At 35.7% G+C, this 72,089-nt stretch overlaps 5 protein-coding genes and 1 pseudogene across 5 annotated transcripts; 2 read left to right on the plus strand and 4 right to left on the minus strand.

Annotated features, from left to right (window-relative positions):
* Positions 1 to 1,233, minus strand: part of LOC143576580 (alcohol acyltransferase 9 pseudogene) — a 1,403-nt pseudogene extending 170 nt beyond the window's left edge.
* A 21,082-nt stretch (positions 1,234 to 22,315) lies between these two features.
* LOC143576586 (topless-related protein 4-like) lies at positions 22,316 to 24,085 on the minus strand. Its single transcript, XM_077060643.1, has 7 exons — positions 23,980 to 24,085; positions 23,771 to 23,892; positions 23,514 to 23,685; positions 23,323 to 23,432; positions 22,850 to 22,919; positions 22,698 to 22,771; positions 22,316 to 22,600 (listed from the first exon to the last, which is right to left on the minus strand). Exons 1-7 carry the CDS (start codon positions 24,083 to 24,085, stop codon positions 22,316 to 22,318), a joined length of 939 nt encoding a protein of 312 aa, XP_076916758.1.
* Positions 24,086 to 30,383: 6,298 nt separating this feature from the next.
* LOC143576581 (large ribosomal subunit protein uL11c-like) lies at positions 30,384 to 33,050 on the plus strand. The gene is made up of 4 exons (XM_077060639.1): positions 30,384 to 30,632; positions 31,562 to 31,734; positions 31,824 to 31,887; positions 32,786 to 33,050. Exons 1-4 carry the CDS (start codon positions 30,416 to 30,418, stop codon positions 32,992 to 32,994), a joined length of 663 nt encoding a protein of 220 aa, XP_076916754.1. The 5' UTR covers positions 30,384 to 30,415; the 3' UTR covers positions 32,995 to 33,050.
* A 2,599-nt stretch (positions 33,051 to 35,649) lies between these two features.
* Positions 35,650 to 37,271, minus strand: LOC143576587 (uncharacterized). Its single transcript, XM_077060644.1, has 5 exons — positions 36,849 to 37,271; positions 36,657 to 36,733; positions 36,481 to 36,517; positions 36,275 to 36,374; positions 35,650 to 36,196 (listed from the first exon to the last, which is right to left on the minus strand). The coding sequence occupies exons 1-5, from the start codon at positions 37,177 to 37,179 to the stop codon at positions 35,650 to 35,652; spliced, it is 1,092 nt and encodes a 363-aa protein (XP_076916759.1). The 5' UTR covers positions 37,180 to 37,271.
* Positions 37,272 to 63,577: 26,306 nt separating this feature from the next.
* Positions 63,578 to 67,482, plus strand: LOC143576588 (uncharacterized). Its single transcript, XM_077060645.1, has 6 exons — positions 63,578 to 63,684; positions 63,831 to 63,975; positions 65,299 to 65,456; positions 65,658 to 65,742; positions 65,837 to 66,894; positions 67,037 to 67,482. Exons 1-5 carry the CDS (start codon positions 63,578 to 63,580, stop codon positions 66,881 to 66,883), a joined length of 1,542 nt encoding a protein of 513 aa, XP_076916760.1. The 3' UTR covers positions 66,884 to 66,894; positions 67,037 to 67,482.
* LOC143576589 (non-classical arabinogalactan protein 30-like) lies at positions 67,102 to 67,620 on the minus strand. Its single transcript, XM_077060646.1, has one exon. The coding sequence runs from the start codon at positions 67,618 to 67,620 to the stop codon at positions 67,102 to 67,104; it is 519 nt and encodes a 172-aa protein (XP_076916761.1).
* Positions 67,621 to 72,089: the final 4,469 nt, after the last annotated feature.

The following is a 72,089-nucleotide window of genomic DNA, read 5'->3' on the forward strand; positions in this document are numbered from 1 at the left end:
CTAATCCAAGCTTTGACCATTGTGATAATATAAGTACACCAACAGGGTCGGGTACACAACCCGGTCCGGTTAGACTAACGGAGTTAACCACCTGTTTTATGTAGTTGTCGTCGACTCGGTTCTTGGCTTTGTTGATTAGTTCGGCCGCGTAGGCTAGCCCGTTTTCCGTAAGGTCACGTGCCGTGGTTTGTGCGCACCCAAGGACGATCGCGTTACCGTAGTACCCGGCGGGTAGTCTCGGTTTGACTCGGGTGCGTATATTGATGCTGAATAGTAGTTTGAGGGTTTGGTTTGGTGGGAAGTTTAATGATGAGGCCCAACTTTTCCAAATGTGGGCCGATAACGCCTCGAACGTCGTGACCGATAATAATGTCGGTTGACTCGTACCGGTGATGACGCTTTTTAATTTATTTAGTCGACATTCGTCGAATATGACCGAGGTGGGAGTGAGTTGGTCCGGGTCAAACCGGGTCATAAAATTGCAACGGTCGGTGGCGTGGGTAAATTCCACGTGTTCGGTTGGTTCTAATTTTATTGGAGTCGGATCGAGAAGGTGTCTTTGCCAAACTGGCTTCGACGGCTTCGGTTTGAAAACCGAAGCTGTCGAAGCCAGTTTGGAAAATAAATTAAGAAACTCAAGACTACCGACTCCGTCACAAATACAATGACTAAAGCCGACACCAAGCGCCACCGCTCCGTCAGCTAGCCACGTCAGCTGCACCACGAGTGGCGGCGCGCCTTTTAACACATCCTCTACTTGGAAAGCCAAAAGGCGCCGCCACTCAGTAACATAACGTGGCGCCTTTTCAAAATCGGCTGAATTAAATTCAGCCGAGGCTTCGATAAAAACGGCTCCTTGTCCTCGACAAACGACCTCGAGGCAGGAGCCGTCGGCTCGAGCCCTGACTCTCCCGGCTAATGGGTAATAAGGGACCAGGGCTCGAGCCAAAGCGGATTTCACACGAGTGGTAATGTCTTCTTTTTCCATATCGTTAATCGGCTGAGGCCGATAAATTAGCAAATATTCAATTGTGAAGCGTAAAAAGAGTTGCGAGTCGACGGCCGAAAGCTTGAGAATATGCGAGTGAGTTGGATCGGATGGCGCAACTAAAGCGGCTACTTTTACTTGTACACCATCAGCTGAGCTACCCATAGTGGGTTTTTTTTTTTAACAGAGTTTTTTTCGAGTCTACCTGTGACAGGATTTTAAACGTCTCCGGTTATTTGATGCTTCGGGTTCGGCAGTAGATGCATATGTGTGTGTGAGGGTTGTGGTGGTTTGGGAAATGAGTAAGGAGGTGTGGATATAAAGAGAATTGTGTGTGGTTTTTAAGGGAAAATGTGACACCATAAATCCTGTGACCACTGCAAAAGATTTTTGCAAGATTCTCCTGGCATAACTTTAGAAATTTAAATGAAATTACAAAACAAAAAAAAAATGAATGACAGCTCGGATTGTTGCCTTTTGTCTGTTCGGCGGTGGGCGATGCATAGTGTTTTAATTTTTCCTTTTTTTAATATATTTATGTTTTTTTTCTCATTTATGGTGTAAATAAAATAATAATAATAATAATAATTTAATATGTTAAGATATTGATTTTAATTAGTTGAATTCCAAATAATTGATATAATCTATTACCTGATGTATAATGGCAAACAGACGGTTGGTATTAAATTTTTAAACAAAATAATTTGTTAAGTTTGGTTCTTTCTTTATTGTAGTAGATAAACAGATAAACATTAATAACGTGGTTGACAAGATGAAGACGCCAAATATTTTTGGGTAAAGAACCGAGGAAAGAACCAGAATCTCACATGGGAGAAGTGGTGGGGCTTTAATTTCATGTTATAATAGATGGGTGTTCGAGAAGCGTCTCTTATTTTGGTTGTGTTTATTATTGTATAACGTATGGGGGTCGTTTTTGTTCGTTGCTAGTATCTTGCTTGTAACGATAGTTGTTTTATTAATAAAGTTTTGATTGGTCTTTCATAAAAAAAAGTAGATAGTCTACTACAACGCTATTTATTCCTAAAATTAATTCCTTTTAAGAAAGAAAAAAATATGGTTTTGTGACTGTCGAATCACGAAATGAAATCTGACATGAAATCTGACCTGATCCATGACGATGTTTCCACGGATTTTCGAGATGAACGAACCACGTCTTGATCTTCTTCTTCCTCAGCTGCTTGAGACCTGCAATGGTTTTTCGGGGGTGTGGAGGTGACTGCTAAGAAATCCTAAGATCTCTTGTTTACAGACACAAAAAAGTGGTGGTGGCTCTTATTGAGCATGACCTCTAATAAGGAGGTGGAGACCTCCTTATATAGAGAGCCTCATGGCCACCATCATGATACCCTAATGGGCCTAGCCCAATTAGGGTTACCTCCACAAAACCCCCTCAGCCCAATAACATTGTATTAGTCCATGTAATAAAATAAGCCAGACATAATAGATTTAGGGTCGTAGAACCGGGTTTTAGCACCATACCCCTACAGCCCCCCCAAGTCCAGCGTTGCTCCTGGGCGCGCAAGCGTCTAGGTGGAGCGCTGGACTTTATAAGGTGTGAGGCGGTTTTTTCCCTTTTCTTTGGCCTTGTCTTTATTGTCTTTTGAGTTTTGTGAGGTTTTCTTCATGATGGTAACATGTTGTAATAAAAGCCTGCGCGCGAGGCGTCTTACGAGCTATAGGAATAATATAGAGCTTGCGCGCGAGGCGTCTTACGAGCTATAAGAATAATGACAGCTTGCGCGCGAGGCGTCTTACGAGCTATAAGAATAATGACAGCTTGCGCGCGAGGCGTCTTATGAGCTGTATGAATAATAAAGCTTGCGCGCGAGGCGTCTTATGAGCTGTATGAATAATAAAGCTTGCGCGCGAGGCGACTTACGAGCTATAATAATAATGAAGCTTGCGCGTGAGGCGACTTACGAGCTATAACCATAATAACAGCTTGCGCGCGAGGCGTCTTATGAGCTGTATGAATAATAAAGCCTGCGCGTGAGGCGACTTACGGGCTGTAAGAATAATGAAGCTTGCGCGTGAGGCGGCTTACGAGCTATAATAATAAAGCTTGCGCGCGAGGCGTCTTACGAGCTAAAAGAATAATAACAGCTTGCGCGCGAGGCGTCTTATGAGCTGTATGAATAATAAAGCCTGCGCATGAGGCGACTTACGGGCTGTAAGAATAATGAAGCTTGCGCGTGAAGCGGCTTACGAGCTATAAGAATGATAACAGCTTGCGCGCGAGGCGTCTTATGAGCTGTGTGAATAATAAAAGCTTGCGCGCGAGGCGTCTTACGAGCTATAAGAATAATGACAGCTGGCGCGCGAGGCGTCTTATGAGCTGTAATAATAGTGGAGCCTGCGCGTGAGGCGGCTTACGAGCTATAAGAATAATAACAGCTTGCGCGCGAGGCGTCTTATGAGCTGTATGAATAATAAAAAGCTTGGCGCGTGAGGCGTCTTACGAGCTATAAGAATAATAACAGCTTGCGCGCGAGGCGTCTTATGAGCCGTATGAATAATAAAGCCTGCGCGTGAGGCGACTTACGGGCTGTAAGAATAATGAAGCTTGCGCGTGAGGCGGCTTACGAGCTATAATAATAGAGCTTGCGCGCGAGGCGTCTTACGAGCTAAAAGAATAATAACAGCTTGCGCGCGAGGCGTCTTATGAGCCGTATGAATAATAAAGCCTGCGCGTGAGGCGACCTACGGGCTGTAAGAATAATGAAGCTTGCGCGTGAAGCGGCTTACGAGCTATAACAATAATAACAGCTTGCGCGCGAGGCGTCTTATGAGCTGCGTGAATAATAAAAGCTTGCGCGCGAGGCGTCTTACGAGCTATAAGAATAATGACAGCTGGCGCGCGAGGCGTCTTATGAGCTGTAATAATAGTGGAGCCTGCGCGTGAGGCGGCTTACGAGCTACTTTATGTCCCGCGCCACGTGCAGATGTTGCATGCGCGTGCGCGTAGACTTTGGTTTTGTGTTATGCGCCACGCGCAGACGTTGCATGCGCGTGCGCGTAGACAGTGATGTGTGAGCAAGTGATGCGTAAGCATGTGTAATATGCGTGAGCATATGTGATGCGTGAGTATATGTGGTGCATGAGCATGTGGTATGAGGATTCCCAACCCTTGAGTTTGGCGTGTGTCCATATGGGATATTATGAGGATTCCCAACCTTGAAGTTTGGCGCGTAGCCATATAGGATATTATGAGGATTCCCAACCTTGAAGTTTGGCGCGTAGCCATATGGGATATTATGAGGATTCCCAACCTTAAAGTTTGGCGCGTAGCCATATGGGATATTATGAGGATTCCCAACCTTGAAGTTTGGCGCGTAGCCATATGGGACATTATGAGGATTCCCAACCTTTAAGTTTTGCGCGTAGCCATATGGGACATTATGAGGATTCCCAACCTTTAAGTTTGGCGCGTAGCCATATGGGACATTATGAGGATTCCCAACCTTTAAGTTTGGCGCGTAGCCATGTGGGATATTATGAGGATTCCCAACCTTTGAAGTTTGGCGCGTAGCCATATGGGATATTATGAGGATTCCCAACCTTGAAGTTTGGCGCGTAGCCATATGGGATATTATGAGGATTCCCAACCTTGAAGTTTTGCGCGTAGCCATATGGGATATTATGAGGATTCCCAACCTTTAAGTTTGGCGCGTGGCCTGATGCGCGCATGCACGGCGATGGAGTGGTGACTCGTGAGTGCGCGTGCATGGCGGAGGTCTCTTGCGCAAAACCCAGATGGTGGTTTCCGCGGCGGCACATGCACGGCTGCGGAGTGAGAATCCGCGGGGGCGCGTACATGGCGGCGGAAATCTGGTAATTTCTGGATCTGCAATTTTAGAGTCAGATCTGCAACTTTAGACCTAAAATCCAGGTCTGTAATCTAGACCTAGATCTGTAAATCAGACCTAGATAGATCTGAAGCTCGGAGCAGATTTAAAACCATCACAGACCCGGAGACCTGATCATTTGAATCAGGCCGTTTCCTCTTGCCCAGATCTGGAAGCCTCTTTTTAGATCTATGGATCTTTTTGAGCTTTAATAGAACAAGCCTTGAAGCCTTTTTCTGTAAACTTCCAGATCTGGGTTTTTCCTGGGAGAGATCCGACAGCCGAGATGAAGATCGAAGGGTAGTTCGTTGCCGTCCCACGGATGGCGCCAATGTCGAATCACGAAATGAAATCTGACCTGATCCATGACGATGTTTCCACGGATTTTCGAGATGAACGAACCACGTCTTGATCTTCTTCTTCCTCAGCTGCTTGAGACCTGCAATGGTTTTTCGGGGGTGTGGAGGTGACTGCAAAGAAATCCTAAGATCTCTTGTTTACAGACACAAAAAAGTGGTGGTGGCTCTTATTGAGCATGACCTCTAATAAGGAGGTGGAGACCTCCTTATATAGAGAGCCTCATGGCCACCATCATGATACCCTAATGGGCCTAGCCCAGTTAGGGTTACCTCCACAAAACCCCATCAGCCCAATAACATTGTATTAGTCCATGTAATAAAATAAGTCAGACATAATAGATTTAGGGTCGTAGAACCGGGTTTTAGTACCATACCCCTACAGTGACAAACTGACAACGTACCAAGGGAGCATCTAAAGTGCTCCTAAAAGGCATAGATTGTTCAAAACCGCCCACCGGGGGTCTTACTGGGGTAGTGACTTTATTTAACGAAAGTTAAGAAACGTTAGTTTTTTTTTTCTTAACTTCCCTAGACTTTACTTTATTGTGTGATGTTGTTGGATAGCTTAGTTTAGTATGGTATATATACACGTGTGTAATTGCCAATAGAGAGGTTCATTCAGAAAGATAAATTGTTGCGAAAACAAAAAGAACAAATGTAAATCGATTAAATTTATTTATCAATAATTAATATTCTATAAAACTAACATACAAATGTTTGTCTTAAATTAATTCGTTCACATGTATTTTATTTTATTTTTTTCATTCATACTCAGTTTTATACCACATTATTTATTTAAAGTTAATAATAAAAACTGTAAAAATAGTTCTCCTACCTTGTTTGTTATTTTCATTTGTCTTTTATACGTTGAAATAAATCTTTCGACATAAAACTATTAAAAAAAGATAACAAAATCTAAGAAAATCTTTTCCTAATTTTTTTGATACTTTAATTTGCCTTTCAAGAAGAATAGCAAGCTTATGTCATGCAATTACTTCAAGAACAACAAAGTCTTTAAAAAAGAGAAAATATACATATTTTGAAAGAAAAAAAAGTACAAAAATAAGTTATAATAGACTTACAAACATTAAATTTACATCAAAAATACCGAACAATATTCGGGGAAAAAGATATCATGTGCAAAAGGCAGGACACTGCTACATGACGTATACGTTAGACCCAATTTGACTAGCTTCTTTTGGATTTTGTCCGAGTTGGTAATTCGGTATTACTGCAAACCAACCACCAATATAGTATCCCATAGTTCAAAGAAGTATATGAGTATATAAAATAATTAATGGTACACTCAACATTTATTTACCGGAGTTTGGATCAATAAAAGTAAAACGACTGAAACGAGTCGAATCTTATCAAGCCTGAGCCGAGAGTTATTGAGCTAATGTCAAACAAAAGCCACAAATAAAACTTGTTTAGTCATCGATCCTGAGCCTGAGTTTGAGCCTTATGTCAATTGTATGGGAGGATCATTTAGGCTCATTAAGCCTTAATGGGTGAAATGTATTTTTAAGTTTTTAACTATTTTGGGCTTACGCGTACTAATTTCACACTATGCAACCGAACTTTGGCTCATTTAAAGTCTTATAGGCGAACTCGAGCTGAGCTTTGGCTCATTAGATTTTTCAAAATACATAGAAAATAAAAAATATACAAACAAATTAAAATAACAAAACGAGCTGAGCTCCAGCTTGAAAAAACGAATCACAAGCCGAGCTCTTGTGAGTTGCAATTAGCTGAGCTCGAGCTTAGTCGAGACTAAGCTCGGATTTGATCGTCTCGTTTACACCTTAGGTATCGATAACGTAATGAACCGAATTCCCGCCACGCTATACTGCTGCATCATGTGGATTGAATTCCAGTAGTTGGATTTTATATTGTGAATTCAATAAAGTGTGATTTAATTTTTAATACAAAAATCTCATTCTCAAATAACGTAACAATTTCAAATTAATGGCCATGCTTGAAAGAAAATCTTAAAAAGAATATTTTCAGATTAACAAGATATGATAACGTTGACAATAGATTGGATTTGGTTTAGGTGGGGTAATATTTATCCATTTAACTTTTCTATATCCATATTGAGAGATTTATCATGTTAATTTCAAGTTATTACTAATCACTATACAAAAGATAAAATGACTAATGAATATTCATTTGATATTAAGTTTGATATTAGTTTAATGGTATTTTGCTATGCTAAATATGCTATATTCTTTAGAGGTTGAGGTTTCGAGAGTGGTTATGAATTTCGAAATAGAATTAGGAGTTGATTCAATGATTATGTGACTTCGTACGTGTGTGTGGTTTTTAAATGTTTATCCATCACTGTTATATACCCATGCTCTTAGGCTGAGGGGTGCGGAGCGCTAGAAGGGGCGCGAAAGCCATTCCGCTCGCGCCCCGGGGCGCGAGCACCACACCACCGAGGCGCGAGAGGGGCGCGAGCGCGGAAAAAGAGGCAGGCGCGGATGGGCTAGCGGCTGAGAATGGCGTGAAGGTTTCTTGGGTTGCGTGAATAGAGCCGTTGGGCTCGTTTTTTATTAAAAAAAAAAATTTTTTAACATACAATTTTTCTCTATATAATAACCTATATCCAACACAAACCCACAACAATATAACATACAATTTTTTCTCTCTATTAAACCTATATCAAACCCAAACCAACACCAATATCACATACCACACCCAAAACCCAAAATCACCCCATCTTCCAAACCTTTTTTTAAAAACATGGCTGGAAATTGGTACCCAAACCTAGATTCAGATTACAGTTACGACGATTTATGGTCGGCACCGGACCAAGCGATGTTTTATTCGGGGTCGCAACAATCATCCGGCTTTCAACCATCCAACATACAACCGTCTCCTAACTTTGTAGTTCCGGAGACACAAGAACCAGAAGGTGAAGCTGCGGGACAAAGACGACGCGTCCACCGGAAAAAACAAGTTGCAACGGACGGGTCGGGTTCGGCTTCGACTGGAAGGATGAAACGGAAAACCACTCCGTGGTCATCGGATGAGAAGGAAGCCCTGTGTCGGGCTTGGATAGTCATTTCTGAGGATCGGCGTTGCGGTAATTGTTTTAACGTTTTTAAAAATGATTTTTAATAAAAAAGTTAAATAAAAAAGTTAAATGACTTACAAATTTATTTATGCATTTTGCAGCGGACTACCAAAAGAGCAAGGTCTTTTGGACAAATGTTAGGGAGACGTTCTATTCGCTCGTTGGGAGTACAGAGCGGAACGCCGATATGATTTCGGGTCGATGGACCGAAATCAGAAAATTTGTCGGCTTGTTTACTAATCTGTTCAACAGGAACGCCGGTCGTATGAGACCAAGTGGCAGTGACGATTTGGCGGTTTATAATTTCACTGTCGAAGAGTGGAAGCAGGAGTGCCTGCGGAGGTATGGGACGGTGAAGACGTGGGACGGTGTAAAGGTGTGGGAGAGGTTGAGAAGGTGTTCTAAGTGGGTTGAGCTGGTGGCGCCGGACCTTGATGCGGAAGTAGGGCCGAAACGGACTAAAACTAGTTCGTCTGGAGCGTATAGCACTTCCGCCGGGTCGGATTGCCGGGTTGGATTCGACCTAAACGTTGCGGGGGAGGAAACGTCTTCACCGCCGAGGAGGCGGCCATTGGGAAGGGACGCCAGGGGCAAAAAACCGGCTGAGGGGGAAGCCGTAAACATCAACGATCTTGTTGAATCCCTCAATAAATTCAACAAAACTATGGAGGTGGTCTCTAATGACAAAAAGGAAAAAAAAAGAATGAGAGATTTGGAATTCCTTACAAGAGACTTCAGTAACCTAAATCCGGTCGACCAAATGCTGATGGAAAAACAAAAGGAACGTATCCGGAATAGGTTGATCGAAGAAGACCAAGCCGAAGAATAAGAATAATGGTTTTTTTAGTACTTTAATTTTTTTTTAGATATTAATGTGTTTTTTTAATTAATGTGTGTTTTTTTAAATAATTTATGAGTTTTTTTAATAATACGTTTTTTTAATACATTTATAAAAAAATAAAAAAAAAACCGCTCGCGCCCCCTCTCGCGCCCCTCCACACCGTGTCCCGGGGCGCGAGCACCACTACCAACACCCATCTTATCAAGTTTCTCTCTCTGCCACACGTCACAATATTATTGGCTGGCGCCCCCACTCGCGCCCCCTCTCGCGCCCCTACACCCCTCAGCCTTATTAGATTTCTTGGTTGAGATTTAATAATTGTATTATTTAAATCATTGATTTATAAAGATCATTAACAGTTTAACCCACAATGAGACAAAATTGAAAAGAAAAAAAAAAGTTTGAAAGGCGGTATTGTATTTAACACATGCAATAAACGACAGAACCAAGCGGTTTAAGTTGAATCGTTGACCCCTTAACGACTTATCTCTTTCTTGTTTTTGTCATTGTGATAATGAAACTCAACCTGCTACACCTCTTATGAAACCATCATTTATAGATTAACAAAATGATGCTTGGTCATTTCCTTTACCTATGTAAGGATGCGTAGAGTTGTTAAGTTCTTGTTGTTTGACGAGAAAATGCTGGTGTAAACAAAAGAATCATGAAGAGGGATAATCGTCCAAACACACCCACCATTGTGCCAAAGGCAGTTGCAACACATAACATATTTGACATTCTTATTTTGGGGTAGTAGGGTGTAAGGCCCCGTTCCCGGTAACCCTACTTTGATATTGGATTTACTCATAAACACAGTTCTAAAATCAGAGTTAATAAAAACTTTCGAATAATTTAAAACTTCAAACATCATATTACAAAACATTCGTTTTTGGTCTTAACATACAAATTGTCTTTTCATAAACATTAATTAAAACAGTTATAACGTTTCATCGTGGATGCCAGTCTCTTCAGTCCATGCCATGTGTTCCTTCTCAAGCCAACTACCTCAACCTATTTGCCTACGTGCATACTAAAAGTCAGCTACGCTGAGTGAGTTCTAGTTAATCAATTAACATACATTACATTCATATTCTCACCCATACACATCCGAAGATACGTATTCATATCTTACTTACTATTGCTTCCTTCATACATACTTTACATACATGCATACGTACCTTCATACTTTCTTTCATAAAACTCAATGGTATACCATAAGCTATTCTATCTTAAACATCACAGATATTATAAGGGTCTGGTCCCTAATATCATAGATATTGTAAGGGTCTGGTCCCTAACATCACAGATATTATGAGGGTCTGGTCCCTATCATCTCAGATATTATGAGGGTCTGGTCCCTAGCATCTCAGATATTATAAGGATCCGGTCCCTTCTGTCTCGAATAACCATACCTTTATCATACGTGCGTACTTTACATATCTTCTAGTTATAAATATATATACATACTCGTTCATACAATCATTATGTGACAATACATTCAATACACAATCATACACTTACCAATCAAGTAGGTGTATTATCTACCACATAGGAGTATGCACACAGCCTCGAAAACATAACAGATAAAGGGGCTAGAACTCACCTGGAGTCGGTTTCTCTCGCCGTTAACGGTAATGCCCTTCCTTAGTTGTGCACGGCTAACTGTACAATACATTACGCGTGTCAATTATCCATTACTACTACTTCCTACATCTAAGTTAATGAAACCCTCAACTAACGGGGGTCCGGGGGCAGCGCCCCTGGTAGCGGGTTCTAGGGGCGACAGCCCTAGCAGGGTCCAAGGGGCAGAGCCCCTGGCTAGGGTTGAGCTGCCAGACTCGGAAAAAATTTTATTTTCATTAATAGTCCTTTAACAAAAATGCATCAGAAAATGGATTTCATGAAATTTCGCATGGCCATTTCGCATGAGAATTTCGCTTCGCATGCTGATTTCGCTTCGCATGCCTGTGCGATGCGAAATCTTTTTATGCGAAAATACCTCCTTTTCTTCATTTTTTGCCATTTTAAGCCAAATTACTCCGTGACTCTTCCTTAGAACCCGATTTTACCCTTTTTATGGGTTTTGGGTTGCACCAACTTTGTATACCCGTGTTTTATGAGGTTCGAACATCACCTTTTTGTCCTATATCATACCCGTGAGGTTGTAACTCACCAAGTTTATGTTTTTCTTACATCTTACAACCCGATCTATCATTATATCTGTTTGCATGTCAATTCTAACCATAAACTTAACCCTTTGGCCGAAGCTTACCTTTTGTTCTCGGGTTCGGTTCAGATCTGGACCAATTCGTGAATCTAACGTGGTTCATGGTGTTTGATGACGTTTACACACGAGATTCTTCCTTCTTTTAGCTCGGGATCGGATCCGGGTGTTTAGAGAGAAAGTGTGTGTGTTTGAGTGTGGGTGTTGTGAAAGGAAACAAAAAGGGTAGAGGGGTTGGGCTTATATAGAGGGCTATGGGCCCCACAACCCACTCACATCTTCCAAATCACAAACACTTAATTCACGACTAATTTAACGACACACAACTATTAACAAAACTTTCTGTTATTCATTTAATAAAAGTTGGGTGTTACACAGGGGTCCTAAAATAACATCAATTTATATTATCAATCTAAATTATTCAACCAAATTTAAAATGTGATGCTCGTTCATTAAACTTTGTACTGAATGAGACATACACAAAACGTTACTGTGACAATCGTCAATTTCGGGTCTTGTTTGTATTCGTTTTTGTATTTTTTTATTATGTAAACCGACCCGATTTGTAAACCGAAGCTTGTGTTATAATCAAAATGATGGATTTATGTTACAATATTGTTTCACACTTGTTGGATCTTGAAAACATCCTATTTTTATTTTTATTTTTATTTTTATTTATTTTTTTGTTGTTTTGTGTTTTTGTCTTGATCCATTTTGCATGAAAACTCTTGTGTCTCACACCCATATTTGACCACCAACATTACCCTATATACACACCACCTTTCCTCTTCATTTTCCCTTGCTACAACTCAAAAAAAAAAAAAAAACTCTCTCAAACATCAAAGATTCAAGGTTATCTTCTTAAGTGTTCTTGAAGAATTTTGGTCTTTCATCTTAATTAGTTTATGTAGCCTTATTAATACTTGTTTATGGTTGTGCAACATATATATAATATACACCCCTTGTTTACCTTTGGTAGTTACCTCTCCGATTCCGGTCGGTGAGGTTTCAGACCCCATAAGGCAAGGCTTCATGGAGGACTTCGTGTCCTTGATATATATACATCTATATAACTTGTTCATACATATTAATCTTGCTTATTTTAGTTTGTTGGTCATGTTTACAAGTTCCATGGTTATGGGTTTTTAAAAGTCTATGCTTCGGTTTAACCGTAAATAGCTCTAAACCGTAAACCGAACTTTGTTACTAGTTTTGTTTGTTTAAACATACTTAGTGTTAGATCTAAGTTTCTAAAATCATTTTTACAAATTCTATGGTTATGGGTTTGTAGAATCTTACCTCGGTCTTAACCCGAAACACGATCCGAACCGAAAACCGAACTTTTGTTTAAAGACTTTATTGTTAACTTTTGGTATTTTTTTATTTGTACATTATTATACAAGTTCTTTAGTGTTTGGACATGTGGAAACCATCTATGAACTTGTTGTGAGATGGAAACCGAACCAAACCGATTTTTGCTCGCTTAAGACACACAAGTGTGTTTTTTTAGCCATCAAGACTTGTATATTTCTTTAAAAATAGTTACAAATTGATTTTTAAATATTTTCTTAAGTACTTGGAAATGTTGGATCCAACTTGATCTCATAACAAAGTTTGGACCGACAAAACCGAACACTCGCTTAACGTGCGTTGTTAGTTCTAAAACAATTACATACTTGGTTAAGTCTTATTAAATTTTATTGAGTTATCTCATAACATTCAATATTTTGGAAAGTTGACTTTGGGTTTGACCAATTATCAAGACCCGAACCGACAACTCGAACACTCGATAAAAAAAACCCGTTTTAGTATCTTTATTCCAAAGGGATTTGCATTCTTGCATTTTACCCACCTTATTACTTAACATAGGTTGAGTAAATATTAAGGTTAGATACTTTAACCCGGTTTCGAGCAAACTTACATTTTTAAAGGGTTATTATTATAAATTCTTAAATAGTCACATTTTAAACCTTGAACTTTAATTATTTACATTTCTCAACATTTATTTTGTTTAAAGACCTTCAAGACAACCTTTCTAAATTCAAGACTTCTTTTCTTTTTAGGCATTGTGCGTTAAACTCGTCGTTCCGACAAATCTCCAAATTATCATCTTTCAAGTTTACCACTTGAATGTGAGTACTTCATACCCCATTTTCCATCTTTTATTTTGGGGGTGACATTTCATACTTATTCAACAAAATGCTTTATATTTGAATCTTAAACCACAAATGTAGTTGTATACTTTACCTAAATAATTGCTCGATTTGGTGTTCTATGCTTATATGCCTATGTGTTTATCGCTTTTGGTTGGTGGAACTATAAAATCCTAGACTATTTGGCATCCCCTTATAGCAAGGTGTCGTTAACGTAATGCAATTAACGATAACTATAAAATCCTAGACTATTTGGCATCCTCTTATAGCTAGGTGTCGCTAATGTGTTTAGCGATATCTATTTATCCAAATTACCACTTTTATTTATCGTTTCGTATGTAAGTATTGTGGCTATCTTTATTATATACTAATATGATTAAACTTATGAATTGCTCACCGACCTTTGTGTTGACAAACTTTATTTTATGAAATGTTGCAGGTTTGCATCTTGGTTGATTTATGATTGTGAAGAAAACGACATCAAAGACCTTAGGATATTAGTAAAAATGAATAATATCAATTTGCCATATTTTGTTTATGGTTATTTTATGGATAATTGTTATGTGACATTTTCGATGTTATGAAATGAAATGAGTTTATTAAATACTGTCACTTTAATTAGTGTCATGTGCGTATGGATAATCGTTACACCTCGGCATGTTCCGCCGTCTTTGATCGGGGTGTGACAGTTACTATCTTGAAAACGGTATATATCCGTAATGGTTAAACTAGCAAAAAACTTTGCATACCTACAATACCATAAATAGTGTTGGATATTAAACAAAACGAGGCTAAACGAAAAGAATGTCGAGCAAGCCTTTAGTGTCAGACTGCCCTCCAAGCTCAATGGACAATTATACAATATTTAACATGAGCTTGGAGGTTTAGTGTAGCGAGTGTCCGACTGCCCTATTGTATAAGTTAAATAACAAGACAAGTTAAGTTTGGCAAGTGGATTTAGGGGGGGGGGGGGGGGGGGAATTTGAGTTGATGGGTCTTTCAATATATATATTTTTTAAATTTATATATATATATATTTGGTATTGTAATATAAATCACTATGAAATAATAAAATATTTTTCGTTTTCAATCAACTTATAAAGGTGTCCTTAAAAGACATATTGCAAATGCTTCATCACATAACATCTTTTTAGATCAACCTTCAGCAATATTATGAAGACAGTTATACAATACCGCCTTTATTGTCCGACCGCCCTCGAAGCTCCAAGCTTATGTATAGATGCATTATGAATTTATGATTCATAATATGGTGGTAGATGATGAAGCTATGTCATATATAATTAGTTGGGTGAAAGGTTCAAAAGTTTACGTGAATGCATAGCTTATCATAACTTTTGATTTAATTTATTATAGATATGTAATATATGACGAAGCTAGTCATATATTTTGATATTGAACATTTTGTTTTTATTCTCATATCTACATCAACACTTGCCCATGGCAAGACCACACCGACAAGGATATAGGGTACCCGCGAATAAGACCTTCAACGACTTTTGAAAATTGATGCATACGTATTTAATCGTTGAAAAATTGGATTTTATTATTCTTATCTTTTTGCAGTAAGGCAATAATAGTCTATTAGAATTATTTTTTTTTGAACGACCAACAAACATAAAATGCCTAGGTATTCTATACAGGGTGACCCAATGACAAAAGGCCACCGTCAGTTGGCCCAACCCAGCCTTACAGAGCCCTTAAGCGCCTCCAAGTTATCTCCAATTCTAGGGAAAACCCACCGCTCGAAGGCTCACAGGTGATAAAACCCGGATGCCCTCAGGATCGAACTGAAAATCACGAAGATCTAGTCTTCCTTCATAGAGCTACCCATATCCCCCCCCCCAAAGTGTTGTAAGTGAGAATTGAATGTGAGTCTCTATTGAGAAACCCAAACCCCCAACCACTGCACCACATTGAATGCGAGTATATTATTATTATTATTATCCAAATTTACTTATATGATTATGATAACAGCCATATCTAACTGTTTCATGATTATGTTTACATGGTGTAAATCTAATTGCAATATAATATGCAATTCAAAGACTAAAAGTCTACCTATAAAAACAAATTTAAAAACATAATTGTTACATAAGCCTATGGATTGCATGTAATTTTCAACGGAGGAGAATTAATACGGAAAATTCTTAAAATAGCTCATCTAGAAAATGAGTTTTTAACTTTGTCTCTCTAAATTCAAGTTTTCAGTTTTGTCCCATAGTTATCTTGTCGCTCACAACGTGTTAGGGAATACCGATGACCTGTTACTAAACGAACCGGAGAACGACACGTGGCCGGAATAGGTCATCGACGATGTGTTTCCGCGGCCATTTTATCGATGACGATATTTTATATCACGACGTCAACGCCGGGCTGCCATATCTGACACCCGTGTTCACATCACCGGCGACGGCTTGCCGGATGTCATGGCCGGCGACTTGTTGACAAAACATAGAGTTGAAGATGCATTTCCGGTGCTAATGTAGAGCCGAAGATGCATTTCTAGTGCCAACGCAGGGTTGAAGACGCGTTTCCTGTACTAACGTATGGTAGACCTAACAACTTCCGTCTGGCCCATCTTCGAATTAAAACTCCCGCCATCCTTTCAACTTCCATCTGGCCCATCTTTTATCACTTAACCAAATTTGCCAAATTTAATTAAGTGATAGAAGATGGGCCAGATGAAAGTTGAAATGCTGGCAGGAGTTTTAATTCGGAGCAAATTTAATTAAGTGATAGAAGATGGGCCAGATGAAAGTTGAAAGGTTGGCAGGGGTTTTAATTCGGAGATGGGCCTGATGGAAGTTGTTAGGTTTAAAAGATAACGCATCGTCTACCCTATGTTAGTACAGGAAACACGTCTTCAACCCTGCATTAGCCAATAATAGTCTATTAGAATTATAATCGATCAACTTAAAAAATGTGAGATGATGATTATTATTATTATTGTCCAATTTTACTTATATGATTATGATTTTTTTTAACCATATCTAACTGTTTCATGATTATGTTTACAAATTACATGGTGTAAATCTAATTGCAATATAATATGCAATTCAAAGACTAGAGTCTACCTACAAAAACAAATTTAAAAACATATAAATATATAATTGTTGTTTCATAAACTGTGGATTGCATGTAATTTTCAACGGAGGAAAATTAATATGTGGTTTGGATACCATATCTTGCACAGTAAAGTGGACAAAACTGGTGGGCAAAAAATCAATTTGATCCAGACGTAAGATGGTGGAATCAGTGACCACGGGCTCCACAGTATTATTCTCTGGGACCCACCACCATCTGTAGCCTTGTACTGTAGTGTTGCGTCATTTTGAATTTCTCCCATTATATTAATGTTTCCGTTAAAAATATTGTTTTTATATTTCATAAATAGACGTATTGTACAAGTTAAATAACAAGACAAGTTAAGTTTGGCTTGTGGATTTTAGGATGGGCAAAAAATTTGAGATGATGGGTCTTTCAATATGTTTTTTTTTTGGTAAATTTATATATTTCGTATTATAATACAAATTACTATAAAAGAATAAAATACTTTTCGTTTTCAATCAACTTATAAAGGTGTCCTTAACGGGACATATTGCAAATCCTTCATCACATAACATCTTTTTGGATGTACAAAAGTACAATAGACCAACTTTCAGCAATAATATGAAGTTAATTACATAATAGTTCTTATTACTTGACCTTAGTACTCTAGTCATTACGATCAAAATATATAAAACTATATATGTCGTTTTCATTTTGTAACAAACTGATTTCTAATACTAACCTCCGTTAGAACTGACTAAAGAAAAAAAAAAGTTTTGTCAAGTTAGACAGCTACGATCCTAAGGGCGGGAATGGTGAACTTAGTATTATGTGGGAGTGGAAGAAAAATGGAAAGGATTTAATTCCGAGGTTGTGGATGCCATGGAAATGGAGCAAATGTGGTGGTGACTATTAGACTATGGACTGTTTGACAATATTATTCTGAACTATTAAGAGACCTAACTGATTAACTGAGTTGATCATCATGTGTAAGAAATTTACCCACTAAAAGGCTCAATGAGCCACTTAAATGTGGCTTTAAGTAAACACATATAGATATAGTCTCTTAATGAAATGATTAGGAGACTACTAACAGTCCCTAACTAACCGCTTCAGGTTGCTATACACACATTGTATTATTATTATTATTATTATTACTACAACTATAACTTAAAACTACCGTGCCACAATGTGTTGCTAGATATCTAGAATGATAAAAAATAAAGAAGCAAAATAATTATTTTTTTAATCTAATTCATAACAAAAGGATGCCTGCCAAAACAGGGGCTATAGTGCCATGCATGTCTTCTTTTATATTACACGTTTTTGTTAATTAATCAAATATGATATACATTACTAAATTAATAAAATGAAAGACCTGTTAAAGTATTACTAATCTTTAAAATAGCCCATTGGAACCTTGAATAGCCAACAGTTTATAACAACACCTGAAACCAAACCAAACCAAACCAATCATAATGAATCTGTATGAGAATGCATGGTAGACCAATTCCTATTGGAGAAGTTCTTCATCAAAAGAAGGAATGGCACAAGAAATTGAAATACTTATACCAATGTTATTTTGTCCAAGAGGACCAAGACAACACTATTCGCTTACAACGGTGACTGAAGTCACGGACCCAGTACATTCGAGGTGACCGTGCTCAATATTCACAAAACTTTTCAGACAAAATCACGAATATTTACTCTAGTAAATGAAAAAACAACAGTGACTGGAGTTGTCGTGGTTCATCTTATATTTCTCCCTTGTGACTACGTACTCTTCATGGTCAACATGATATCAAACATTAAAAATAATATTGCATTCATTAACAATACAAAATTTCACTCGTAAGATTGGAAAACGGAGTATTGTAGGCTTGAGGCATCTCATTCTAGTAGGTCGCGTTATCATAGAGATCAAGGAGGTTTTGGCCGTTTCTTAATACGACATGAGCGGTGGCAAATTAGGTGGCAGATTAGCCGATTGGTATGATTTGATTTCACTTACGGTAATATGCAAATTTTAATGGAAATGATCAATGCCCTAATGCTAAATAGAAAATCAGCTTAAAAACTTTAGAGGTCCAAACCGTTGTTTTGTTTGCTTTTGGCTTGGGCCGCCCCTACATGGCACTCCTGGGCTATTTTGGGGTGCCCGGGTAGGGCCGGACACTCAGATGGACTACGTGAGAGAAGGAGAACATCTTAACTTATGCTTTCTCACGGTTAAAGAGGTAATTCGAACAAGTGGTAACATAACTAGGTTTTTCTAAACACCTATTAAAGATCGCACGTTTTGTGCAATCTACCTATCCGTCAACGTGGAGTGTTCTGAATCACCAACTACAATTCAATACAAAGTTATTAAGAAAAAAAAACATTTAATAGAAGGTTAGAAACGTCGTTCCGAACATACAGTGTTGGTCCTAATATTGGTCTTGTCTTATCGTCACATGTTACAAAATTTGTAACAAGAAAAGGACTCGTAAATATTAAATCTAGTGAAAATTCGTATATTGTACAGCTGGCATATAAAGTTGTACAGTTAAACATCTTAGTCAATGTCTTTTGAAAGTTTGAGAATGTACGATTGCATTCATCAATGCTCCAAATTCCACATCACAGCTTCTGCTTAAGCACAAGATAGTAATTTTTTGTATTATTTTCTAAATATATTATAGGTTTTAATTCGTTATTTTGATTATAATAAAATATTAGTTGTAGGGTACCAGAATGGTTTGGATGTTTCGTTGCTGGCTTTCATTAATGCCGAGATAAATACGGGTTCATATTCTGAATTTTGTCAGATTTTAAAACCGTATATAACTCATTTTCAATGGACCACGTTATTTTATTTTATATATATTTTTATATTTTTTATACTAGAATTAATATTTACGCTTATATTATATTTTAATAATGTATTAATGTTGTACAAGTACTTGTACCCACTGGTTGCAACGAAGCATGTTAAATGCATTACATGCTCGAAAAGCTAGCGTGTATTGCGACGAGTACGCGACAAAAAGTCGGCCAATATCAGTTCCATGTGTTACACTAAAAGTATTGTGACAACAAAAGTGTATTACCAAAGTTGAATGGAGCAAAAGTAAAGATGTAAGGGTAAAAATAATATTAACAAAGTTGATGAGCTAAAAAGTAAAATATGTTAAACAAATGTTGAGGGGCCAAAAAGTATATATATGAAACTTGTGTGACAATTCAAATCGTGGGTTGCGATTAGCACGTGACGGGAAATCGATCGGTGTGGGTTCAATTCATAAGGGCAAAAGTTACGTGGCAAAAGTTTCATCACCAAAGTTTAGTAGCCAACAAAATAAATATGCAAAACATGGAAAACAAAAGTTGATGGGCAAAAAACGTATAAAGTGAAACTTAAATTTGAAGGACCAAAACATATATATGTGAAACTTAAAGTTAAGGACTGAAAGTGTATATTTGCCAAATCACAGTGGCAAAACTCTTCGAAATTAATATGATTATGTAAACAAAAAATGATATTAAAACAATGTTAAAAGTGAATTTGTTGTAACTATCTAGATTGAAAGTAGAGATACTATGCACACATATAAAAGTTTAATTGGTTTATCTCATGAATAGTAAAACTTGCGAGATATTAACCATTTGGATTTTAATATATATATATATATATATATATATAATGGTGTACAATATATTTAGAAAAATAAAAACTTTGATATTACCTGTCCGGTACTATTTATATTTTAACACAGGAGTCAAATTTCATTTGAATCAATATTAAGTTATCTAAAGTGACTGATCATATTATTATTGGTTTACTCGACTATATAAGAATAGCAAATGATCTAATATGAAATTTGAATTTTTTGTGTTTTAAATTTATTACAGACGGGTTCATGGCAATTTTCAAAATTCTCATGTCAACTTGTTGCAACAACAAATAAGTGGCCAAGGATGGTTTTGAGTTTTGACAACTCCGGATCTTGATAGCTTGAATGGTTCCTACAAAGACAAACAACCGTTAGCTTGCTGTAGGAGATTGTCTCATGCGATCAACCTCCGACGTGATAGTAAGTTAATATGTTTTTTTGAATGTGATAACAGAGAAAGTGTAAGTATAGAGACTGAGTAGGAGTGCTAGAATTGGGATGAGAATACCTAAACCTTAGTCCTTTTTATAGTGGGAAGTTACTGCTCACCTAATATTATGAAGCGTCCAAGCGTTAACGTCGATAAGATGAAGTGTTTACTTGCTTTGACTTAGGTGATTGGGCTACCCGTCATCAAGTCCTTTAGTTAAGTGGGTCTTGTTTGAGCCTGCATGCTTAAATTTATACGTGTTATATTTAAATGTGTTTATGTAATAACTTAAACAAAGTGGGTACTTATGGCAACCTTTAAAAAAATAAAAGAGCAACAACAATCGAGTATTATAATTAAAAAACTCGATTCTTGACGCCGAATATTTATAAATACCTGAAAAAAGTGCATGTTCAACTTGTTTTAAAATACTTGGACTAAAACTCAAATGGGTCATTGTCCGTTTATATAATCGAGTTTTAAATTTTTATATAGTCTTTTTATTTAGAGGCAACAATAATTAAAAAATTGTTATATACTAAAATTTTCATAGGCAATGGTTCAAATTTTAAAATACCAATAGGTTCAATCGCTAAAAACTATTGGGTTCATTCGAAAATATTGTACTATACGTTTAACTGCAGAGACACGGTAAAGGTTGGTGTGCGAAACCGACACCCAATGCCTTGCTCCACCCCTGTCATCAATCTTCAATTAGTGTCCTTTCATAAGTTTCTCACTTAGAAAAGAGACATGATTAATACATTCAAGAGAAAGAGTATTATTTGGAATGTAATGCTAAAGTCAAATACAAAGTCAACTGGAGTTATGGGTTGATGTCGATGTGCTCGATAACAACTGGATGCCGGTAGAAACCAGTATTGATAAAGAATAAAGATTTAGTATTGACAAAATATGCTAGCCTATAATGTTTTAGGTGATACATTCTCTTTATCTTTTAGTTTATGTTTTAACCGTTAAAGAACTTAGGGGGTGTTTGGTACAGAGAATGGAATTGTAGAGAAATGGAATAGAGAAATGGAATTGCAGAGAAAGGGAATTGGTCTGGAGAATGAGAATTGACTGTTCTGTTTGGTAGTACACAGAGATTTCAGTAGAGAAATATAGCTGAGAATCATTTCTCTTGTTTGGTACATAGAAAATAAACAGAGAATTATATCAACTTTATCATTAGCACAAGTATTTTTTTCATAACAAATATTTATTAAAAAATAAAAAACATATAAAAAGATGCATAAATTCCAACCAAAATATGCATTAGTTTTTAAGCAAAAAACATCAACCATAGTTAAAACCAATTCACATACAAAACATACTTCAACCATACACAACTATCCCATTGAACCATCGGTATACAACTCGACCATCTCAATTTTCTCTTCTATTGTCAACGCAAGAAAAGAACGTCCTAGATCCACATCTTTACCAATCAAATGAGCTGCTTTGAACCGTTTTTTAGTAGTGATACCTGGTAAAGCTTTCAACTCATCACTAACCTTTTCATAGATTGCACGAGCCTCCATACCTTCTTTGCTAAGTTGTTCACCCACCATCTCCCCAAATCGAAGCAAAACTTCCTTGATATCTTTGCAAGACTCTCGATATATCTCATCTGCATCCGTGCTTCTAGTGACCTGGCGCATCATAGTCAACTCTTGAACCCATGTTGTCATACAACCATGCTTTTATTTTCCCATCAGTTGCAGTTGAGAATATAAACTGCACGGTTTCTTTAAAATGTGGACATACAGAATAAACAGGTGCTTCATGACCCTTAAATGTGTATTGTTCGAAACCCGTAACTGCATTCCAAACTTTTATTAATCTATCGTCACCGCAAGTCACAATGCAAAGTTGTTTGTTTGGATAAGAAAACGCGAGATCATTCACACTGCCAACATGAGCATCGATCTGTATATAATATGGAACATAATAAATGCATTAATATATACATAATGATGGCAACCGCCTAAAGAGCTAAAAATTAAAAGGTGAAGACAATATAAACCTCCAAGTGGTTTCTGACATCATCGCCGCCATGATACGAGTATATCTGCACAATGTGCTTTGAGTACGCAACACCTGTATCAACGTTCATTATTGTTAACTTTGAACTTTAATGACAAAAGATATAAAACTATTAAAAAGTTAATAATATACCAAAAAGGGTTCCATCAGGGCTCCAAGTTACACGATTGATTAATGCAGTATAGTCGCTGGTCAAAGCGGCCTACAATAAAGAGCCAATGCTCGACGTATAAACAAAATAATAAAAATTATAATTTAATAAAGAATAAACACATCACAGCAAACTGTGTTCATTTAGTTAAACGAACAAACATGAACAATTATGTTCTTTAGTTTACATTTGTTTAAGTTTGTTTGTTAACGTGGAAGTTCATTCGTTAATATTTCCATATATGTTCAGTCATGTTCATTCGTGAACCTTTCGTTATCCTGTTAACGTACAAACATAAACAAACACGAACATGTTTATTTTCTTAATGAGCGAAGACAAACAAGAAAACCACATTCGTTTAACTGTTCGTGTTCGATCGTTTGTTGTGTTAAAGTTAAGCGAACAAACACAAGCGTGCTCCCTTCGTGCTTGTTCGGTTCATTTACAAGGCTACCTGCAAAGGCGTTGAAAAGACGCTAAGATCCCAAACTTTAAAATTCTTATGAGCAAGTTTTTCTCTGCTACCAAGTTCCCATATCATGATATCCCCAGTATTTGTTCCAACTGCAATTAGTGAAAAAAGACAGACATTAATGACATAATACACAATTAATAAAAAGTAATTTAGAGTAAACGAGAGCCAACCAAGAAGCAGAATCTGCTGTACTGGATGAAAATCCATACTCTTAACCACGGAGCCTTGATTAAGTGTCATCACCACAGTTTTTGGTAAATCATCTGACGAGTATGAACTTTGACCATGGTGACTTTGACCACTGTAACCAACAGGCAAGATATTTACACGCATATGATTAACCTGCTAACAACACACAAATGCCATCAGAACCTGGTAATATTTAATGTCAAGACTACTCAATTTTTTATAAAAGAAAATGACATACTTCATCAGAAATACCAAATGCCCTTGTTCTTTTTAATACATGTTCTGAGTCAGCTGTTTGATAATCTACAGCAGGATTGTTCGTTGGCGGAGTCCTAGGGCGCTTTTGCATAGCTGTTATACCTTACATTAAGATAACATGTACCACTAATTCATTATATAGAAAAACAACCTTAAATCACATCAAATGTAAGCGAATAAAGTATGTACCCGAATTATTTGGTGAATTGAAACCAAGAGGACCAGCAGAAGCCGAGGGATGAGAAACAGTTGGTGGATTAGCCATCCAACCAGCAAACACGATAACAATCGACATCAGCAGCTGAGTTTGGATCGAGGTTTAGGTCTGGTCGAGCATAAGAAAGTCGAAAAAATGAAAGTTTCATAACTAGGATCGTTGGAACAGCAGGGAGAGGCGTGAGAGAGTGAGGCTGAGAAATGAAACCCTAGAAATCCAATTCTCCGCTTTTTTTAGAGAAACAAAATCAGAGAAATGGAAATGGTTTATTTCCATTTCTCACATCTTTCTTTCATAAACAAACAAGAGAATTCTTTCCAATTCCATTTCTCACCCCTCAAATCCCTCTACCAAACACCCCCTTAAGATTAGTTAAATGGACTTTTAAGTTGTGAGTGGAGAATGTTTTAAGACTATGTGCAGCGGATGAGTTATAAAATGGGGATGATTTTTGGCATGTGACGCCTAGTTAGAAAATGAAAGATTTTTGGTTTAGGGTGTAGTGGTGTTTTAGTCCAACATATAATATAAGAATAATATTCAAAGAAACAACCAAGCGACAAATTCTCGTCCCTCGCCCCCCCCCTCTCAGTCGCCCCTTTTATCGCCCCGTCGGGGGGGGGGGGGTTCCTCCAAAAATTCACCCAAAATCGCCCCATTTATAGCACCACTACACACAGCTTAAGCGACCTTTCTTAAAACTCATATTGTAGTTCTTATTAAGAACATAATTATTGAAATATTTCAATTCATTTCAACTTTTGACATCTTAGTTCTTCAACAAATTGACGTTGTTTTTCTTGTTGGGTTTATGGAAGCTCGATTTAATTATTGGACCCGTATTAGAAGACAATTAAAGTGGTACCGAATTGAAGACGTGGGTTAGCCCTCTCCTTTTTACTTCTTTTATTTTAGCCCCATAATTATTTTTCTTGAGGATTAAATAGTAATCAGTAAACACTAGTCTTGCATTATAAATATTAGGATGTGTATGGGTCGGTTAAGGGTGGTTTTGAGCCAAACCCATAACCATAACCAATATGTTGGTTAATGGATAACCATAACCAACCCGTTATGACGGTTTTGGTTAATCGGTTTTGTAGGTTATAGTGAGTCAGTTATGGGTCGGTTAACCGTAACTTAAACAATGTAATTGAGCCTAAAAGTTTGGTAACAATTATTACAAAAAAAAATGATATGACATAATCTTAAGGTATGTAATCCATAATACTAATACCAAATATTCAAAAAAGAATGACATTATATAATCCAACAATGAAATTCAACTTAATTTGATAATAAACGTTGAACCAAAAACATCAAAATGATATAATCCCAAAACATGTTTGGTGGAAGTTAATCCCAAACATATTAAACATATTGTAGGTTAAATAAACACGTGGATTTGGTTATAGCGGTTTTGGAACTATCTTTAACCAAAATCGACCCGTATTTGACGGTTTTTAAAACTCCATTAAATTGACCCACCGGTTATGTCGGTTAAAATCGGTTCGGTTATGTTGGTTATGGTTCGATTTAACAGTTATGCGGTTAAGTTGCTCACCGCTAATAAATATGACATCTTCTACTTCTTGTTGCTCATCACGAAAGCCTAGAACAATAATACTCTATTCTATTTGTAGCTCATAGACGTTGATCAACTTATACCAAACCACTTAAATTATGGTTTTCTTGACCAAGATTTTTAGTTGAAAACATGCTTTCTTAGGGGCACACAAACCTTTTTAAACGAAAAACATGAAACAAATTACAACTTGCATGATTAATATTATACAAAGACAATATGATTGATATGAATGCAACCTAAAGATATAATATTAACAACAACAACTTTATAATGTAATGATTAAGTTGAAAAAATACGGAATAATAATCTTATTCGTGTAGAAGGTAAATGCAAAGGCAATAAAGGAAGGTGGCAAAAACTTCCACCAAATCAAAGTCGTGATTCGTGCTAGATAGAGAAAGAAGAAGCAGCTGCTGGTCTGGTTTACCTTCATCACAAATTTAGTCAAATAGACCTGACCCTACGGACCGTCCAATGAACTCTTATTTGTGTAAGATGACCCCACTTGTGACAGGTTTGAAAAAGGTCCCCAAATATAAATATAAAAAGAAATGGATATGTTTGTTAATTTGTGTTATATAATATTAAGAAAGTAATAAAGGTGTTTCACCGACGCAATTATCATGGGCGCGCTCTACCCACTGGTTTATTAGCTAAATGGCAATTGACGCATACAATATGTCCAGTCGCTCCTTGTGGATTTTCATAACCATGCTGTGCAGAAATGGGATATGCATTTGAAATAGAGGGCGTCAGTGGGATATTTCTAGCTAAGGTCATGGCCGGAGAAGATGATGTAGGAGATGGTGGTTGTGGTTGAAGAAGGGAAAGCGGGATGATGAAGTAGTAAGGATGGGAAGGAATATGATATACGAAACATTTGAGACGAGTAATGGGTCGGGTTGGGTTGATTTTATCTTTTTGAGAGCCTAAAGAGCATAATAATACTGGAGTACTTTTCATAAGAAAATTTGTTTTCAATACTGTGACTCCTATGTCATCTATGCGTATGTATAATTATAGACTACAAACTCTATCACTGAGCAATCTCTAAATCAAATTTATCTACATATAATTTGTTACTATATAGAATTTTGGGGTCCTACGAAGGTGAGTGTCTAAGACTATTCACGTTCATAAACCAACCCAAACCAATTTTTATTATAAAATTAATTTATCTTTCTTTCACTTACCTAACCTAACCAAACTTTTCACATTCATTAGCAACCCAACATTCACTACTTTTTATTAAATAAATAAAATTTATAATTGTTGTTTTTTTATTAAAAGTGACTAAAAATATAAAAAATAATCTCTTTATGTAAAATAAAAATATATATTTAATTTGAAATTATAAAAAAAAATAAAAAGTTCGGTAATTATTAATATTTATTTTATATTAAAAAGTATATTTTTAAACAAACTCTGTTTTTTATAAAATTTATACCGATATGTCCACACACAAAAAAAAGGCTGAACAAGACTATGTTTTTTGATTTTTTTTAAACTTAATCATTAAAAGTTACTAGAAAAAATCAAGATTAGAGCTAAAATTAATTAGTGTGTAAATAAACTAAAAATATGTCCATTAAGGTGGTGACATGTGACAAACCCAAAAATTGCAAAGTATTTTGGTGCACCAAACCGTTTTTGTCATATATTTTTGCTTTTTTATTTTATATTTTAATTCAAATAGTGAGATAAACATATATTGAATTTGCCAATGAAAATGGTCTAAAGTCGTCTATAGCCTCTCTATTTCACTACCCCTTGAGTCACTACTAGGGAGGGATATTTGGGTACTAGACCGAATATGAAATTAGTTTTAAAAGCTTTCATATGCATGAGAATGATGAGTATGGATGCTTATTTATCCGAACCATACCATAAACATTTTCTTTTATTCTCCACTTTCATGTTGATTTAAATGATAGAAATCTAATATTAGATTTTTTGCTTTTTAACTTCTACTTTAATAATAAAATTATACAAATATTAAAGTGACCAAAGATGTATTTGTAAATCTCAATTGGTAGCACACAAGAATGTCGTTTAAAAAAAACTCAATTGGTATAAAACTAGCTTGATAAATGTTGTTTAGAATCGACTATGTAACAAACACATAATTTATTTTATGTTTTTAAAAATGCCATCTCACTGAACACATTAAAAAACCAGACATAATCACCGGAATAACTTATAGGCAATTATCTCAAACACCATAATTGAACAAAAGATAATAATAGATATACGATAGCGGCCATTAAATTATAAAATAAAATATTTGTAGGTTTTAATTCGCAAGTTGATAAGCTAATAGATTATCCAAGTCAATAGGTGCATAAAATCTTAGTTATTCATTTAATACATCATACACTCAGTAAACTCAGCCATACAAAAAATATGTTTTCGTTTACACATCTCATGTAATGGACCTTAATATATTTGCATGAACCCTTTTAGACAAGTTTAATATATTTGCAAATAAAAATTATACTTATGGTAGTTTGAATGATTAAACTATAACAAACCGACAACGGTACATTGAATAGAGTATTAATAAAATTAAGAAAACTGACAAGTCGAATGGTTAACAAGTCTAGGGTCGCCTGTAGTTTCGCCTGAGTAGTTGAGTTAAAAAGTTCTTTCGTGAAAAATATATTGTTATTTAATGAACAAGGACGTGACAATGAGATATATTCGTGAATAAAACCTTTTTTTTCGAACTATCATTTAATACACCCTTAGAAAAGTTATTTATAATGTAGAAATATAAAATCGAAACTAAATGTTAAAAGTAGAAATTACGATGAGCACACTTAAACACAGTAAACTGAGCCATAAAAAAAGCATGTTTTCGACTTTCGTTTACACATCTCATGTAATATGGACCTTAATATACTTGCATGAACCCTTTTAGACGATCTTTATTATATTTGCACATATATAACAATATAACAATTTTACTTATGGTAGTTTGAATGATTAAACTATAACCAACCGACAACATTGAATACGAGTATTAATAAAATTAAGAAAATTGACAAGCCGAATGGTAAAGGAGTCTAGGGTCGTCTGTAGTTTCGTCTTGAATAGTTGAGTTAAAAAGTTCTTTCGTGAATAATTTTTTGTTATTTAATGAAGAAGGATGTGACAATGACATATATTCGTGATTTCATCTTTTGTTTTGTTAGCAAGAGTAGATTCATATTTAAGACAAGTTTTTAAAATATTGCCATGTGTTACAGATGGAAAAGGCATAGTCAAAGTTGTAACATCAACTTTTGTAACTTTTGTCTCTATCAAAGATATGAGAAATCTTATATAGGAATTAGGAAATCAAATTTTATCTATTTACTATTTATAGCGCATGTTTGGTAGTTTATTAAAAAGAAAGAGACAAGCATGATTCTAAGTTAGATATCTTTCACGATGAAGTCTACATATTAAGTTCATTAAATAAAATATTTAGCAACAAAAAACACATCTTAGAGAGATGCGCATAGTTTGGTTTCAAGTACGGATGAGATCGGTACCTGAACCGGTACCGACTCGTCCCGGTCCTGAAAATCGCAAATTTTTGGTACCAGTACTGGTACTGAAATCTTCGGTTCGGTATCGATACCGGGGCTGTACCGGTACCATAGATAAAAAAATCGGGAAATATCAATACCGGTACTGGTATCGAATTTGCTTATCCCTAGTTTCAACTGAATATACTGAGTAGCGGTTTTGACAATTAAACTAATTTAAGATGTACAACAAATATATAGCTTTTGAATCATTTTAATCTAATTTAAAATTATTGGTAATGGTAATATTTGATTTTTTTTTTAATCTGGATCTTTAGAACATAACCGATAACATATTTACAAGCTTACGTGAACGGTGAACCCAACCCGAGTTCACGACCAATTTATTACAGGATCTTATGAAAAACTTTTAGTAGGTGTGGCCATGTGGGCCAAACTTAGGCCCATCAGAGTGTAATCAGGCCCTCAATAGTTTACGACCAATTTATTACTGGATCTTATGAAAAAGTTTTAGTAGGTGTGGCCATGTGGGCCAAACTTAGGCCCATCAGAGTGTAATCAGGCCCTCAATTGTTTACGACCAATTTATTACTGGATCTTATGAAAAACCTTTTTGTAGGTTCGGCCGTGTCGGCCAACTTAGGCCTATTAAACCTCCTCAATATTTCTTTCATAATGACATAATACCCGTCAATTTTGAGTTTCATTAGTTTGATTCTAATTTTCATAATATTATAAGTTTGTTTATATCCTCATTATATCTCACTTTAAACTTATTTCTCTAAAAAATTTACAACCTATTACACGTTTATCTAAAACCACCAATTTGTTTACAAAATATATTTAACAGCCTTTAAACTTGTCTTTTATTGACATTTTTAGAGTGAAAAAGAAATAAAAAAAAAACTTGAAAATCGCTCGATGTTCAATCGAAAAATGCTCGATTCGATTTTGGCTCGTTTCGATTTTCGCTCGGTTCGAATTTCAGCTGTTCGGTACGGTTGTAAACGAGCCAAGCAACGAGTAAGCCTTTGCTCGATTTGGCTCGGCTCGTGAACACCCCTACAAGTAAGTGAGCCACCCTGTTTAACTAAATGGGCTAAACGTCAATTTAAACATGATCCGTTAAACTCGGGCTCTTTACGGGCTCGTATATAACTGGACCAAAAGTGGCTCAGGCTCAGCCCATTTGAGCAGATAAGGTAACCAGACATACTTGGACAGTTGGACTGTATCTAATCTCTTCAAACTCATCTTCTTCAGTTTGCTTACCAACTTGAGAAAAAAATGGCTTCTTCTTTAGCCACATATCACTCAGTTTCTTCACATAATCTGTCATCTTCTTTCCTATCATCTCCTTCATCAATCCCATTATCTTCCAGTTTAAACATTTGGTTGCAATTTGGTTGCAATAACAAGCAATTATGTTATGTAAATGTAATTCCCAGAAGCCTTACAGTCAGAGCCATGGCTCCTCCTAAACCTGGTGGAAAAGCCAAAAAAGGTACTATATTAATATGTTTGATATAGTATGTTAGTTAGAGTTTATTTTTATTATTTACTTTGCATTATTATACATTAGATAGAAATATTAGTTAAGTTTTGTTGTAATTTGATAAGGTTTTTTTTTTTGTAATTATTGTAATTATATATCTAGATATTAGGGGGTGTTTGGAATTCCTTATTTTACCTCCTTATAACTTTTAATTAAATTGATAAATAACTTTTAATTAAATTAATAAGTTACAACACTGTAACTTATCAAAATTTTCCTTTCATAATATAAATAATATAAGCAATAACAGACATCTTATTACTTTAAAAAAATTAATAAGTTATAAGTTGATGAAAATAAACAATCCCAAGCACCCCCTAGGTGTACTAAATTTGAGTTTGGATTTGGTATAAAAGGGTTCTAGTCGGTTTTTTATGAACCCGCAAGCCCGTTTAGCTAAATGGGTTGAGTTCACGGGTTGACCTGTTTAATCATTTTGTTATTTGTTTTATTTTTAAAAATGTGTTTTGTAATAAATTAAAATCGGTTTCTTATGCCAAAATTTAGTACTAAAAAGAAAGATGACATAAGCTTTTAAAATTAAAATGAAATTGTTTTATATAAATTTGTAATTTTTTGTTGTTGCAAATATGTAAATTTAAAGTATTAATAGGTGAAAAAATTAAAAATAAAAATAAAAATTTTCGGGTCAAGCATATCGTGTTCAGGTTCACGTGTCTTATGCGATTTTCTGGTTCGTGTCAAATTTCAGGGTTCGTGTCGGATTATATCCACCAACCCGTGAACGCGACCCGTTTAATAGTTGTTAGGTTCTACTGTAATTTGATTAGAATATTTCTTAATTATTTTTATTTTATCTTTGTATATATAGTTAGCTTAATAATACACATCTAACAAGTTTAATATTTTGCATACAGTGACCGGGATGATTAAGTTGGCGTTAGAAGCAGGGAAGGCTACACCGGCGCCACCAGTTGGTCCGGCGTTGGGTTCTAAAGGTGTAAACATTATGGCATTTTGTAAGGATTACAATGCCAGGACTGCTGATAAAGCCGGTTATATTATCCCCGTCGAAATCACTGTCTATGATGTCGGTTTCATCTGTCTTTCGTGTTTAGTTTTATCCGAATTTGCTGATTTCTCTGTTTACAATAAGTGTGTGGTTGTTTGAATTTACAGGATAAAAGCTTCACATTTGTGTTGAAGACTCCTCCTGCTTCAGTCTTGCTTCTTAAAGCTGCAGGTATTATTATTTTTATAATACATTAAGATACATTAAAACTTTATTAATTAAACAATTTATTAAATTTTATTAAACACTAAAATAACATATACATGATCAATTAAAAAAGTAATAGCAATTCACAAAATATACTTAGAACTTTAAAGAAGGTAATGGCATTCCACAATTATATTGTTTTGAGAATTTGGTTCAATGGTAGGTGGTAACAGGCTTGCCTTCCCTAGTAAAGATGCAGGTTTGATTCTTGCTTGGGCCAGTTTGAAGGACATCTGGGTGAATGGACGAATTAGGGCTTTAATCCTAGGTCAAACTCGACGGGTTTACGGATTCCATCCGGTTTCCACGCATCGTGGTGGGGGGGGGGGGGGGGGGTTCACACTCACGCGGCCGAGGAGTCGACCTTGGGTAGCCCCGAACAGGGCAGGCTTACACGTGAGATTATCTACCGTTCAAAATAATAATGATAACAATAACAATAACAACAACAATAATAATAATAAAGAGTTTTTTTAACAAATCAGAGCCTAAAAGTTAATTTTATAACCGTTTTGGTCCATGTTTCTAATCCAGTTAAAATTTTTAGTTAAATGAGGGGCATTTTAGTCATGGATTTTTATATTTTTAAGAAACACATTGTAAACTTTATGTAGGGGTCCACTAAAGTTACTAGCTAAATGCATAAATGTCACATTGTAAATCATTTTATATATATATAGATTATTATTATTGTAATAATGTATATAGCATATTACATATAGCCTTTGTATACTATGACTATAAACGTTTTCTCAAAGGGACAAATAGTATCACCAAGACCTGCCCATCTTGACACCTCTAGTAGCCCGCAACTATGTCGTCAGTCGTCATATGTTACACGCTACTTTCTTTCTTGTCTTAGGAGTGGAGAAAGGTTCCAAGGACCCGCAGAGGGAAAAAGTTGGGAAAGTTACAATCGAACAGTTACGTGCAATTGCAGCCGAAAAGCTACCAGATTTGAACTGCACAACCATTGAATCAGCAATGAGAATCATAGCAGGAACTGCCGCTAACATGGGCATCGATGTCGATCCTCCAGTTCTTGAACGAAAAGTCAAACAAATCCTATAATTTTCTTTTCTTGAAGCATTGATTCAGGTGTCATGATTAATGCTGCAAATATATATCTGGAATGCAAATACAATGTGTATTTTGTTGTATTATTTCAATTTTTTTGAATGGTAGTTGTATTATTTCTTTAGTTTCACATTTTGTTATGAATATATAGATGTTTTTTTTGAAAACACAATATGTAGATTGCCTAAAATTGCTTTTTATTTTTGCATATATTATACATTGGCCATCAAAGACTATTTTATGGTCAAATGGATATTGCCGTAATTAAGGCCGGCCGGGCATTGCTCCGATCGCATTCTCTCATATGGCAACTTAGTGACCAAGTTTTAAAACACCAACGGCTTCCTCAATCTTTAATTTTGGAGACAGATATAGAAATTGAGATGAAGAGGAGAAATAGACGAATACTCTACGGCTAAACGATATTCTTTGGATAATTCGTCTAATCTAAGAATAGCTATAATATGTTGTAATTATTTGTAATGTTGTAAAGTTTGCTTAACTTGTTGTATAGCTTCGTACTTTCTTCACTAACGATCCAGGTTGTACGTAGCATAGTTGATGACTTGACGTTGCATCTAAAGAATCTATTGCTGCATAGATTCCTTTGGTGGCTAATCCTCTTGATATATAGTACTACGGTAGTAGCATCTAGATGTGCAAATGTCGTAGCAGGAGTAGGGTCAGTCAAAGAATAGAGAATAAAATACGCCTAAAGTTGATTTCGTAACTTTCATTATACTACATGTGAAAAAAAAAACGAAACAAATAAAATAACTTTCAAACAATTTAAAAGAAAAACAATGTACCATCTGTGTTGATATTGTGTAAAATAATTTTTCTCTAAATGATCAAAAAGTTATTCAACTTATATGTTTTCAAAAGATATTCATGACATACAATATAGTTGAAGTTGATGAAATAAGGTTAATTCGTAATTGAGAAAATTACTGTTTGAGTCCATGTGGTTTTAAGGCGGAGGCACAATGAGTCCCTAAAAAAATTTTTGAACTGGTTGAGTCCCCGTGGTTTCAGAAACGAACCATTTGAGTCCCTGCCATTACTTAGCTTTCAGGATAAAACTTTCATTTTACTGAAACCACATGGACTCAAATTGTCTGTTTCTGAAACCCCAGGGACTCAAATTATTCGTTTTTGAAACCACTAGGGACTCAACCAGTTCAAAAAAGTTTTCAGAGACTCATATATGTCTCCACCCTAAAACCACAGGGACACAAATAGTAATTTTCTCTTTGTAATATAGCCTTTTTAATAAATAATATAAAATAATAAGTATGATCCCTTTTAACTGTGTTGATATACTAGCAAAAAATATATGACTTAAAAAGATGTATATTGATTGAATCAATTGATCGGTGAAACATTAACGATATTAATTTAATCGAATACTAAATTGACAAGGCTAGATTTAAATAAAATATATTGGATGGTGAATGGGGAAGAGACCAAGGGTTGAATTAATATATATCAATTCAAAACCTGACAACATGTTAAATTTAACATAAAGTGCAGATCAGATAAAACCTAATCAATATTCCATCCAATTGCCATGCAAATTGCACAAACACCATGAATATATATATATTTATATAAACAGCTAATTTCATTGTATACCTTTAGTAATTTATCAAAGAATCTACAAATCAAATTCAAGATCTTGAAATAAGCTTGTTAATGGACATTTTTTTAGGAACACTTGTAAATGTATATATATCTTTTAGTACTGAACTATATAAATATAAAACCAGACATCTATATTTTTTCAGTGAGACTATCCGTAATTGTATGACCCATCCTTAATCCAATATGTAAGTTAAGTTAGCATGTCGCATCAGTTTTTTTACCCAAACACATTTTTACTCCTAGCGTCACCATACTTATTCTTCTCATATGGAGCCTATTTTTAATTACTATATAAATATTTGTGTATGTGAGACAAAATTAAATTAACATTATGGATTCCGCACACTACTGCACGTAGCGAAGAACATACCCCCAAGGGCAGCCAACCCTCAGCGCTGCCCTACATGCATTCATGCGCAACATAGGTTACGGATGGGTTCCTTCGCCCTACGTTGTAGGCGATCATAGTTTTATGTTTGGAGAGTGTTTATTGCTACTTTAAAAAAATACTTCCAGAGTTAATTATTTCAACCCTATAAATTAACTAAAATTTACCTTTTGGCCATTTATAAAAACGATTTATAAAAACGACTCATATTTCTATTTTTATTGGTTAAAAACTTACTATCTTCTCTTTGGTTTATAAACACACTCATAAAATATGAAATGTACGTGAATATGAGAAATAAATAATGAGTATTCAAATTAGATGAAAACCCTTAAGTTAGGGTTGAAATGGGAAGATATGAGTTGAATGCTAGCTCTAAGGATATCTATCCAAAAACCTGTCAAAGTGCCAATAATTTACTAGAAGTAGCTTGGTAAGATAACTGAGATCCTAAAAAGAACATAAAATCTGACATGTACACCCTGGTTATCATTTAATTATTACAAGTAACAGACTCACTAGACACATGCACAGACATACACATATGTAGAACAACAGTCAATATTCTGTGCATTGTTTTCTGGGACAAACAAAATCTCACTTAACCTTTGTCTCTTTCACAAAGTCAGATCAAGAGATCCACTGCTACTACCCATTGCATGCTTTGATCTTGTAACACCACTAGAATATGAGTCACAATTTGGTGAAAACAAAGATAGAGATAAACCATTTTCATTAAAGCCATCTTTCTCCTTTTTACTGTCCGCGTGATCATCCGCCTTCGGGATCTTGATTTGTAATGAGAGATTCAAATCAAGAAGCTCGGATTCATGATCAAGATCATGCTCCTTTCTTTTAAGTATCTTTTTCTCTTGCTCTTGATCTTTGCTTGTAACATTCATGTCCATCCTAGAGTTTTTTCTTTGAATTTGATTAAGCATTGTTAAACCATCAAGATTCTTGAATAATCCCAATTGGGATTCTTCCATGTTATTGGTTGGCATGTTTTTCCAACTAGTATGATCATCTTGGCTGAAACTCGAATGACCGTTCCTGATGTTGAGAATTCTCTCCGCGGCTGAACCATAAAACGGATGTTTTAATCCGGACATGAGCGGGTTATAGTTTTGGTTCGCTTGGGGGCTCTGTAATCCATCTAGACATCTAAAAATGGAAAGATACAACATTAATTTATATTTTGTGGTGAGAAAAATTAACAAAGCTTTTCAGTTTAGATGATACCTGAAGTTATAAAGTGACCTTTGATGGTAGCTTTGGAGCATTGGAAGTTGGCTAAGGTGGAAAATTTGATGATCATCACCCTCACTAAGAAGCCCGTGTTCTTAAACAAGATGAACAATAATAAAACTTATTATTACATTCAAATGTTTGAATATGAAACCCTAAATTAAAACTTATTTTTGTACCATGAATTTGAATAACTATACCTTGATTCGGATCATCGGTCTTCTTGCTCCTATACATCTGAATGAAATAGATTCATATATAACTCAGAATTTTTAAAAAATCATATTCATCACAAAAAAAAAAAAAAAAAAAAAAAACCAAATTGATTAAATGATACCTAAATTTATATCTTTTCTTGAATAAATCAATTGCGTACCTGAAGATGGCTCTTGACATGAGAGATACTAAGGCCTTTGACATTCATTAATTGAAGAACTAATTTAGGTGTTGCTCCTACCATCAAAATAAAAGTTAAAACTTACAAAAACAAACAATAAATATTATATCAAATCACTAAATAAATAAACCAAGAACATATATTTATAAAAGTTAAGTCAATTATACTTACTTTCTTGACCTCCCAATCGATCAATAGCTTGAACAAATCGTAGATGAAGACCAGGTGTCCACCTGAGCCTTGGGTTCTTTGATCGAACATACGGTCGAACTGATCCTGTGACCGAACCACTAGCCTTCTTATGATCACTGACCTCCTCAACTGTACTGTTGCTTGATGTTGATCCATTTTTGTGGTCAACCTCTTCGGATTCATCATTGTAATCTTCTTCGGCCGGTTCAACATCATGAAAACTAGGGTTTTGATTGTTGGGATAATTATCATCTTCTTCACAAAAGTTGCTACTTCTCTTCATTTCAAAATTGGGGCTTTGATCCACCATGAAAAAAAAATCAAGAAACAGTTGTAAATATATATAGAGAGAGATGATTATATGTTTTGAGGGAGTGTGTGGTGATAAGAGATATAGACGTGGTTTTGATCTCTTTTCTCACACATACACAAAAAAGGTGAGAGGACAAGTAGTTGGAACTTATTCTGTGTAAGATCATTTATAAATAACAACTTAATTAGCTAAGCTCTAGTAAGCAAAAGTTTGCTAGAATTGGAAAGAAAAAATACCTTGCCCTAGAAAATTCGATCTCTCTCTCTCTCTCTCTCTATCTATCTATATATATATAACAATTAAGAGTTAAAAGATGTATTTATACATATAAAAAGGTAATTTGATAAAGATATAATAAGTCAAATTTATGACCCTTTAATCCTTTATTTTTGTATTAAATAAAAAGGCATGTTTATGATACTTAGAGCATCCACAACGCAAGATTTGCGGGTGTTCATCTGTTCTATATGACAACCATAAACGAGTAGCGTTGTGGTTGTTAGTCTAAGGGTGTGTTGTGGGTGCTCTTAAGTCAATCAATTCTTATTAATTGATTTTAATTAAACAACTACACATGCATGTTTTAGTAGAAATACACTAACCTAATTTAGTGTTAAGATACTGTAATTTTTAAGTAATTTTTAACTGACATTAAAAATAAGTGTAACTTTACAGAATAATAACCCGCTACCGTATGAGTTGTCGAGTTGATCCAGTCTGGATACATATAATATAGTGGGAATGAATGAAAGATTGAAATATCTATGGCATGATATAATGAAATTAAAACGGTTGCCACTTGTTAATTGTGCATGCTGTTTTGCTATAAACATGTGCGACGATTGATACATCTACTTTTCTTACGTCTTATAATTAATTTGCATGTTCATGAAATAGAAAAATGCGGTCAAGATTATCATTCGTGACGTTTATTTTTCAAAATATGTTAAGAATATAAAGACTTTATATTATGGAGCAATTTTATATATACCCCTATAAACATTGAAAATATCAAATATACCCAAACAATATCAGATATGCCCTTCTAAAATAGTTAAAGTTGGGTTTGTGTGTTTGTGTGTGATATTTTTTAACTTTGATTGGGTATATATGATATTTTCAATGCTCTCGTAAAAATATATATGAAATTGCTCCTCATGTTAGCACTTTAGCAACAATTACATAGTTATTATTTATTATTAAATTACAAAACGAGTTAAATAATGTATATTATTTTTCTTACGCCTTATAATTAATTGTGCATGTTTTTTTTGCTATAGATATGTGCCACGATAGATCTAACTACATTTCTTACTTCTTATAATTAACTTTGTATGAATCGATCCAACTACTTTTCTTACGTATTATAATTAATTTGCATGTTCATGAAAAAGAGAAATGCAGTCATGATTATCAACCGTGACGTCTATTTTCAAAAAAAAAAAAATATATTAAATCTATGAGGACTTTATATGAGAAGCAATTATATATATACCCTTACAAACATCGAAATTATCATATACACGCACACCTAAAAAAATATCATATATGCACTTTCAAATAAGTTAAAGTTAGATATATATATATATGATATTTTTTTAATTTTGACCGGGTAAATATGATACTTTCAGTATCTGTAAGCTTACATATATTAAATTGCTCCATATATTACTTAGCATTATAGCAATAATTACATGGTTATAGTTTACTATTAAACTAAGATTTAGCCCGTGTAATACATAGATGCTTAAATAAATACAACAAAATAGTTAAATTGAATAATATTAATAATAATTTAACATATGGATTCATAAGATATAAATAATGATTAATAAAAGTTCTTAATTTATAAATATCTAAAAACATCATTTAATATAACATTTAAATTTATATTTGTAACTTTGCTAGTAACTTTATAAATAATAATAGTATTAATTAACATTTTAGTCGGTTATTCTAGTTGAATGACATGTGAAAAAATGATTTTGTTTTAATAGTATAAGTAGATTAGACAACGATTGAAATAATATATATTATTTCTCTTTTAAAACTTATCATTCAAAGAATCAAGATGGATATTTTAAAACTCGCTTTTGAGAATTTTTATAAATGAGGGCATCGGGTTCAAACTTTCAGACAAAAATTGATAAATTATACTACGTATAAATATTTTCAAAGAATTAAAATTTGAGCACAGATTTAACATGTTTAAAAAAATTAATAAACTAGATTTAAACTCCAAGCTTAAGCTTCGCGGTTGTTGATGGTTACACATGTATTTTCCTTAAATTCTCAATTCATTTTGGTGTTTGCATGTTTTATGAAAGTCCACGTGTATAGTGAATTAATTGGGTTAGCTAGTTAGGGGAGGTGATGCACGTCACGGGGATTAAAGTCATGGGAAACCAGAAAATTGACATTTTAAGATAGGTAGAAAATCACGGATTTGTCCCTACTTATGACAGGAGTTGGGACTTCAAGTCCTTAATACGTCATTAATCATTTTTGGTATCTCATAGGGCATATAAAAATCAAGGAGATTTATATTACACATGTATTCTTCATTAATAATATTTCTAGGAAATCAATTTAACGATTTTGTAGTAAGATTCTTTTACTGGGTATGATTGATTGATATATTTTTAATACAAAACAAGTAATTTTACCTCGTGAGTTACGACGGAACAGGTTAAATGCGTTACATGTTCAAAAGCTATCACGGTTTGTGACGTGCACACGGCGAGAAGTCAGTTGATACCGTTTCGATTCGTTTAGATAGAAGTTTTGTGGCAAAAGTTTCATTGCCAAAAATTGATGGACCAAAAAGTAAATATATGAAACTAAAGTTGAGATGTCAAAAACATATAGGTGTAAAAATTTTTATGCCAAAAGTTTAATAAACCAAAGTTTGTAATAAAAGTTGAGAGACTAAAAGGTAATTATTTGAAACTATTGTGATAAAATTATAAGAAAAAAAACTTTGTGTTTGCCTTTTAAATCCGTATATAACATTTGTGCAATGGTTAGTTATACATCATGTAGGAATATTTGAACATTGATGAATAGTAAATGTGTGAGTGTATGAAATAACGGTTTTAGTTATATATATATTATTAATATGTTTATGGATGAGAATGAAGTTAGGTTACAATTCATTTCAATGGTTGCAAGTTTAATTTAATTAACAAACCAATATATTACTATTAAGTATTTTTGTGTATCTAACATTAAGCATTTACATAAATTTTAGAGCTAAAAAAATTATGGTATCATTTTTTAAAGCAAATTGCATCAACAATCGGTAAGAAGATATAAAAGCGATTAGAATTAGAATAAGATAACAAAATGATTAGCATGACAATTCCTATTTTTTATCTTAAGAACATAATTTTTTATATTTAGATGAAATCTAGATGTTACATAAATGTTTGATGTCAACTCAAAGGTTGTAAAAAAGAGCTTTGGTCTAGCAGTAATGGTGTCTTCAATTTATCTCAAAGGGATGATGGTTCAATTCCTATAATATGGTACGTGTTTGGTTGATTTAGTAGTTGTAGTAGTCCTTACACTTAAAAACAATAAATCCCTTTTTTTATTGATACTTGATATCGTCCCTACTCTAAAATAAGGTTCATGTACTTTTTAAAAATTAACATGGAACGTACATTACTTTTTAAAAATTAACATCGAACGTACATTACAAACTTTTAGATGCATATTTATACCAATGGACTTGATGGCCCCATTAGCAAAAACAAAAAAGTCTTTAACAAACATTAAAGGGTCGGAAGTATAGGATTCAAGTTTCCTAAATTAAAAAGAATATTAAATAATTAGAGAAATCAACCAACTGTGCACAATTCTTTGTTCGTGTGGGTCTCATTAAAACGGGTGGGTTTAATATACTTTACAACTCCATGCAATCTTTTTTGTGAACAAATCACGAGCTTCTTGCCACTAAATCACAGCCGTATAAACAAAATACTCCAGCCTTTTGACAATAAATTAAGATATTGGTTAAACTGCCATCATTCGTTTATTTTTAGGGATGGCAGTGAAACCCGAACCTAATGGGAAAACCCGATACCTAACATAACTGGGACGAGTCTTACCCGTCCCATTAGGGTTTGAGACGGGTCTGGGATTTCTAATATACCCGATTACCCGATAATATGGACCTATTTACCCGATTATGTACCCGAAGTACCCAATAACTATATATCTATATACATATACATATATATAATACATACATACATACATATATATGTGTGTGTGTATGTATATGTAAATAAAAAAATTAATATTTCTAATTTGTGTTAACTATTGTATTAATTTTTTTACATTTTAGTAGTGTTCAAGACTATTAAAATGATATTGTGTGTATATCAATAAGCAATCAATTAAAAAAAACATATTGACCGGTTGCATATTGTCAAAACCTGACGGGTATACCCGATGGGTATTTTTAATAAACTAACGAGTATACCCCAAACCCGTGGGTATACCCGAAACCCGATAGGTAATTACCTGATAAATACCCGACGGGTCTGGGATGGGGTTTTATAAACGGGTCCGGGTCTTGGAATACCTAGACCCGTCCCAGACCCGACCCATTGCCATCCCTATTTATTTTCTTTTTTTGAGAATATTAATTCTATTTTTCTTTTCTGTGATTAGTAGTGCTGTACAAATAGTCCGAGACTCGTGGCTCGCTCGAAAACAGCCTGAAAAAGCCTGGCTAAAAAAATCTCGATTCTAAATGAGCTCGGCTCGATTTCTAAACGAGCCGAGCTCGAGCTAGGGTCAGCTCGACTCATTAGCTCGGCTCGTTGGCTCGTTTAGATTAGACCCTAGATTTTAATATCGAAATCGAGCCGAGCTCGAGCTAGGGTCAGCTCGACTCATTAGCTCGGCTCGTTGGCTCGTTTAGATTAGACCCTAGATTTTAATATCTATATATAATAATAGCATACCAAGAAATAAATAAATGACAGAATTACAAATATATTTTATAACTTTATATGTTTTACATTTGTTATTTTTTTATAAGGTTTTAGAGATCGAGTGACATAATATATGCATAATTCTTATTTATTTATTTAGACAGAATTACAAATTTTGTCCTTTAAACACTCTTGATTTATGAATCAGGTCCTTTAAAAAGTTTGATTTTATTCGTTGTCCTTTAATTGACAAAGTGTCTTGTTTTTTGTCCTTTTGACTAACGACCATCTAAAAACTTAGTTAAGTGACAGCTTGTGCATGGCATTTATGGGTATGACGGTAAATTTATTCTATTAATGTAATAATTAAAAAAGTAAATAAAAAACACATGATTTTTAAGTAATATCATTTTCTTCAATTTTTGAGTTCATCTTCAGGTGAAACGTCCACATCATCACAAACCTTATTCAACTTTTTCTCCGGCTAACCGCCGCCCATCGCCGCCGATCCGTTCCAGCCAACAACCACCACATCGACAATCGCCTCCACCTGATAACATCATGGCCGCCACCATCCTACGCCCGTAACATTTGATTCAACTCAAAATCCGCATCCGACCGATCGATTGATGCCTCCAACCTCCAGATCCGACGACTTTTTACCAACACCGTTTCAAAATCCGACGTTTGATTCACCTCCTTCTCGCCACCACAGACGTCTTGTTCACCTCAAAATCCATACGGTCGGAAGAGGTTGGAATTGGTGGCCGGAAGATGTGGTTCATCGTTAGTTCTTAGGCTACATTTTTGGAGAATATTTGGGTATGGATGTAGGTAAGGTTAGGTTTGGGCTTCGCAACAGGGGTGAGAGCAAGAGTTTTGCAGCCAATTCGACATGGTCTGATAGGGCGGCCGGAGGTGGTGGTGTGGTGGCCTAGTAGGGTTGAAGCCTTGAAGGGCGAGGATGATATGATCTAATAGGGTGAAGATATGGTGTGTGGGACCCTCTTTAACTTAAATTATTTTATATATATATATATATATATATGATTTTATTGTGTAAGAAATAGTAAAAGTGTAATGACCGTTTTACCCATCACATGTTGTCACTTAACTGAGGTTTGGATGGTCGTTAGTCAAAAGGATAAAAAGCGAGACACTTTGTCAATTAAAGGACAACGAATGAAAGTAAACTTTTTAAATGACCTGATCCATAAATCAAGAGTGTTTAAATGACAAAATTTGTAATTCTGTCTAAATAAAAAAATAAGAATTATGCATATATTATGTCACTCGATCTCTAAAACCGTATAAAAAAATAACAAATGTAAAACATATAAAGTTATAAATTCTCTAGTTTATATTATATAATATAATATGTATGTTAAAATTATAATTTTTGTCTTTTATATATCAAAACTTGTAAAATAAAAAATAAAACATAAAAATGATAATAAATAAAAAATTTTAAAAAATAAAGGAGCTTGGCTCGAGCTTTAAACGAGCCGAGCTCGAGCTCGGTTTTTTTAGCTCAATTAAGACAACGAGCCGAGCTCGAGCCAGCTCGATTAAGTTTGAGCTCGAGCACACCCTGACTTGACTAGACTCGGCTCGATTACACTCTAGTGATTAGTCAACCTAGCTAATACAAATCTCACGAAAAATAGTTGTGCAATTCAGATATTTATGACAAATTTTAACCAAGCAAGTCATGCGATAACTTAATTGCAGTGGAAGTAAACGTTTAAATTTTGTCATAACGAACACTTTTATGTGGACAAAAAATAGGCTAAACATCCCTTTATTAGAGTGGAAATCTTGGTTAAACCTTAATTCCTCAACTTTCACTCAAATGTTGTAGCAGGACCGTTTCCGAGAATTTATATACTTCGGGCGAGCTAAAATGAAAAGGCTCGTAGGTTCTAACGAATAACGAATTATGTAAACTATTTTTTTTAAAGGCGGTTAACGTTATAACAATAAACATAGCAAAAATATAATATTAAAATCAAATACTGTAATAACTAACAGCTAATCGATAATTCGTGAAACTCTCCTAACATTCTTGACAGCAAAGAAGGAAGGAGGCAAGGAGGAATACTTTCAGTCTGCCTATTTCTTTTATCTTTTATTTTATTTTTATATTTTTTTAGTTTTTAATTTTGACTTGAGCCCAGCAACTTAAATTTGATTAAATGGATTATGAATAAAAAAAGTTTTTGGACCAATAATAATAAGATGATCAAATTCCAATCATATTTTACAAGTTTATGTTTATATATATATAAGGTTAAAATAAAAACCCATTTAAGTTGTGAAAACTCTAGAAGCTCATCTTCAACCACATGGTTTTAATTAAAATTTAAATCTTATGGTCCGCAATTAAAATGAAAAAAAATGTGAATATGAATATAACTTTTTCTCTCTCCTGAAAACATATATAAAAATTAGTAAAAAATATTAAAAAATAGCAAAACAATTTTTTTTTAGTTTTCGATGTTTTGTATTAATGTTACAACATATATAACGTGTGTAAAAAAACAAAAAAAAAACGACGTTACATAGAGTTTTCATGGGTTTTCACAACTCAAGTGAGTTTCATTCTCTACTTCCCCTATATATATATATGGGGGATGGATCATGCGAGAAGTCAAGTTATATCGAGAAGTGCGAGAAATCAATCTTGCCCATTAATTTGTACGATCAATGGTCTATAATCAAAATTATATTATTGTAACTTATTAGGGTCCTCATTTAATGCATTTTAATTCCATACAAGTATTTTGGTACCTTTTAGTTTTCGTATTTAATGTCTTTCAAATCAACTAGTTTTTACATGAATTTATATAATTATCAAAAACTCAAAACACCTAGTTTACGTAGTATATGATGTTTATATTTGTGTTATTTTTTTTATTATAGTGTTGTTTTGTGTAGGTAAAACTATACACACATATATTTTTGTTGTGTTGTGCCGTTTGTGTAGAAGTTATGTCATATGTTTAGGTATACCTATATGAGTGAGTGTATTGTTGGTGCAATTTCTTTTTGTACGATTTGTGTCATTTGTGTATTTACTACTTTTTTTGGTACTCAATTCTCTTGTGAAGGAATGCAATAAATAAATTTTACATAAATTTTACTCGTGTAGGTTATTAGCATGATTAGATATTTATTACATATAGTTTAATATAAAAAACAAAAAATAAAAGAGTTTATTTTGTACTGTGTAGGTTCATATATGTACTGTGTATATGGTATATCGAATTGTGTATGTGTAAATTTTATCATGTGTAGGTTTACATATGTTCGGTGTAGATGGTATTTTGAATTGTGTTTGTGTAAAATTTTATCGTATGTAAGATCATTTATGTACTGTGTTGGTTCATATGTACTGTGTATGAGTTATTACGAATTGTGTATGTGTATAAATTTTATCGTATGTAGGATCATTTATGCACTGTTTATGTGGTATTTGAATTGTGCATGTGTAAATTTAATCATGTATAGGCTCATATATGCACCAATGTAAGTGATATTTTGAATTGTGTATGTGTAAATTTTAGCGTGTGTAGGTTTACATATGTACTGTTTAGGTGTTACTTAAAATTGTATGTGTAAATTTAATTGTGTATAAGATTATTAATATACTGTGTAGGTGGTTTTATGAATTTGGTATAAAGTTAAAAATCTTCCTAGATTTGCTTAAATTTGGAAAAATTTTGACGAACAAATTAATCATAGATTAAAAAAATAATTAAAAAAAATGTAGTTTGTTCGTTATATGTGTTGATAAATAGGAATATTTTATAGTAATTGGAACTAATTATATTATAAAAATACTTAAATTAAAACAAAAAAAAATATATATAACTTATCCAAGATATTTGTTACTTACCATCTATGGAAAAAGCTTAGTACTAAAATACCTCTTCTATTAAAATAAATCAAATATAAAAGAAAAATTATGATTGGTTGTAATGATTTTTCACACTTCTCGCACTAATAAAAACTTCTGAAATGAACCTACTCACACACACACACACATATATATATATTAACAAATTTTTGTCCCCAAAAATTGCGTGCCTCGATCGTTGGTCTGGTTCGCACACACGTCTCAGTTTGCAACGACTGAGGCACGTAATTTTGTGATTTTGAAAGTGTGTGCGAACCGGACCCAATTGTTGTACAATTAATCTCTTGAAAAATAAACTTTATACAGAAACAAGACAAACATAATTTTTATCTACGTCGTTTTAGAACAAAACACGAAACGTCTCGTTTTGCGGTAGCATTATAATTTTGTCTATAGAAATTGTAATAAAATATACAATAATTCTGCTTTGGTTATCTATTCATGAATTTTATATATTATTTAGTAATATATAAATACATTGTTTTCATTGAATATATGTTATATTCCTTTTTTCTTACAAATGATCATAAAAAAACATTTTCCTGGTGTGGTGTTTGGAGAGTTTGCTTGTGAATATCATTAAAAAAGAAGTGGTAGGTCTCCAGCACCCACTTTTGGCTTATCTTTCAAAGTCAACCTTGAATATGTTTTTATTTCTTTTTCTAGAAAAAAAAGGTTAATTTTCTCGGTTGGTAAAAATTTTTTTTTTGTTTAATCTACTAAACTGTTTTGTTATTTAAAAGTAAAATAAAATAAGTTAATAATATATAATGTATAATCCATTTAGATTTTAGTCAAATAATTTCGTGGTTATAACGTGTGTTAAACCTTCATAAAATAACCAATGACAAGCATTAGTTCATAGAACATGTTGTATTTTTTTTTTTTGAAAGGATAGAACATGTTGTATTGAATAATATTTACAGATAAAAACCTTATTTTGTAGGGTGCTTTAAAGAGGATGTAAATCCAAACTCCAGTAAATTTATAGATTACATAAAAATACTATCCATATAAAGTAATTCTCAAAAGTATATAAAGCATCTTCCTTTAATTTTAACGGCGACTTTTATTAAAACCAAAATAAAAACCCTTGTTGATGCTAGAGAAATTGGAAAACAAATATTACAAAGTTAAATCAAGAAACAAATCGAATATACAAGAGTTTCTACTATTTTAATCAAATTATTACAAAGTTACATCAAGAAACAAATCAAATAAATTTTAATCTAAACTCCAAAACGTAAGATCTATGTTTCAACATATATATAAAAAAAGTTTCTACTATTTAAAAGTGTTGCGTTTCTAATATCAAGACATGACATCCTTTTGTTATTAAAAAATGTTTCGTTTCTATTCTTCCAAATCCTCCACAAAGTTGTAAGAAGGATTACTTGCCTAGTCTTCTTCAAACTCCCGTAGGCTTTGTGAGATGAACCCAACACTATCAGATTTCTAACCAGTTGGAATCGGTACTTTAAGCCATACACAAACCTGCCACCACATGGTACATTCTCGCTGCTAGACAAATACCAAGAATTTGAGTCGTTTTTCAATTCCATAATTAACACATGTATAGTCCGAAAACGACATACCTCTTATTTGCTATCCTTTCCAACTTTGCTTTCTAGACGAAATATATGACCTTTAATGGGCCCACTTATTCCATGAGAGCATTCAATTTTGCATTACTTCCCATTTCATATCCGATCTATTATTATTTTAACTGTAACTTCACTCGTAACCCATAACTATTTGTCCATCCTATTGCCAATTTTCACCTAGTTCTTTAGCCTCATAATCCCTTCACTACATCTAGCTCCACTCTAAACATGGTTATCCGTGTTCACTTGCTCGACTATACGTGATTTTTTTTCTAAAGCCAAATGAATATCTTCGGGAACATGTCGCATAGAAGACCATTTCCACCCCAAAAAATCCGACGAGAAACTTATTCTCCTGCAATCTCCCAATGTACATTTTAGTTTAATTTCTATGGATGTCTAGCCGGAACCATCTTGAACCAATTGGAATTAGGGTGTAGTAATTTATTTACTTTGGGGCAAAGTTGGTACAAGATTTCCTTACGTCGCCACCACTATAAATTTCACTAGTAAGGCCAAGTTAAAGAGTCAAAAGCTTTATCGAGATCCACTTAAGCATCACCGTCGTCGTTGTCTCGCCCTTTGCTTTCTTGAACCAAGATATGAGTTCGTACGTTTACTATAAGAAGTGTGTCTAAATTGTTTTGTCCTTCTATAAAGACGGATTGAACAAGAGACACCATAAATCACTTACTTTTTTAAGTCTATTAGCGAGAATTTAAGGATAAATATTAATAAAACCCATCAAGGTAATCGATCTAAACTCTTGCAACAATTATGGATCATTAGTTTATTGAATTATGGCAATAAACGTTCGGCTCGTTTATATGACTAGGCTATAGTTTTCATTATTGACTTATTTTATAAATGAAACTCTTCTCTTTACTATTCTCGACTCTTTTATATCAAAAGATGTCTAAGATACTTGATTTTAAATCAGCGGCCTACAAAGTTTGCATTTGTTTATAAAAACGTTTAAATGCGTATATAAAATAAAATAATGATATGAATTCTTATCAAACAAAATCTTTAGCATGCAAAAAGATTACAACCGGCCACTTTATTTGATTTATTTGTCCCCAAACAAGTATATATATCTATTTTTTTTTTTTCAAAATGTAATTCTTGACTTGTAATACATTTTTTTCTTGAGCGTTTGAAACTATTCTCAATATATATCCAAATGAGCATTTTTGTGACAGAACGCCAACCGTTAAAAAAATGTTTTTGTTGGAGAATTGTAAGTGGAGTAACAAACAATATATATATATTCTCGGATATGCATCATCAAAGGATGTCTGTCAATGTGTTTGTTTTATTCACCAAATATCTAAATACAGTATAATCCATGTCATGCATGTGCATCATGCATGGCTTGGCATCAACTATCAATTATATAATTATCAATATAATTAAAAATCGAATTTCTACGAATATTCTTAGCTATTATAGTATTAATTTAATGGCAACTGCCCCCTTTAAAAAAATTAAATCACGTTTCACTAGTTTTTTAACTGATTTTTTAAATATAAGTGAAGTGTGTGTTGCTGTTTGGTCACTGTCTTAAAGGTAACCCACTAACCCTCATTTTTCTTACAATTTACTAGTGTTTAAGAGTATATTAACTCATTGTATCACGGGCTTTATTAAAGTGAACTACGGTTTTTGTTCCTGTATGATTTGTTAAAATTTGCTATTTTAGTTTAAAAGTTTAAAATTTGCTATTTACGTCCATAAGGTTTCATTTTCATTGTAATTTGCATCCTTCTTGTTAACATATTATGGACTGAAATAGCAAATTCTAACATACTACAAGGACGAAAATTGCAATGAAATGAAACCCTGTGGAATAAAATTGCAAAGTATGTGAAACCTTAGGGACGGAAACAACAAATTTTAAACTTTTGAACTAAAGCAAATTTTAACAAACGACAGATATGAAAACCATAGTACACTCTTTTTATTATTTATATAGTGTTAGTACATAGGCTTAGGACCAAGAGGTTATGAATGACATGAACAAAAGAGAGATGCTAATTAACCACGCTGAAATACTTAAGGAAGCCAATTTACAACAAAAACAAAAATGCAATATGTCGTTTCATTACCACCGTAGACGTCACCATTGCCATTGTCTTTGCCGCTGCCACCACCACACCACGATCGTTATCACCACCACCCACCATCATTGTAGTCACCATCGCTCCCACATCTACGAACTCATCGTCACCATCACCACTCTCGTTCCCTCTACAATCCCATTTCAATTTTTTTTTAAACTAATTTACAAACTAAAAATAATAGTTTGTTATTTGTTAACCAAGTGTATCATAAAATCCAATTTTTGTCAATGATTCTAATTCATTCCAACTTCAATTCTAATTCTTTTTACGTATTTTTATTTTTAAATCTGATTACTTCAAATTCATATTTCCTAAATTTTCATTTTTTAAATAAGAATACATGAACCAAACACCCCTTGAAGTCTAAATCATCCTAAATAAACAAAAGGCCATCTCTATTGGTGATATTAGTATCAAATCATTTTTAGTTAGTTGATATTTGCTTACGATATAAAGGGGTAATATGAATAAATACTTATATAAGTTAGAAAGTGTGAAGTACAATACTTCCTAGTTTGGGTCCAAGTTGTTAAGCCTCTAATAGGCGTCTCGTTGTCTGGTCAACAAATTTACGACCATTGTGGGAAATTTCTTGAATGCCATAGTGAAATTTTAGTAGAAGCTAATTCGGATTTACATGGTTGATTGATAATTGCATAAAAAAATGATCATTTGGTGGAAAAATGGTTGTCAATATTGGATGATCTCCTATAGTTTAAGACTGTCAGTAAAAACTTATCATCAACGAATTGTGGTCTACAAAAACTACAAGCAACAATAACTAGTGGAGTCAGCACTAAATGAGACTATCAGTAACTAATCATAACTGGTAACCACAATCAACAACTTAATTTGGTTATGGGCAACAACTTGGGTGATTGAGTTACTGCTCAAAGACCAATCATAACTGGTAATTAAGCTATTGTTGAAGTGGTTTCTGCTATTTATTTATTTTATTTTTATTTGAGCGGTCATATTAAGAAACCAGTATAGTAAGAAACTAGACGGAACGAGCCACAATTACAAAATGATCTAAATAGTTATTGTTGATGGTAATTGAATACGAAATAGGTTTGTTGCTTGAAGATCAATCTTATGTAAAAGGCTAAAAGCTAATTTATCACTATAAAAAATGAGTTAGGATGAAAGTTATACCTCAGGAGGTCAACATCCAGAGATCTAATCCGATTTGAACAATGCATAAATTTATTAAGGGGATACTGACCCTTAAAAAGTCAACATGTAGTCCAACCAAATACGCTAATTTATTTATAAGTTTGATTAATTTTATAATTTTTGGACGTATGTTGGGTTTAATAAATTATGATACAATAAGATACAATAACAATGCTCTCATATTATACTACCTCTAAAAGCTATAGTTTATCTCATTCTTATGGTTCACCATATCTTTGTAAATGCTTGATGCATAAGCTTGGTATCCGTGAACAATTTATGAACATTTTAATCTCCGTCAACTATAACTTTTTAATTTATTAATACTGTTCAGAAGCCTAAATATTGGTGCTATGTTATGTTTCAATTCGAAGAAGACAGTGGATCACATATATGGAGACCGTGGGATTGCGACTAGAGTGTGGGAGGAACACCATTATTAAATGGCTCGATTTGGCTCATATCCTTGATTTTTTTATTTCGAGTTTTTGATATGGGTCGAGATGTTACCAATAAGAAGAGGAAATTGAATCAGGGTATTATTCTCTTTGCATGGTGGGTCATTTGGAGATCTCGGAACAAAGTGGTTTTCTCTCGCGAAGATAGAAGAAAAGATCTTATTTTCAACTCTCTTCTTAACGTATTGTTTTCACTTTTCACGGATTAACAATAGAAATAGTAAAAGTATTGTTAGTTGATCTGAGTAGATAAAAATCCTCTTCTTATTATGTAACCGTAATCATCTTGTTTTCTAGCTTTTGCTAGTTTCGTTATAATACAAACCGTTAAACAACTGGAAAAAAATGGACACCGAATTCTCATGTCGCATTATACCTCCAAGAAAGTTTAGCCAACCTCGACAACATCTAATTTCTTAAACAACAACCAGCCAAGTAGAGAATGACGTGATATAAACAAACATGTACACTACATGTTGCTTTCAGGGTAACCCTCAACTCCAAACTAAATCGGAAATCCGTCTTGATTACAATAAAATCATTTCTAGATCGAATTTCCTCTTTTATCGTTTAGCTTTTTTATATGGCACTCAATAAAGAGTTGGTAAGCGATTAGGGTCCCAAATCGTCAGTATGGAATAAATATTTGATATTGAAATTAATGTAGAAAGGACAATAATTTAGGAAAACTTTACCAAGTTTACAATTCATTAAGGTCCTACATCTTCCATGTTAGGTATGTCTTGTCATGGTTAGCAAGAAATTTTGATGCCCCAAATTAATAAAGATACTATACTTTGATTTTTGTCGTGGTACTATATTAAAATGTGGGTCCTGTTATTGATCCACGAATCAAGGGGCGACAGTTATTTTATCATCTTAGAAAATCCAGTCACTAGTATCAAATAGGAAGCGTAACAATATAAGAATTTCAGTCAATTCAGACATTCGTTTTTTTTCTTTACAAAATACCCACGGGATATTTTAGGGCTGTTCGCGAACCGAGCAAGGGCTCGCTCATTGCTTGGCTCGTATACAACTGAACCGAACGGCTGAAATTCGATTCGAGCGAAAAACGAAACGAGCCAAAATCGAATCGAACATTTTTCGATCGAACATCGAACGATTTTCAAGCATTTTTTATTTCTTTTTCACATAAAAATTTCAATAAGAAACTAGTTTGAATGTTGTAAATAATATATTTTGTAAACAAATTAATAGTTTTTAGACAAACGTGTAATAGGTTATAAATTTTTATGAGAAAAAAAGATTGAAGTGATATATAATGAACATGTAAACAAACTTCTAGTATTCTGAAAACTTGAATATAACTAATGAAACTACAAAATTGACGGAACAGAAAAATTTTTAAGGGTTTAAAAATTATATGTGCATATTTTATGTTTGTTGTCTATGTATTTATATATTTGTTCATATATAATTATATATAAAGTAAATTAAAAATATTCAACCCGAATCGAACCGAGCAGACCTTTGCTCGTTTACAAACCGAAATGAGCAGAGCGGCTCGTTTACAATCGAGCGAAAAAACAAATGAGCATTTCCAAGCAAGTGGCGAGCAGCTTGGACGACCCTAGTCGAGCCAGCCAAATCTAGAGTTTGTCTTGGATAGTCGGTTTAACTTATGAGAGCTAGAAATCGAGCAAGGCTCATTTTAAGCTTTAATTTTAGAACTTGAGTCGACACATGACTAGTTTTTTAAAGACTCAACTCTAGAGATCGAGCAAGGTTCATTTTAAGCTCATTTATTTATTTGTTAAATAATTTATTTATATGTTTATAGTTATGTGTATAACTATTATATTTCTTATGGCATGATATATATTGGTTAGTTACTATAACATAATTTTATATGTGATAATAAATATTATGTAAATTTACTAAATACAAAATTATATACATAATAGACTCGTTTAGACTCATGAACCCGTTCGGGCTCGATACGTGAAGTTTGGATTTTGACTTTTTTATTAAATGAGCTTATTTTTAGACTTGAGGTCGGGTCCCGACTTGTTTAAGCTTGGCTTAATTCAAGCTTTTTAACGAGCCGATTAATTTTAAGTATATCACAAACAGTTTGGCTCACGTAAACCCTTCATCCGACTACATGGTCATTATGTCAAATATAAAATAAGTTTATTAATAAAAACAGTTTTCTTCAGTTTTTTAACCTGTCAATATATTTTTGTATTTTATAAAACTGTAATAGAGGATTATTTTTTTTCCTCTTATTTGGCCTTTTTTTATATAAAAAAAGTATATGCATACTTGTGAGTGATATACAATATTTTTGATGCATACTATCGTTAAAACAAAATTTCAATTTTAAAAGGATTCAGTGTTGTAGTAGTCCTTAAATTTGAAGAGCAAACTAAATACAAGAAAATTGTTGTTCTAAAAAAAATATTCTGAAATCCTTTTTTTTTTTTCGTCTTATTCACCTTCCATAGTGATTTAACTTGTACGTTACAACATTGCATTGTCAATTGTGCATCATGAGGTCCCTCTAGAAACATCTGATTCTCACTCTTAGTACAAAAAATCATATATTTCTTGACCCAAAATCTTGTGCATTGTCCACATTCCACAACATTGGCAAACCAACAAATTCTATAAGGTTGGTGTTGAAGTTTCGGACAAAGTATTAAGATCTTGAAATTGGGATTGCTCTCCCAACATCAAACATCTGACTAACATAGATTTTATATTCAAAATAATACACTATCTACTATTACTAACTTACCCACTATTTACTCTAACAATAGGCTCTAGAGGTGCAAACCGTAACCAGTTAATTAACTGAACTAGAATCGGAACCAAACCGTAACTGATTAGTAAATTGTGTTGGAGAAATCGGTTAGGGATTTTCACATAGAGTCCAATTAGGAACCGAAGCTAGTTAACCGAACATAAATTAGTACAATTAATGTTAACAAGGTTAATCTAAATAGGTTAAGGTTAATTTCAATAGGTTTTTATTGGTTAACAGCTTAATTAATAATTAAGCCAAACCAGTTACATGGGTTAAGAACTTTTCACTCAAAAACTGGTTAAGAACCGTAACTAGTTACTGGCAATAACCGATTTTAATCTTATGACTAATAATTGGTTACGATTAGTTTCCGATATTTCCAAAAGCGGGTAACTGGTATTTGCACCTCTAGTAGGATCTAATTACATGTTAACAATATCGTACCGTGATTTATGCATCAGTTACACGAGTAAAGGTGACGATTGTAAAACCGGAAAAGAAAAACACCTTAGTATGAAATGAGCGAGTTACATGAGTTGAATTGATTACTAGGTTCTAAATCTAAAGTTATCCAAATTGTTATTTGTAAACAAATTGTATTGGTAAGCAAAACTTCCTAAGAAATTACTTTCAAAACTTGCATTTTAACCTTGCACCCAGCGTATGGGCCCGGTCCTCTTTTGTTGAAGCCCAACAGTAAATTTGGGCCTCCTAATTTGTAAATGCCCAATGGAAAAGCACACTAGAGATCCAAATCCAACTCCAGTCAATAATTATAAAACTTATGTTTTATTAAAACTTGATTCACTGAATTTTGTTAGTCAAGAAAACAATAAACAAAAGGCCAGGTTAGAATTTTGTCGAGTTGGTTGAACGACGGGGTAACACTTTTGTCTAAAACTATTTTCTAAAGATGAAGGCCAATATAATTAATATAATATAATTAATATAACGATATTAGCCACACAGTTTGTTGCTCGTTTCTCTTTTGTTTCGTTGTAATCACTATTTTTCAGATTAAATTTTATACTATTAATTAATATAATTATAAAAATTAGATTACTTTAATAGCAGCCAAGATTCAAGTAAAATGGCACATTATCTGTAATTACTTGTAGGAAGAAATTGCCACATGTTAGTAAAAAAGTACTTAGGTATTTATTTTCTTGGTGAAATATCAATGAGCTAAGTTTGTTTTTTTTTCTATGTGCTTCGGCCAAATTTATGACATTAGTCCAAAGGTTTGTGTGTTTCTTTACGTTTTAGTATAAATGACTAACTCCATCTAGTTTAACTGTTAACTTAAAGGGTATTTTAGTTCCTTTTGCTAAGGTACAAGTTATTAACGCATGATACAATCTGTTAATGCACGCAGTTAATGAACAAATGTAATTAAAACCCACATCTTTCACACCTTACATTTCATCCTCGACCAGACCTTCTTTCCACCCCCACCAAATCGTCGACTGTCACTAGCACGAAATATTAGTTGTCGACCGCCCTAATCATCGACCTCATTCCCTACTCGATTCTCCCTTGAACACCCTACTATTTAAAAAATCATTTGGACTAAAATGACAATAATAATAATAATAAATAAGTAAATCATTGGACTAAAATGACAAATAAATAAACCTTCAGACTGAAGTGGCAATTTTAACCAAACCATATTGATGAAACAAACTTAACTCACATTAATCTTTTCACTAGATTTGGTTACTTTATTGTTCAAGGCATCACAAATACATCTAACTACCAACTAAATTTGCAACTACTTTAAATACAAGGACCACACTTAACAAATATCACAATAAGCAAAACATAAACACGGACACGATATTCCTAAAATTACCATAGTGTCCATCTTTACCAAGATGACCAAAATGTCCATTCAAATCTTAACTTCTACATTTTGTCCATCTAAAAATCTGTCAGACCGTCTCTTTCTTAGCTAATCACACACCATCAAGTGCTATTCTTCTGAGTTCTGACAAACTTTATGTCCACTTTTTAAACCAGGAGGCTAACAGATTTGTTTAAAAATCCAATCGGCTATCAGATCCTTTTGAAACCCAATTAACTACCAAATTTTATCGGTGGCTACGAGATTCGTTTGAAGAAAATCTTATTTAAGAAAATTTGGTAGCCAGTCGGATATCAAGAAAATGTGCTAGCTGTTTGAAGAAACACTAACCGGACCCCGGGCAGGTTACTGGTAACCTGGGGGTTGGAGAGATGTTTCCCACGAGGGGTTAGACCCTTGGAAGATGGTTCTTCTGATAACCTGCAAAACAGACACCGTGAGCTCGTCACTGAGAAGGGGGGGGTTCCTCCTTGTGACCACCCTCCGGCGTGAGAATCAGACTAGATTGCTCTTTAAATATAAAAGTATATTAAGAGATTGCTAGAGCAGATATCAGGTATATTATGATGATAATGTAATAAGATATGATAAGATGAGATGATCATACCATTTGTGGTATTTATAGCCGAAGGTAGGTTTCCAAGGGGTTTAGCCGGCCCAACACGCTACCAACTGTAACCTATGCACGTGCCCTGCCTGTGAGTGGTGGATAGGTAGCGGCTGACACAGAGCAGGCGTGTCGTGCACTCTTCCTCTTCTGCCAACTACAGGCTAGGCACGTGGTATGGCAGGAGTTGGTGGGTAGGCGGCGGCTATTGGTCACAGTGCTGTGGCGTGCTGTCTGCCATGCTGCTGTCAGTGAGCTGTCGCATCTCTGATCAGATCTTTTGCCCATACCTCGTCAGGTACAGTAAAAGATCCTTCAGTATACGGACTGGCTTATTTGGGCGGGAGTATTCCCCCTCCCGCCTCTGTGCGGGATTGCTCCCGGCTTGGCTCATTCCTTCAGGTGACACTGAACGATTGAGAGCTAAGTGCCTTGTGCGTGTAGCCATGCTGCGCGGGTGGCCTTCCCTCATGGCTTGTATCCGAGGCTGCGGGAACAGGCGGAGTCCTTCACCATGGGAGGCATTTCCTGCGGGACCAGCTTGCATACTGCGCGTAAGGACGTCACTTCTCTGAGCATGGTTGGTCCTGCGGATCCAGTTGGTCTTTGCGCAGACGTCCCTGTTTAAGGTGAGTCTTGCGGGTCCAACTGGGCTCTGCTGGGACCTACCTCTTCAAGTCCCCCCAGTCCAATGTTCTTCTCATGAGTGTTTAATGAAGTGAGGTGAACTTTTGGACTTGAGCAAAGGGTTTTGAAAAGGGTTTTGTAAGGTTTTCCATGGGGATTCTTTCCGCGGAAGTCCTTGTCACTTGCAGAAATGCCCGAGTTTCCTGCTTGGTCTTTGGGTATGATGCGGGTAGGTCTGTAACCTCCTCGCAAGTCAGGAGCATTGAGTCCCAGTTGTATGTATTTTCCATGAGGTTTTGGTAGTTTTGAACATAGTGATCAATTATGTTAAGACCACCAATTCCATCCTGGAGCTTCAAACAACGTAGTTCTCGATGTTCCCGCTATGCGGGGATGCTATTTCCGTTTCCGCAAGCATTGCCCAGAAGATCCTTCTTGGTTTCAATTCCCAGCGGAGCGCTAGGTATGTGAAGGGTTTTGCCTTAACACTGTACCTGCGCTCGTCTTACGGTTACTTTACTCTCAAGGTATTCCTGGCGTCAATTCCCTGCGGGTGCTAGGTATGTGAAGGGTTTTGCCTTAACACTGTACCCGCATCCGTCTTACGGTTACTTGTTCACCAAGGTTCTTGGCTTCAATTCCCTGCAGGTGCTAGGTATGTGAAGGGTTTTGCCTTAACACTGTACCCGCAGCCGGCTTACGGTTACTTGTTTGCCAAGGTTTATTTGGCTTCAATTCCCTGCGGGTGCTAGGTATGTGAAGGGTTTTGCCTTTACACTGTACCCGCATCCGTCTTACGGTTACTTGCCAAGGTTTATTTGGCTTCAATTCCCTGCGGGTGCTAGGTATGTGAAGGGTTTTGCCTTTACACTGTACCCGCATCCGTCTTGACCGCACTGAAAGGAAACTCAAAAGCGTCGAAGAGGCTGCCGCCAAGGAAGTTCAACTTGCCAACCTTGATAAAAACGGAGCCGAACGTGCTTACAAAGAAAGTCAAGCTACCCTCCAATGGCTGCTTCGAGAAGCGTTGCCTCAGGTATCTTTATCTTTTTCTTTACGCTTTCCGCTCGTAATTAGAAAATGTTCTAACTTGTATTCTTTTGTAGGTTGCGCGTCGGGTCCTTTCAGAGACCTCTTATGACGATGCGATGAGCGCAGCCCTCAACGCTTCTCATGAGGATGGGGAGAAGACTGGCTTCCTGCTTGGTCTAGGGTTTGCTGAGAGAGGCTTTCCGCCCTCCAACTTCCCTTTATTCAATGTTAATACTGAAGCTGCTTATGACCAAGCTGTGAACCAGTACGCTGCCTTCCCGCATCCAGTGGTGGAGAAGGTGAATGAGGCTGCTGCTGCTGATGATGGGCTAAACATCCTTAAGGCTTTCCTTGGGCAGCCACGCTCAGACGGTGCTGGTCCAAGCGGAGGTGGCCCTGAAGCCTGATCCTGAAGATCTCTTCCCACCGCTAGGATAGACTTAGCTTTGTATAGATTTCTTTTAGGCGGGTAGTTACCCGGCCACTGTTGTAATACATCATTGAAATATTAATCTTTTTGCGTATAAGACTGTTATTTCCTTCTTTGGGTTCCTTGCTTTATAAACTTATGACTTGCATGTTTAAATTAGCAATTTTCCAAGTGTTCAGAATAAGAACCTTTGAACGTGGTTGATAGTGGGTTAAAGTTTCGCTTCCTCCTTCGTGATTGTGCGGGTAGAACCGTCACTTGCACTTGGTAGGATGGCTAAACTTTAACTTTTATCTAACCTGCGTGCTGGTTTTTCTTACTTTTTTAGGATAAGTTAACCTTTGAACGTGGTTGATAATAGGTGTGAAGTTTTGCTTCCTCTTTCGTGATTGTGCGGGTAGAACCGTCACTTGCACTTAGTAGGATGGCAGAACTTTACCCTTATCTGACCTGCGTGTAGGTTTCTCATCTTTTGAGGATAAGTTAACCTTTGAACGTGGTTGATAATAGGTGTGAAGTTTTGCTTCCTCTTTCGTGATTGTGCGGGTAGAACCGTCACTTGCACTTAGTAGGATGGCAGAACTTTACCCTTATCTGACCTGCGTGTAGGTTTTTCTCATCTTTTGAGGATAAGTTAACCTTTGAACGTGGTTGATAATAGGTGAAGTTTTGCTTCCTCTTTCGTGATTGTGCGGGTAGAACCGTCACTTGCACTTAGTAGGATGGCAGAACTTTACCCTTATCTGACCTGCGTGTAGGTTTTTCTCATCTTTTTAAGAATTTTGTTTTGAACCGTTCGACGCGCGGTTGTCGATAGGTTAGTGTTCATTTTCCTTTCATGATTCATGCGGATAGACCGGCACTTTCATTTAATGGGATGAACTCTTTCAACTGACCTGCGTGAAGGTTTGCCACGTTATTGGGTTCGTGCGGGTAAGACCGCCTTCCCACGCAACGACTTCACGTAATGTGAATGTCGTCACCAGTGTTGGATAGTTTTAACCGTTCGACGCGCGGTTGTTGACAGGTTATTATTCAGTTTCCTTAATGATTCATGCGGATAGACCGGCACTTTCATTTTTGGGTGCTGAACTTTTTCCCCTTCAACTGACCTGCGTGAAGGTTTGTCACGTTATTGGGTTCGTGCGGGTAGGACCGCCTTCCCATGCAATGACTTCACGTAATTATGCGGTGAAAACCGGCATATTAGTGTTCAGAAAAGTATAAATGTAAAATCATCAGCTTCGATATTCTTAAAGAGAATCATTTCCATTAGAAGTGGCTCTTGGCCTTCTCTTTACAAATTGGAATTGATTACATGCAAACTGTGTAATTGAACTCCCTTCCATGTTGGGATGGGAGTGCCATCGAGCCGATACGCACCTGGTTCGGGATCTCGTTCTTTACGCAGCATGTAGTCTCGATTTTGAAGCTGAAATTGGTTCGTGTTTTCCCCAGCTGGGGTTCTATACGCACTCGCCTGCCTAGCTTTTATTTCGCCACGAGGTGCGCGAGCGTCCCATCTCTGACGAATGTTTCGACCATGTCTTTTACGTCTATGCATTCTTCGGTGTTGTGGCCTTTTGTTCTGTGATAGTCACAGTACTTGCTCCGATCAGCATCGTGACGATGCCGGATTACTGGAGGCTTTGGCCATGGGAGCTCCTCAGTAGCAAATATGTCAGTGACGCTTTTGGTAAGTGGCGTCCACCTGGAGTTCCGGTGCGGCTTTACATTATCCCTTTCACCCAATCGGTGCTGTAAGCCGGATGAGGTGTCAAAGTTTACCCTTGACTGCCAAATGCCTTGCTTCCGTTTTTTGTTCAATCGGGCGGTGAGGACGTTGTCCTCTCTCGTCCTCTGGGTGTAAAGGTTTGTGTTCTGCGGAAGGTCTCTACCCAGTTGCTTCTCCGTTTCCGCATAGCGTTTGGCTGCTGTCATGATGCCATCCCATGTGGATGGCATTCCATCTTTACCCGTTAGGGTGCGGATAAGCTCTGGGTCTTGCGCGCCCTGGATGAAGGCTGCGCGAACAAGATCCTCGCTGATATTGCCCAAACTTAACTTCTTTGAGTTGAAGCGAGTGATGAAGTTTGGCAGAGATTCATCTTCTTCCCGTGTGCATTTGAGGATTGTCCATTGCTCCTCGGTATACTTTCGCTGCTGGCTGAAGTGTTGGCTAAACTTCTGCTGGAAGTCTACCCAGTCGTAAATGTGGTTAACCGGTAAACGATCAAACCAAGCCCTAGCAGCCCCCACCAGCGTCATTTGGAACATGTAACACCACGTGGGTTCCGTCCAATTGCTAACGGTTGCCCCCGCTATGAACCTGTTCAAATGATCGTCTGGATCAGATATGCCGTCATATGTGCCTATGTTAGGCATTTGTTTAGCACTTTTCGGGGCAATTGCTTCAGCAATGTCCCTTACAAATTTGGACGTTCCTGCATTTGTAACGTTTGGTCTGAACGTTTTAGAGAAGTCTCGTGGACTTCCATCTATGCTTTTTGGTTTGAAGGCTTGTCCAAAATGCCTTTTCGGTTGGGTTTCCGTTTCTTTACGCTTCCCTTTTGCTTTATGACGAGGGTTCGCGTCGGAGTCGGATTCCTCCGAGTCATCCTCCCAGTATTCGAATTCGTCGGCCTGTTGCACGGAACGCAAGCGTTCATTTAACTCAGCCTGGAATTCCTTTTGTCGTGCCTCCGCCCATGCCTTGACTTCGTCGAGAGTCTGGCGGGGGAGTCTTCGTTTTTCAAACTGGGTATCGGTGGATCCCAGTAGGCGGTCATTTACTGCACTTGCCCCTGCTTTAGTAAGTGGAGTAGTGTTCGTAAAATTTACTTCACTTGCTCCGGCTTCGGTAGCCGGAGTAGTGTTTGTAAAAACTGTGTTGCCGGTATTCCCCCCAATAGCTGGGGTTGTGGTTACCGGAATTTCTCTAACCATCTTTTGTATAAAGTTTTGAAAAAACTGGAGAAAATTGTAGTTCTAGCTTTATGCACGGATGGCGCCAATGAAGAAACACTAACCGGACCCCGGGCAGGTTACTGGTAACCTGGGGGTTGGAGAGATGTTTCCCACGAGGGGTTAGACCCTTGGAAGATGGTTCTTCTGATAACCTGCAAAACAGACACCGTGAGCTCGTCACTGAGAAGGGGGGGGGTTCCTCCTTGTGACCACCCTCCGGCGTGAGAATCAGACTAGATTGCTCTTTAAATATAAAAGTATATTAAGAGATTGCTAGAGCAGATATCAGGTATATTATGATGATAATGTAATAAGATATGATAAGATGAGATGATCATACCATTTGTGGTATTTATAGCCGAAGGTAGGTTTCCAAGGGGTTTAGCCGGCCCAACACGCTACCAACTGTAACCTATGCACGTGCCCTGCCTGTGAGTGGTGGATAGGTAGCGGCTGACACAGAGCAGGCGTGTCGTGCACTCTTCCTCTTCTGCCAACTACAGGCTAGGCACGTGGTATGGCAGGAGTTGGTGGGTAGGCGGCGGCTATTGGTCACAGTGCTGTGGCGTGCTGTCTGCCATGCTGCTGTCAGTGAGCTGTCGCATCTCTGATCAGATCTTTTGCCCATACCTCGTCAGGTACAGTAAAAGATCCTTCAGTATACGGACTGGCTTATTTGGGCGGGAGTATTCCCCCTCCCGCCTCTGTGCGGGATTGCTCCCGGCTTGGCTCATTCCTTCAGGTGACACTGAACGATTGAGAGCTAAGTGCCTTGTGCGTGTAGCCATGCTGCGCGGGTGGCCTTCCCTCATGGCTTGTATCCGAGGCTGCGGGAACAGGCGGAGTCCTTCACCATGGGAGGCATTTCCTGCGGGACCAGCTTGCATACTGCGCGTAAGGACGTCACTTCTCTGAGCATGGTTGGTCCTGCGGATCCAGTTGGTCTTTGCGCAGACGTCCCTGTTTAAGGTGAGTCTTGCGGGTCCAACTGGGCTCTGCTGGGACCTACCTCTTCACTGTTGATAAAATCTGGTAGCCTATCAGATTTCAAAAAAAAAAAAAAAGACTAGTTGCCGTTGATAAAATCTAGTAGCCGATCGGATTTCAATAAAATCTGGTAGTTTGATGGTTTGTAAGAAGAATAACAGTAAAACACTTGATGGTTTGTAATTGGCTAAAGAAGAGAGGGCGGTTTGAAAGTTTTTTAGACAGAAAAGATGTAGTGGTGGCCTACAAAATTATTTTTGACATGTGGTGCCCAGTCAGCAAATGAAAGATTTTTATTTTAAGGGTGTAATGGTGTTGTAGCTCCGTATATATATGTATGTATGTATATCACACACATACTAATATATATAATAGTATTAAATCCAAAACACATCCGGCGACAAACCCCACCCTCCCTGTCGCCCCTCTTATCACCCGGGGGGGGGGGGGGTTCCTCCAACCTGTTACCGGGTTTTGTGGCCCATTACACATTGCCTAAGGCTATTCTCTATGGTGGAGGGCATCGAAGCCCCCCACAGTGCCATGTCATCGCCACGTTGAAAACGGGGCTTCGAAGCCCTACTCCATAACGCGCCGCTGTGGTTTAAAGCCACTTGGGCGCCCTAATATATATACATATATATATGTATGTATGAGAGAGAGAGAGAGAAAAAGAAGGGGGCGGTGGTTGTGAAGCCAGGCACCCCTTGAGCGGCCCCCTGAACCGTGTCCCTTCCACGCCCATAGCGAAGGGTCTGATAGACACTTTTTCATTGGGTTGATAATAGAGGACATTTCGGTCATTTTCTCTAACCCCCCAATACCAAATTCAAATACAGGCCTCACTCTCCCACACTGTACACTTTGATTTGAAATCCAACAATGTCAAACACCACCACCACCACCACCACCACTGACAACTTCTTCTCATCACTAATCTCCGATGTCAAAACCTACACCGGCTCGGATCCTCTTCACCCGTGGCTCAGGTAACAATAATAACAACAACAAACCCCTAACTCTATTCATTGCACACTTTTAATCCCAAATTATTTAAACCTAGTTAAAATTAAACACATTATATTAATTAATCTGATTGATTGGTTTAATAACTTTATTATTATTACAATTACAGAGGAATTAGGAAGATGACCGATTCATTACCCCCTCAGCTACTCAACCAGAAGCTTCCTCGCTTCCTTCAGAAATGTGTTCAGTCTTTCGAAACCGATACTCGTTACCGCAACGATATTCGATATCTTCGCGTTTGGATGAAACTGGTAGCATTTGATTAGTTCCTTCTGTTTACTTTATTTTGGAGATTTTAGTTTGTGTAGAATTAGATAAATTTAGGGATGTAAACGAACCAAACAAGGTCTTGTTCGTGTTCGTCTGTTAAGATTTTGTCGGATAAGCGAACGAAGTTGCTTGTTCGTGTTTGTTCATTAAGGAAATGAATTTGTTCATGAACGGTTCACGAACACAAACAATGTTTTATTTGATTAGGTTTACAAGCAGACACAAACGAAAACCACAGGTTTGGTCCGACTATCTAGTTTGTGTAGATATTCGGTACCTTCGGGTTTGGATGAAACTGGTAACTTTAGTTAGTTGATTAGTTTCTTTTGTTTACTTTGATTTTCGAGATTTTAATATGTATAGCTAGGGTTTCGTGTTTGTTCGTTAAGCTTTTAGCGGACATGTGAATGGTTTACGAACACCTGAATGGATGGAATTTGTTGTTCGTGCTCGTTTAATAAGGAAATGAACGGTTTACGAGCAGACACAAATGAACGCAAACAATTTTTTATTTGATTTGGCTAACCGAGAGAATGGTCAGTGTCAATGGTTTCAGTCTGACTACCAAGTTTATGTTGGCATTTTTTTAACTTTCAATATTCTTTTGTTAATTTACATATATGCTAATCATAAGATAAAAATTTAGGGATGGAAATGAATTGAACTGAACGAGGTCTTGTTCGTGTTTGTTTGTTAAGCTTTTGTCAGGAAAGTGAACAGATCACGGACAACCTAAATGGACGGAATTTCTTGTTCTTGTTTGTGTTTGTCTATTAGGGAAATGAACTTGTTTGTGAACGGTTCACGAACACAAATGAACGAGAATGGTTCGGTGTCGACTGTCGACGGTTCGGTCTGACTGCCAAGTTTGTGTTGGTGTTTTTTTAACATTCATATTTATGTGTTAATTTACATATAATTTAATCACGTAATACGCGTACCTATTTTTGTTTTATAGTTAATAATTTTGCCTAAATCTATATGATAAGATTAGAAATGTCATAGAAAATGTTTAAAACCTTTTAATAAACAAACATTAACGAACATAAACGGACATAAACACACACTATCGAATGTTCACGAACACCACAAACATGGCCTCTGTTCGTGTTCGTTCATTTAGTTAATCGAATGAAGTTCCTTGATTCCTAGTTCATGTTCGTTCATTTATTAAACGAACGAACTACCGGCTGAACAGTTCACGAACAGTTTGTTGAATGTTCGGTTTGTTTACAGCACTATGTCTAGCCATATTATTAGGGTTTTAAAAGTTTGTGATTTATGTTTTTTTTGTTTATGTGAAGTTGGATTATGTTGACGATCCTGGTGCTGTTCTGGAGCATATGAAGGCGAATCATATCGGGAACAAAAGGTCATTGTTTTATCAGGCTTATGCTCTTTATTATGAGAAGATGAAAAAGTTCAATGAAGCTGATAAGATGTACCATTTAGGGGTGCAAAAGTAAGTTTCTGCTTTTCATTATCTGAGAATTTAGTTTTCAAATACTTATTTTTTGAATAATCAGTTTGATTATTAAAAGGGTGGATCTAATGCGTTGTTACAGTTGATTATCTAATTTTAATTATTCGATAATTGTTACTAAAACACGCATCCAAACGACCCTGAATGTTAAGGTTACCCTAACTAGTAATGATGTGGCAGTCTTGCAGAGCCTGCAGATGAGCTTCAAAAATCATTTGATCAGTTTCTTCTAAGATGGGAAAAACACAAAAACAAAAGAATTCAGGTTGGTTTTTATAAACTTTACTGTTTTAAGTTTCTGTTTTTAATTAATGTCCAAAATGCCCTTCATTATTTAATCACACGCTAATGTCATGCAGCGTCGTGAAGGGCGAAGTACTAGAAATCCTTCAGCAAGAAGCTTACAGAAGGATAGTTTACCTCCAACACAATTTAAACCGAGAAAACTGGAGGACAAAAGAGTCAATGGAGGTGAACTAGAAGAACCAGCTGGTGAAAACACAGTGGTGGTTGTTGGAAAATCAACAGCTGAAGATGCACGCCATCACGGGCTCGTGGAGCCCACTATCAACACTAAAGAAGCCATGGAAGCAATAAACAGCATGTTTCGGGCTCCATTAGGCCCAGAACCGTTTCAGAAGCACTCAAATAAAAGCAAAGCAAACGACTTCAAGGTGTTTAATGACGACGACTCAGATGACATGGTTGACCGATCAAACGCAAACCGACACGTGCAAGAACCGTTTCAAAAGTTCAATGCAAATAAAAGCAAAGCAAACGACTTCAAGGTGTTTAATGATAACGACTCAGATGACATGGTTGATCGGTCAAATGAAAGCCGACCCGTAGAGGAACCATTTCAAATATATTGTGATGATGAAGATGATGAAGATATTAAAGATTGTAAGAAAGACAAATTTGACCACAACATGGATTCAAACATTACACAAGGTGCATTTGTTTTTCCCAAACCTAAGGATGTTTCTCTAGAATGTTCTAAGAGGGCCCCACCGCCGAAGTTTAGAGAAGATACAGTTGTGTATCGGTTCGTGGGGTCGACAATATCAGACGAGCCAAAGGTGGAAAATGTGTGTCATCATGGACTAGTGGAACCAACAGTGAACTTAAAGGAGGCCATGGATGACATTAATAGTATGTTTGGAAAACCGATAGAATTTGTGAGGCAAAGAAGACCGAGAAAGCAAGAGAAACCGTTTGAGGTCAAACAAAATTCCAGCTCGTTTTTGATACTTCCGGATGATGAAAGCGATCAAGTTCAAGAAAAGATTTGCAAGCCGAGTGGTTCGTCTTCAAGAAAAGATGATGATTTGTTTGAGCAAACCGTTTGCACAAAGCAGGCGATGGATGATATTAATAACATGTTTGCAATGCCATTGGACTTCTAAAGATCTATTTTGTAAGTGCTTTAATAGGTTCTGTTATTTCTCAAATTTTTATCATATTGTCAAAGCACTCAACACTATCTGAATCTAATCATTAAACATCACTTGATAACTTTAGTTTCATATTTGTTAATAGTTTAGTACAAACAATGTTAGGTGCATAACTGCTAATTCACCGAGGATAGCATAATAGAATAAACTCGAATACAACATTATGAAGTTTAGTGAGTGATTTCTGGATCACAATTGGTAGGTCGAAAAGCCAACGGTCCAGATGCATACACAACTGCTTCATAATTCTTTCCAAACACCACCTTGTTCTCATATCTTAAAGGAGTGCCATTGATACCATTGTTAACATTTGATAAAAGATTGCATGATTGTAAAGGAGATGACACCAGTTTCACATGGCAAGAATGAAGTGGATGGTCCAATATATAATGGGTCATCTTGAAATCTTTGAGTTCCGCATAAAAGTACCCATTTTTATCGGTCTCAAACGCATTATAGTAGCTAACTCGTTTCTTGTGGTTTTTGCAGATCACACTAACTTTTGCAGCCGGGATTGGTTCGGCGTTGGTGAGTGACAATGATCCAAAGTATTTACAACTCTGGCAATACACTTTTCCTTCCACTACAACGGTGGCGGTTTTGTCTTGTGTAGCAGGCACCTCATGGGCGGTGGCAGCTGCCGCTAGGAGAGCTAGTGGGAGAAGGATGGTGATGAAATTGTTTGTCATTTTTCTTATTATTGTTGTTTGATACTTGAAAGCAATGAGAGTTGTTTGTGGGATGAAGAGTGTTTGGGCTTATATAGTTTGTTGACATGATTAAAAAAAAATTAAAAAATAAAAAAAAGTGGATTTTAGATTTAGAGACGTGGTGGCTACTATTTAAGTTTTTGGAATTGAATTTTTAAATCAAAATTAATATTCATGTTTTAATATAGTGGTAAGTTTTTATTTTTGGGAAAATTCCCAAAATAGTCCTTTTTAGAGAGAAGTCCCAAAATAGCCTTTTTTTTTTTCTCAAAATCTTTTATAATTTGGAATGTCAAGACGTATTGGTATTATATAAAAATAAAGGCGAGATTTTGAAAGAAAGTCAGGTAAAAGACGAGATTTGAGGAAATAATGCCGTGTAAGTTGTGACATCCCTCGATTTCGGGTCAAATTGTATTTATTTTGTATTTGTTTTTATGTTGTAAACCGACCCGATTTATATCCCGAACATTTCAAATATATAAAATATTGGATTTTATGTTACTAAAACATACCCGCTTGTCTAATTTGAAAAGCCCCTTTTACGGATTTGAAAGCGGACTTAAAACGCTCAAGATACATCAAAAACGAACTTCCGGACGCGAACCGACGTGCAGACCAGCAGCAGACCAGCAGCCCCATCTTTTTTTTGTTGTTTTGTGACTTGTCTTGACCCCTCTTGCATGCAAACCTTGATATCACGCCCCATGCTTGACCCTTTCAACCCACCCTATATATACACCCCTATCCTCTTCATTAATCCCTGCTCCTTCATCTCTTTTTCTTCCAATTCTCAAGCATTCAAAGGTGTTCTTCATATTTTTTTGGCAATTTGACTTTCCAAAGTCAAACTGACCATAGTTTTACATTATAATCAACTTGTTAACACGTATTTATACTTGAAGATTGTTATACAACATATATATAATAGCACCCTTTGTACCTTCGGTGGGCATTTCTCCGGTCTCGGTCGGTTAAGTATCCAGCCCATAAGACAAAGCTACATGGAGGACTCGTAATAGTCCTTGATTATATATATTTTCCGCATCTAACCATCAAACTTGTTATACTTGTTAAACTTCTGCTCATCGTAGTTCTATTTTACATTTTGAGTTCCATGGTTATGGGTTTGTAGAGACTAGCCTCGGTTATTCCGTAAATAGCTCCAAACCGGAAGCAGAACTCTTGTTTACTAGTTTGTTTAAATAGTTGTATAAACATGTTTTATGTAATATTTGAGTTTCTAAAATCATTTTAATTAGTTCCATGGTTATGGGTTTGTAGAATCTAACCTCGGTCTTATCCCGAAACAAGATCCGAACCGGAAACCGAACTTTCGTTTAAAAACTTTGTTGTTGACTTTTTGTATGTAAAACTTTGGTATTATTATTTATAAATTATTTTACAAGTTCTATGATGTTTGGACATGTGGTAACCATTCTTGGCCTTATTCCAAGATAAAAACCGAACCAAACCGAACTAAACCAAGTTTACTCGCTTAAGACACATAAGTGTGTTTTTTTTAACCATTAAAGCTTATATATTTATTTAAAAATACTTTATAAACTGATTTTAATTATTTTCACAAAGTACTCGGAATGTTGAATCCAACTTGACCTTATAACAAAGTTTGGACCGATTAAACCGAACACTCGCTTAACGAACGTTGTTAGTTCTAAAACAATAGAACTACATACTTGGTTAAGTCTCTTTAAGATTTATTGAGTTATCTCGTACATTTATTATTTTGGAAAAGTTGACTTTGGGTTTGGTCAAGTCACCAAGACCCGAACCGACCACCCGAACACTCGTTAAAACCCGTTTTAGTATCTATATTATAAAGGGACTTGCTTTCTTGCATTTTTACCCACCTTATTACTTAACATAGGTTGAGAAAAATTAAGGGCTAGATACTTTAACCCGGTTTTGAGCAAACTTACATTTTTAAAGGACTATTATTATAATTTCTTAAATATTTACATTTTAAACCTTAAACTTTAAATTGTTTACATTTCTTATCATTTATTTTCGTTTAAAGACTTCCAAGACAACTTTTCTAATACAAAACTTCTTCTCCTTTAGGCTTCGTTCAATAAACTCATCGTTCCGGTTAATCTCCAAATCATCAAATCTTTCAAGTTTATTTATTGAATGTGAGTACTTTCATCCCCCGTTTTCACTCTTTTATATTTTGGGCATTGCAAACTTATTCAAATCCAAATGATTTATACTTGAGTCTTAAACCACAAACTTTATTGTATACTTTACTTAAATAAATGCTCGATTTGGTGGTTATATGCTTATATGCTTAAGTGCTAATGTGTTTGCCGCTTTTGGATGGTTGATTCACAAAATCCGAGTATATCTGGCATCCCCTTATAGAAAGGTGTCGTTAATGTATTCTTATTAATGATTTCATACAAAATCCGAGTACATTTGGCATCCCCTTATAGAAAGGTGTCGTTAATGTATTCTTATTAACGATTTCATTTATCTAAATTGTTGCTATTATTTATTGTTTTGTATACAAGTTGTGGAATTTCATATTATATATCTATTGTTCAAAAACTATGAAATTGCTCACCAACCTTTGTGTTGACAAAATCTATTTATGCAATGTTACAGGTTTGACTTTAGGTTGACTCGAGGACTTGAAGAAAAAACGTTATCGAGACTATTAGGATATTAGCAAAACGAAAAATATATTATTTACTATGATTTGAATTCGGTTATTGTATGAACAAGTTATGTGACTCTTTGTGTTTTTATGAATTTAAATGAGTTGATTAAATATTGTCACTTAATAGTGTCGTGTGCGATGAACAATCGGTTGCGTCTCGACGTTTCCGTCATGGTCGGGGTGTGACACAAGTCCAAATTATTTGTAATCTTGGAGCAAAAGTTCAAATTTTTCAAAAACTTTTTTACTCAAAAAAACCGTCTTGAGAGACTGTATTTTTATGTTTCTTACCTTTCCCGTCCATATTTTCAAATTCTTTGAAAAATATATTTTTTACAATTATACCCCCTTAACCACCACCACCGCCTTGAACCACCACCATCACGTTGGCCCCACCCCATCAAAACATCTAGCTCATCGGAATTTGTAAAATCTTGATTTTCCGGCACCGACGAAGCGCCAGATCGGCACCACAAGGTGTAGAATTTGTAAACGGTGTAAACAAAGGTGGCGATGAGGAAGATTAAAGAGATCTTAAGAGGGAGAGAGAGTAATAAGTTGTGGTGGTCCGGCAGTGGTATGGCATCAGGTGAGATCACCGGCGCCGGCATGGGCGACGGAGAAGCGGGTTCGTATGGGTGGCAGAAATTAGGACAGTAGAGAGTGCAATCGTTGGAGCAGAAGCAAATCTGTATGTACAATTTAATTCCGATCACAATCATTCAATCTTCACCAAATAATTAATTTTATTATTTATTATTAACATCATCTTCATCTGATCTAGAACTCCCACTAGCTTCCCCTCTATCCCCATCCAAACTTCCCAAATTAGTGTCCGGGGGTGTTTCGAGTTGGTGGTTTCCGGAAACCCATGGGTGTCCACCGGTGGTTCGTGATAGTGGTGGCCGTCGAAGGAGATGGGTCGCGGCTGCCGGGAGGCAGTGAGCAGCTCCGGAAATAATGCCTCACTGAGAAGACGCCGGAGCTCAGTGAGCAGCAGCAGCTGCGGCGACTCCGGCGAGGCTGTGGAAGGTAGACGGTGGTGGTGATGTGGTTGTGGTGATGTGGCGGCTCCAGCTCCGGCGAGGCAGAGTGAGCAGCAGTAGCTGCGGCGGCTCCAGTGGGCGGGTGGTAGTGACGGTGGTGGTGATGGGGTGGGGCCGACGACGTCGGTGATGGTGGTGGTTCAAGGTGTGGTGGTGGTGGTTCAAGGTGGTGACGGTGGTTCAGGGGTATAATTGTAAAAAAATATAATTTTCCAAGAATTTAAAATTTTGGACGGGAAAGGTAGGAAACATAAAAAACAGTCTCTCAAGATGGTTTTTTCTGAATAAAAAAGTTTTTGAAAAATTTGAACTTTGCTTAAAGATTACAAATAATTTGGACTTTACCGACATTATTTCCCCAAATCTCGTCTTTTACCTGACTTTCTTTCGAAATCTCGTCTTTATTTTTATCTTTTCCCAATGCGTCTTGACAGTCCAAATTATAAAAGATTTTGAGAAAAAAGGGCTATTTTGGGACTTCTCTTTCTAAAAAGGGCTATTTTGGAAATTTTCCCTTTATTTTTTATTAACAATAACATGATTAAGAGACAAGGTCACAAGATTAAGAGTAAACTGTGGTTTTTGTCCATGTGATTTGTTCAAATATGCGATTTTAGTCCAATATTTTCAAATTTGCGATTTTCATCCATGTGGTTTCATTTCACTTGCAATTAAATCCAATCACACTAACCCTGTTAAGTCTGGCCGTTCACGTGAGGGGT

This window comes from Bidens hawaiensis, unplaced genomic scaffold (assembly GCF_021521415.1).
Source record: "Bidens hawaiensis isolate Kalapana, Puna unplaced genomic scaffold, B.hawaiensis_p1.1 tig00028244_1, whole genome shotgun sequence".
NCBI lineage: Eukaryota > Viridiplantae > Streptophyta > Magnoliopsida > Asterales > Asteraceae > Bidens > Bidens hawaiensis.

Bases quoted from the DNA above. Each gene is read 5' to 3' on its own strand.
- LOC143576587 (XM_077060644.1), bottom strand. From the start codon at position 37,179: ATGGTGGATCAAAGCCCCAATTTTGAAATGAAGAGAAGTAGCAACTTT. The intron at 36,734-36,848 runs GTAAGTATAATT...TTTTGATGGTAG, and splicing joins TCGATTGGGAGGTCAAGAAA to GAGCAACACCTAAATTAGTT. The intron at 36,375-36,480 runs GTATAGTTATTC...ATCTTGTTTAAG, and splicing joins GACCGATGATCCGAATCAAG to AACACGGGCTTCTTAGTGAG.
- LOC143576586 (XM_077060643.1), bottom strand. From the start codon at position 24,085: ATGTCGATTGTTATCGTGTTTGCTGGTTGGATGGCTAATCCACCAACT. The intron at 23,893-23,979 runs GTACATACTTTA...TCTTAATGTAAG, and splicing joins CAATTCACCAAATAATTCGG to GTATAACAGCTATGCAAAAG. The intron at 22,772-22,849 runs GTATATTATTAA...ACGTTGATACAG, and splicing joins CCCTGATGGAACCCTTTTTG to GTGTTGCGTACTCAAAGCAC.
- LOC143576588 (XM_077060645.1), top strand. From the start codon at position 63,578: ATGTCAAACACCACCACCACCACCACCACCACTGACAACTTCTTCTCA. The intron at 63,685-63,830 runs GTAACAATAATA...TTACAATTACAG, and splicing joins CCTCTTCACCCGTGGCTCAG to AGGAATTAGGAAGATGACCG. The intron at 65,457-65,657 runs GTAAGTTTCTGC...ATGATGTGGCAG, and splicing joins TACCATTTAGGGGTGCAAAA to TCTTGCAGAGCCTGCAGATG.
- LOC143576581 (XM_077060639.1), top strand. From the start codon at position 30,416: ATGGCTTCTTCTTTAGCCACATATCACTCAGTTTCTTCACATAATCTG. The intron at 30,633-31,561 runs GTACTATATTAA...TTTTGCATACAG, and splicing joins TGGTGGAAAAGCCAAAAAAG to TGACCGGGATGATTAAGTTG. The intron at 31,888-32,785 runs GTATTATTATTT...TTCTTGTCTTAG, and splicing joins CTTGCTTCTTAAAGCTGCAG to GAGTGGAGAAAGGTTCCAAG.
- LOC143576589 (XM_077060646.1), bottom strand. From the start codon at position 67,620: ATGACAAACAATTTCATCACCATCCTTCTCCCACTAGCTCTCCTAGCG.